At 50.6% G+C, this 70,179-nt stretch overlaps 3 protein-coding genes across 3 annotated transcripts; 2 read left to right on the forward strand and 1 right to left on the reverse strand.

Annotated features, from left to right (window-relative positions):
• Positions 1 to 13,219: 13,219 nt before the first annotated feature.
• RPP25 (ribonuclease P and MRP subunit p25) lies at positions 13,220 to 13,810 on the reverse strand. The gene has a single exon (XM_056866053.1). The coding sequence runs from the start codon at positions 13,808 to 13,810 to the stop codon at positions 13,220 to 13,222; it is 591 nt and encodes a 196-aa protein (XP_056722031.1).
• Positions 13,811 to 18,390: 4,580 nt separating this feature from the next.
• SCAMP5 (secretory carrier membrane protein 5) lies at positions 18,391 to 45,772 on the forward strand. The gene is made up of 9 exons (XM_056866054.1): positions 18,391 to 18,509; positions 31,244 to 31,471; positions 35,926 to 36,099; positions 36,782 to 36,809; positions 38,454 to 38,607; positions 40,795 to 40,951; positions 42,975 to 43,076; positions 43,689 to 43,806; positions 45,518 to 45,772. Exons 1-9 carry the CDS (start codon positions 18,391 to 18,393, stop codon positions 45,710 to 45,712), a joined length of 1,275 nt encoding a protein of 424 aa, XP_056722032.1. The 3' UTR covers positions 45,713 to 45,772.
• Positions 45,773 to 54,313: 8,541 nt separating this feature from the next.
• Positions 54,314 to 59,633, forward strand: PPCDC (phosphopantothenoylcysteine decarboxylase). Its single transcript, XM_056866055.1, has 5 exons — positions 54,314 to 54,454; positions 56,584 to 56,679; positions 57,101 to 57,229; positions 58,178 to 58,346; positions 59,548 to 59,633. The coding sequence occupies exons 1-5, from the start codon at positions 54,314 to 54,316 to the stop codon at positions 59,631 to 59,633; spliced, it is 621 nt and encodes a 206-aa protein (XP_056722033.1).
• Positions 59,634 to 70,179: the final 10,546 nt, after the last annotated feature.

A 70,179-nucleotide genomic window follows, 5' to 3' on the forward strand; every position in this document is an offset into this window, starting at 1 on the left:
AGGCATGAAGGACTTTAAATCTCCAGGGCCCCGTTGCTTTCATAGCTTGAAATTGCCTGCATCTAAAATCAATTAATAATCATTTGAAACATTTGCAAAATGTTAAACGGAAAGGGGACGGGCGATTTCTTTTCTTCTTCTCCCTCCCCTCCTACCGCGAGCAGTATGATAAGAGCGTGGAGGTGAAAGGCGCTTCGTAGGCTGCCGCTTGGGTGATTTTTTATTCATTAGCCAAGGTCATGGGGCCTAGATCTCTCAGAGCCGGCGATAAGCAGTGAGGGCTAAATGGAGCCTCCAAACGCAGAGGCAGTATACCTCTGCAAACCAGTTCTTGAAGGGGCAACAATTTAGGGAGGCTGTGGCCTTCATATCTTGCTTGTGGGCTTCCCAGAGGCATCTGACTGGCTTCTGGAGGTTAGGGTTCCCAACCTCCAGGTGGGACCTGGAGATCTCCTGGAATTACAAACGATCTCCAGACTACAGAAATCAGTTCCCTTGGAGAAAATGGCAGCTTTTGAAGGTGGACTGTATGGCATTGTAGCATGCTAAGGTCCCTCCCCAAACTCCATCTTCCCCAGGCTCCACCCTCCACCCCCCAATCCATCCCAGAGCTGACAACCTTTGATCGGGCTACCAGACCAGATTGGGCCTAATTTAATGAGGTTTTTATGCATGTGTTCGTGTTAAGTGCCGTCAAGTCGCTTCCGACTCCTGGCGACCCTATGAATCAACGTCCTCCGAAATGTCCTATCTTTGACAGCCTTGCTCAGGTCTTGCAAATTATGCATGCCCCTCTTATTTTAAAAAAGGATAAAGTTTGAGAATATATATTTAATTTTTTTGTATAAAGTAAGAAGACGCAGATTTCATATTTTCATTTTCATGAACTGGTGGTTTGTCTGTTTTTTGCTTTAAAAATACATCGTTCTGGTCCATGATTCAACCAAGATTAGTCACCGATGGAATTTGTCTACTGACCCTGTTGCAATGAACGCGAACGGTTGTTTTCAACACAGTCGTCCCTACTGAAATCCAGCGACTTCATGCTAGCTGATCAGAAATTTTGTGGAGGGCTCTCGGGGGCAGACACGGAGGCACAGTCACCATTCGGACTCATGATTTTGTGGGAATATTAACACTTGGGGGCTAGCTGAAGCTGCCAGGGTCTTTCTGCTCCCACATTTATGCCCCATTTGCTGTATAACATGGACACAAGAGGGGGGGCGGCCCTTCCCTGGATGGATAGGGTTGCCAACCTCAAGGTACAAGCTGGAGATCTCCTGCTATTACAGCTGATCTCCAGCCGATAGAGATCAGTTCACCTGAAGAAAATGGCCGCTTTGGCAATTGGACTCTACGGCGTTGAAGTCCCTCCCCAAACCCTGCCCTCCTCAGGCTCCACCCCCAAAACCTCCCGCTGGTGGAGAAGAGAGACCTGGCAACCCTATGGATGGACCTGGCTAGCCTGATCTCATCAGGTCTCAGAAGCTAAGCAATATAAGCCCTGGTTACTATTTGGAAGGGGGACCACCAAGGCAGGCTCTGCAGAGGAAGGCAATGGCAAACCACCTCTGCTTCTCACTTGCCCTGAAAACCCCTTGCTGGGGTCTATAAGCCGCTTGCACCTTGATGGCGCGTATGTAAAGTACCTTAAACCGGCGTTGTAAAGAAAAAGAGCATTGGCCTAAGACTAAGGAGACCCACATTTAAATTTTCTCTCAACCTCGGAACTCCCTGGGTGATTCTGAGTACAGCCCTTCTGCATTAGACTAACCTACTCCGCAGGGCTGTTGTGAGAATATAATAGAGGGGGAAACTACATTTGCTGCCCCGACCTCCTCAGGAAGAAGGATGACAGCGGGGAAGCAGCTGGGTGCTGGAAAACGGCCTTAAGGTCTAGTAGCTTGGGCAGGTGAATAAATCCCTCACCTCGGAAATATGAAATGACCAGTATCCCACAGCAGGCTCAGAACTGCACTGTGCAACTGCTTGATTTTGCCCTTTTCGATCTTTCTGCCCTCCCTTTTTAAGTATTAGGGTTGCCAGGTCCCTCTTCGCCATCGGCGGGAGGTTTTGGGGGGCGGAGCCTGAGGAGGGCGGGGTTTGGGGAGGGGAGGGACTTCAATGCCATAGAGTCCAATTGCCATTTTCTCCAGGGGAACCGATCTCTTTCGGCTGGAGATCAGTTGTAATAGCGGGAGATCTCCGGCTACTACCGGGAGGCTGGCAACCCTATTAAGTATGCAGATGCAAAAACTCCATCCTTCCCATCCCTCTCCTCCCCACCACAGCTACAAGGCTGCCGACAACCTCCCCCCGCGTACAGTGGGGGGGGGGGAGACATCCGTCATCTCCCTCGACCGTGGCAAAACAGCACAACCCGCCACAAATTAAACCCATCAATCAGCTCCGCCTGTATGGTTGTGAGCCAAAGTGGGGGTCTGAAGTTTCTTTCCTTTGCTGGGGAGGGAGAACGATGAGGCGTCCGGCGTCCTCGATATCAGACCTCGCAGGACTAGGGTTGCCAGGTCCCTCTTCGCCACCGGCGGGAGGCTTTTGGGGCAGAGGGCAGGGTTTGGGGAAGGGAGGGACTTCAATGCCGTAGAGTCCAATTTGCCAAAGCGGCCATTTCTCTCCAGGTGAACCGATCCCTGTTGGCTGGAGATCAGTTGTAACAGCAGGAGATCTCCAGCAAGTACCTGGAAGTTGGCAAGCCTAGGCAGGATCGGGGCCGACCTTGGAGGCTGGACCTCTGAGCCCGCTGCTTGGGGGTAAGGCAGAATGACAGCGGGTGACGACGGGTAACAACAATACCACAACATGGTTATGGTGCTTCCACCAGCTCAGAACGTGGGGATTTGGAACAAGACATAACAACTGATCTCCAGGCGACAGAGATCAGTTCCTCTGGAGAAAATGGCTGCTTTGGCAATTGGACTCTATGGCATCGAAGTCCCTCCTCTCTCCAAACCCTGCCTTCCTCAGGCTCCGCCTCCCCCCCCCCCCAATCTCCAGGTTTTTCCCAACCCAGAGCTGGCGACTCCAGGCCTGACACCTACTGGGGAAGCATTTTTTTTTAAAAAAAATAAATTAATAAATATTCCATTATGCAGACGCGAGATAAGCGCAACCAACCAATCTGCGGCTCGGACAGATAAGCGGCTGCTTCCAGCCCCAGAGGATCTGCTGCCTGTCGAGAGAGAATGGGGGCAATCACAAGCAAACCCCATTGCTGCGTGTTCCCCTTCCAGGCCCTTCCTCCATGCCTCTGTTCCACTGAGCCGGTGTTTTTTTTCAAGGGGGAAGCCTTTGCAGAAGGCAGACAAAAGGCATTCAAGCTCCCCCCTTCCCTCCTCACAGTGTGTCCAAAGCAGGCACATTTTCTAGTCATCCCCCCCCAAAAAAATCCCCACAGCCCCTCACTGGATTAGAAGAGGAAGGCCAGCAATAAATGGGGGAGATACTCACAGAAAGGCTGGGGTGTGTGTGCTATCTCTCCCTGCTGGCGGTGGGGGGGGGGGAGATTATGCAAACAATGCATACATGGGACTGCCTGCAGGTGCTGATAAGGAACATATTTTGAGCAAAAGGCTGCAAAGGGAAGCCGTCAGTGCACAAAGCATCTTTGGGAAAGTGGCCCTGGCATCATCCTAGAAGGCAGAGATACAGGGATAAGGCGATGCTATAGTGGATGGGAGAGGTACATACACACAGCGGCAAAGAAGCAGTTTGCCTTCCTTTTTACTCCCCCAGGAATGATGTTTGCGTTTCAGGACCCAAAGCAGCCGTCAAGATCTATCTGGCTGGCTGGCACTGCTGCCATGCCTCTGAAAGAGCCCCGTTTCCCTCTGGAGTTGCTCAGACCCTGACGCTGCTGCCTCCCCTAAGCGGGCAACCCCCAGTGTGCCTTTTTCCTGGAGATTTCAGACTAACGGGTGCCGTGGTGGGGATTCGAACCCAGATCCCGGAGGCCATCAACCCAGGCAGAGCCGCTTGCCTCCCGGGAGAGCCCGGGGCCAAACTCTTCTGCACTACAGCACCCTCCTCGGGGTGGCCAACAGAGGAAGTGCAGCCTGATGAGAGCTGACCGGGGGACGGCTGACCGGAGGGTCGCTTCAGATTCAGCCCGCAGCTTTCAAGCTTCTGACTCCAGGGTGGTTCTTCACTTTGCTCTGTTCTGTCCATGCTGAAACGTTGTTAGTGTGGTCGTTGCCTACTTTGTGCTTGTTTCAAAGGTTGAATTCAAGGTGAGCCTGGCCTGCGTGGTGTAGAGTTAAGAGCGGTGGTTTGGAGCAGTGGAGTCTGATCTGGAGAACGGGGTTTGATTCCCCACTCCTTCACATCAGCAGAGGCTAATCTGGTGAACTGGATTTGTTTCCCCCACTCCTACACACGAAGCCAGCTGGGTGATCTTGGGCAAGTCACAGCTCTCTCAGCCCCACCTACCTCACAGGGTGTCTTTTGTGGGGAGGGGATGGTGATTGTAAGTTTGATTCTCCCTTAAGTGGCAGAGAAAGTCGACATATAAAAACCAACTCTTCTTCTCCTTCTTCCTTCTTCTTCTTCTTCTTCTCCCTTCTTTGTTCTTCTTCTTCTTCATTCTTCCTCGTTCTTCTTCCTCGTTCTTCTTCCTAGTTCTCCTTCATTCTTCTTCCTCATTCTTCTTCCTAGTTCTTCTTCTTCCTAGTTCTCCTTCGTTCTTCTTCCTAGTTCTTAGTATCTATTTGGGATGCACCTTTAACCTTTGTGCTAAGTTAATGGAAAACAGTACAAATATTTGGAAAGTCAAACATTGATTTATGATTTTATTTGGACCAAAAGATTCTTGTTCAACGCAAGACTGTAGTACCTATCTGGAACGGTTTTATCCTGCCCCTTCCTCCCAGGAGTTCAGGGTGGCACATGTTGAGTCTCTTGTCCCCCCCATTTGACCCTCACAACAACCCTGTGAGGTAGGTTAAGCTGAGAGTATGACTGGCTGGAGGTTACCCAGTGAGTTTTGGGGTGGTGTGGGGATTTGAACCCACATCTGCCCAGATCCTAGTCTATCACTGTAACAATTACACCATCCTGGCACGTGGGGGAACAGATGGGCTGTAATTCTAATAAACCATTATAATAGGTTTTTGTCAAGGATCAGTATTCTTGCTTCTGGGGTAAGTCTGCCCATGCAGGAACAAAGCAGAGGCTAACAGATTTATTGCCATGTGGTGGACCACAGGTACCTGATCCATCATTTTCATGCATGAACCATTTGATGACCTGCTGTTCTACAGACCAAAGTGAACTAATTAGAAGAAGAAGAGTTGGTTTTTATATGCCGACTTTCTCTTCTACTTAAGGGAGAATCAAACCGGCTTACAAGCACCTTCCCTTCCCCTCCCCACAAAAGACACTCTGTGAGGTAGGTGGGGCTGAGAGAGCTGTGACTAGCCCAAGGTCACCCGGCTGGCTTCACGTATAGGTGTGGAGAAACCAACCCAGTTCACCAGATTAGAGTCCAACTCTTTTTCTTCTTTTCCTCCCCACCCCTGACCTGGCATTTCACCCCTGCCCACTCTTTTCTCTGCCCTGCAGGAGACCGCTGATCAAACGCAACGGAAATCCGCTTGAGCCGCAAGCCCAACTGACAAGCAGAACTGGGGGGGGTTTTCCTTTGGAGAGACTGCTTTTTATAACTCCGATGAGAAATTAGCCATGCGATACACCGCCCTGGGCTCGATTTGCTGATCTGGGCTTGCTGAAAAGTAGGGGGCGAGGGAGAGACAACATTTCTTTCTAGCCATCTGCATCTTTCAGAGAAATGCTGATTTTGCTCAAACGTCGGAGAAAGACCGAGCGTCCCAGTCCCTTCTGTCTTTTCCGGTCCAATTTTGTTGTTTGCGTGCACCTAGGAAATAAGAATGGCCCCGGGAACAGGGAGAATTAATTGGCTACTTGAGAAACTGTGTATCTGTCAGCATTCGGCCTGCGTGCTTTTTTTAACGGACGGCTCGTATTTCAGAAGCTTTGCGCCTAATAGGAAGAAAACGCAACCGATTATGAATGGAGTTTTGCCTGCATTTCCTGCTAAGCGACCCAATCCCGGCGGAAGACAAATAAATTTGGCACGGATGACGACGGATAGGTGATGTACAGGCTTACACCACTTGGACAGAAGGAATTTAAATGACAGGTTTCCCATCGCTATGGAATGGTCCCTGTCACTTTCTGGGCCAGTGGAAGACTCTTCGCACCTCTTTCTGTTGCCCCTCACCCTTTTTTATAGGGCTGAGCCATCTCGTAAAGCCATGCTTGCGAGGTAGGGGTCAGCTGAGATTGGACAGCTGGCCCAAGGTCACCCAGTGAGCTTCTTGACTGAGCGAGGGAGAGGCCATGGCTCAGTGGTAGAGCCTCTGCTTGACATGCAGAAGGTCCCAGGTTCAATCCCCGGCATCTCCAGTTAAAGGGACTAGGAAAGTAGGTGATGTGAAAGACCTCAGCCTGAGACCCTGGAGAGCCGCTGCCGGTCTGAGTAGACAATACTGACTTGGATGGACCGAGGATCTGATTCAGTATAAGGCAGCTTCATGCGTTCATGTCTTCACTATACCACACTGCCCTTAAACTGCAGGGCAATTGGAGCCTGTCCCTGTGGAATCAGCTCACGTATTTCTTGTGCTCACTACCGCATTGCCTACTTTGTCGCTACCAATTTCGTCTCCGTAAACAGTGAATGTCGTTAGACAGGCTGTGCCTTCCTTAGCACGGCCAGGCGGCCGCTGAAAGTCACGCTCCGTCCCGTCACACTCTGTCCTTTCGTCCCGCCAGGGTTTGAGCTCTGCTCTGCTTCGGCTTTGTTCATCTTAGCCACCTCATTCACCCTCCCCCCTGTGAAGGTTCATAACCTGTCCTGGCAGAAGACCCCGGAAATTTGGCATCGCTCCACCCTGTAACCTTGCCTGGATACCTGAGGAGCCGCCTCCCACCTGTTCCCCTGGCAAGGTGGAAAAACGTTCCATGGAAGAGAGGGGGAACTTGATACTATCTCCTCTGCGAAGTGCAAGAGGCTGGCTTGTTCTCGTTTACACCTCTGAGCGAGGATCACTGTGTCAGTGACTCTTCCGTGGGGCAGGGGAGGGGGTCCAAAATTAAAGAAGAATGCGGCAAGAGCCCTGTAGCCAAAAAAGCCTCTGGAAATAAGGGCATGTAGGGCTTGGCAAACGAACCAGAATTTAGAAAATTTGGGACCACTTTCGTGTACTTCTTAATGCAATCAGCCTGTGCCAGGGACGCAGAAGGTCCCAGGTTCAATCCCTGGCATCTCCAGTTAAAGGGACTAGGCAAGTAGGTGATATGAAAGACCCCTGCCTGAGACCCTGGAGAGCCGCTGCCGGTCTGAGTAGACAATACTGATTTTGATGGACCTTGATGGTCTGATTCAGTATAAGGCAGCTTCATGTGTTCATGTGTTCATGTGTTCATTTCTCAGTCGCTCCAAGGCCAAAGTGATGGAAGGGGCAAAGGCCAGTGGCTGACGGGTAATTAAATGCGCACTCACCCGTCCATCTTGCAGCCCCATCTGTGTCGTCTTGCTTTCTTCACTGCCCTGAGTTTCAGGCTGCCAACCCCCAAGGTGGGGCCTGGAGATCTCCTGCAATCACACAACTGATCTCCAGATGGCAGAACTAATTTTGTATTTAAGAAGGTTTGGGGTTTTTCTTGGTTTGGTAGGGAGGCTCATTCTCTCAGCTTCCCCATGAGCAGTTAGACTGTTCGTGCACATTCTGTAACATCTCATCAAGTCAGCCAGCTGATATGAAGGCAGAAAGAGAAAGAGAGGTGAATAGCTGCCAGGATTCCAAGTGCAAATCATGTGTAGATTCATGCCAAAACACTAAAAGAATCATTCTAGATCAAATCAAGCCTGAACTGTCCCTAGAAGCTGTGTGTGTGTGTATGTGTTAAGTGCCGTCAAGTCGCTTCCGACTCATGGCGACCCTATGAATGAAATTCCTCCAAAAATGTCCTATCTTTGACAGCCTTGCTCAGATCTTGCAAATTGAAGGCTGTGGCTTCCTTTATTAAGTCAATCCATCTCTTGTTGGGTCTTCCTCTTTTCCTGCTGCCCTCAACTTTTCCTAGCATGACTGTCTTTTCCAGTGACTCTTGTCGTCTCTAGAAGCTAAGATGACTAAACTAAGCCTATCGTACCTTGGTCACATTACGAGAAGACAAGAGTCACTGGAAAAGACAATAATGCTGGGGAAAGTTGAAGGCAACAGAAAAACAGGAAGACCAAACATGAGATGGATTGACTCTACGAAGGAAGCCATGGCCCTCAGTTGGCAAGACTGGAGCAAGGCTGTTAACGATTGGATGTTTTGGAGGACATTGATTCATAGGTTCTCCATAAGTCGGAAGTGACTTGACGGCACTTAACACACACAAAACAATCATAGTGTGTTCGTGTCCACACTCGTGTGTATGTTTACTACTTCTTGTGGGACCTCACTTGTACAGCTTTCCAGTAATTTGCAACCAGCAGTGTTTCGGCTGCGGAAACTTTATGGATTATGAATTAGCACCTCAGTTATCACCAGTTTTGTGTAGTTTGTTACGTAAATAGGCGTTCTTAGACCATCCCATTGTTAAACCAAGTTTTGACCTCCTTTGGCTCTTTAATTGTAAAAAGTGACACACCCCTGCCTAGGGTTGCCAACTCCAGGTTGGCAAATACTGGAGATTTGTAGGGGTGGAGCCTGAAGAAGGTGGGGTTTGGGAAGGGGAAAGACATCATTGGAGTATTATGCCAGAGAGTCCACCCTCCAAAGCAACAATTTTCTCCACAGGTAATGGATGTGGTAAGTGCTCCTTCCCTGGAGGTTTTTAATCAGAGGCTAGATGGCCATCTGTCAGCAATGCTGATTCTATGAACTTAGGCAGTTCATGAGAGGGAGGGCACTTTGGCCATCTTCTGGGCATGGAGTAGGGGTCACTGGGGGTGTGGGGTGGGGAGGTAGTTGTGAATTTCCTGCATTGTGCAGGGGGTTGGACTAGATGACCCCGGTGGTCCCTTCCAACTCTATGATTCTATGTCTGTCATCTGGAGATGAGTTGTAATGCCAGGGGTCTCTAGGCCCCGCCTGGAGGCTGGCAACCCCTACCCCTGACGCAGAGAACAGGAGATCAGTCCCCTCGACTCTATCGCGTCCCGCGGCTTGTGGCAAACGCTCAATAAATGAAGGAGGGCATCGTCCCCCCCATCAGCCTTGTCTGTGTGTTTTATTCAAAATGAATCATTTGGCCCTGAGCTGTGAGGCCTCCATTAATAACCCTGACAGCTCCTCTCTCAGCACCGATAATGAAGGTGTTGCTCCGGCAGGCTCGGAGCCAGCCATCCTTCCTGACGGCTCAGACGTCTCAATGCGGGTCTGTCAACCCTCTGCCACCGCATGCCCAAAAGCGACAGCGACGAGGAGTGTTTCTTTCTCTTCATTCCCTGCACCCACTGCAGTGTGTGCCAGTCCCGAGAAGAAGAAGGGTTGTTTTTTATATACCGACTTTCTCTCCCACTTAAGGTAGACTTGAACCGGCTTACAATCACCTTCCCTTCCCCTCCCCGCAACAGACACCCTGTGAGGTTGGTGGGGCTGAGAGAGCTCTAAGAGAGCTATGTCTAGCCCAAGGTCATCCATCTGGCTTTATGTGGAGGAGCAGAGAAACAAATTAGCGCTCACCAGATTAGCGTCCGCTGCTCATGTGGAGGAGTGGGGAATCAAACCTGATTCTCCAGATCAGAGTCCACTGCTCCAGACCACCGCTCTTAACCTCTACACCAGGCTGGCTCTGGGGGCTCATCCATCATCCCATTTCTAATTCGGTCGCACCGAAACTGTCTCAGAGCTTCCAGAGTCTCTAGGGTTGCCAGGTCCGGGTTAGGAAATACCTGGAGAGTTTTGGGGGTGGAGCCTGAGGAGGGCGGGGTTTGGGGAGGGGAAGGACTTCAATGCCATGGAGTCCAGTGGCCAAAGCAGCCATTTTCTCCAGGGGAACTGATCTCTGTCACCTGGAGATCAGTTGTAATAGTTCTCCAGCCACCACCTGGAGATTGGCAACCCCAAGCATCTCAGGGGGGTAAGGAATAGGGCTGCCAGGTCCCTTTTTGCCACCAGCAGGAGGTTTTTGGGGCGGAGCCTGAGGAGGGAGGGGCTTTGGGGAGGGGAGGGAATTAAATGCTGGGTTTAGCTTTAAAGCTGCTGATTCCATGCAGTTTTATGCTGTTTTCAGTTAGACTATAAGAAGGGCCTGGCTAGATCAGACCAAATGTCCACCCTTCAGTGGTAAACCATATACCCCAAAAAGCCCACAGAGGAGAAAGGAGGCCAAAGCCTCTCCCTGTAGCTGCCCTCCCTCCAGCCACTAACGACGATATGATAGACAGTTTCATCAAATAGTTTTATTGTACTTGCCGTCCCTGTTTTCATGGTATTGATTTCTAATTTTGTTTCATTGTGCTGCATCTCAGCGAGAAAGCCAGGCTATAAACGAAGCCAGCAAATAAAGAAATGACGTTCAGAGGTAGGCTGCCTCCGGAGAGGGAGGTTCTGTTTAGGCACCGTGACTAACAGGCCTCTCTTCCGTGAATTTGTCTGATCTTCTTTGAAGCCCATCGTAGCCGGCGCGCATCACAGCGCATCCCAGGACGGCATTGTGTTCCACAAGCTAATTATGCACGGTGTGAAGTGAAGAACACAACACATGAACACATGAAGCTGCCTTATACTGAATCAGACCCTCGGTCCATCGAAGTAAATATTGTCTACTCAGACTGGCAGCGGCTCTCCAGGGTCTCAGGCAGAGAGGTCTTTCACATCACCTGCTTGCCTAGTCCCTTTAACTGGAGATGCCAGGGATTGAACCTGGGACCTTCTGCATGCCAAGCAGATGCTCTACCACTGAGCCACAGCCCCTTTCCATGCTTCTCCAGGGTCTCAGGCAGAGGTCTTTCGCATCACCTACTCGCCTAGTCCCTTTAACTGGAGATGCCGGGGATTGAACCTGGGACCTTCTGCATGCCAAGCAGAGGCTCTACCACTGAGCCACGGCCCCTCCCCAAAGACGTTCCTTTTGTCTGTGCGGAATCGGCTGCCCCTTCCATTTCATTGAGCGTCTACAAATTTTTAGCATTGTGCGAAAGGTAGGGGGAAAATCTCTCTATCCACTATCCACTGTCTCCGCACCATGCACAATCCTATAAAGTTCTAGCACGCCTTATCTTTTCTTAAAACTTCAAAGCCCCAGAATCTCAACAAAGTGTTCCTGCCTCTTAATGATATTGGTCATCGTTTTGTGCGTGTGTGATTTATTTTCTGCTGCTCTTTTATTTATATGGGTCTTACTGCTTTGGTGTTAGACTGTGTATACCGCATTTTACCTATTTGATTAGAAACTGTCTGCAACTGAATTTGTAGAGGCAGCATACGACTATTTAAACTAAACAAAGATGTAAATAATATTATGGGAGGAAGGGGGGAAATCTCTCTCCCCCCTTCCTCTGTGCTATGCATCATTTTATTAATGTCTATCATTCCACCTTCCAAGTTCCCTGCACTTGGAAGGTAACTGATTCAGTTCACTGGGGGGGCGGGAAACCCCCTCTTTGAACACATAACGTGCTAACAGCGAGCATGACAGAGGAACGCGCTGAACATTGCTGTATTGTGTCACTCATCTCTAGTGTGCATCTGGGCTCTGGCGTGCTTTGTTAGAAGCAATTGCAAAACAATTACAAATTAAATGTTCGCGCAAGCCGTCCTTGGTAGGGCCAGACAGCTGTCTGTCTTCTGCCGCCAAACACATATTCAAGCTCCATTTATCCCTGCCTTCACCTCCTTCAGAAGGACACCCATGCAGGATCAGGCCGGTGGTCAATCTAAACCAGCAACGTGTTTTCCCAGAGTGCCCCAGCAGAACCCACAGTCCGGGGGGCACAGAGGCCAAAGTGTCTCCCTGATGTCGCTGCCCTCTGTGACTGCTTTTACAGATACACTGCCTCTGACCACAGAGGCTTTATCAATCCACTAAGACAGTATCAGAGATCCTTCTTTATCTAACAAAGGGAGCTTTGGCTCTCGAAAGCGTATACCATTACACTCTTGTCAGTAAGGTGCTAATGAACTCTACCTATTGATTCATGGTGGCTTAAAATGACAGGCAGACCTCCCTTCCATTAATCTGCCTTATCTCCTCATATGGAAATCTCTCTCCTATGGCAGTTCCCCATAGAGACATAGAGTTGGAAGGAACCACCAGGGTCATCTAGTCCAACCCCCTGCACAATGCAGGAGATTCCAAACTACCTCCCCTCCCACCCCCAGTGACCCCTACTCCATGCCCAGAAGATGGCCAAGATGCCTTCCCTATCATCTGCCTACGGTCATAGAATCAGCATTGCTGACAGGTGGCCATCTAGCCTCTGCTTAAAAACCTCCAGGGGAGCCCACAACCGCTCTGACTGTTAGAAAATTCATCCTAATGTCTAGAAGGAACCTCTTTTGATTTAATTTCAACCCTTCAGTTCTGGTCCGACCTTCTGGGGCAACAGAAAACAAGCGGCTTATGCATTTCCCCCCTTTGCAATGCCCTTTGCCTCAAGTGTTTTTTCCCTTCTTTTAGATTGCACGTTCCACAAGGCAGGGACCCCAGCTCTTGCTCTCTTTCGAGCACAGATGGCCCCTAGAGCAACAAATTAACGAGCAGATCGCCTCTCGATGGGAGGCATAACCTTGTATTGCCGGAACCGTTCACCGCGTGGCACTGTGGCGCCCGTGGCCCTTCAATGGTCACATCATCCACCATGTCAAAAGGAAAACCCTCCTTGGCGTGACTATGTGCAAGTCAAACTCTCTCTCTCTTTCTCTCTCCTCCTCTTATACGCTGCCACCGCCTGTCTAATCCCTTCACCAATTGATGCAGGAGGCAGAATCCTGAAAGCCACCCAGGTGACTGGCTGGAAAAGGACGGTTCCCCCATGCGCACGCACCCCAGCTAAGTTTTCTTCAGCTCTTTCTCCACGCACGTCACACACTTTATCGCAGACCGGTCCAGCTCCACTGCCCCTTTATTCGCAACCAAGCTGCACGCCTCGAGCACGTGGGAAATGCCACTTCTGCGATTGTCCCCGCAGCGTAAATGACCTACGGCTTGGATTCTCTTTCTCCCGCCAGGTACGAAGGTGTCAACAACCCGCCACAGTCCCCAAGTCCTCCTGAGGGTCCTGTACCTGTGACGGCGGCTTCTTGGCCTTCTGCTCCTCGCCCTCTCCGGGCGGGGGCGATGCCAACTTTCTCTTGACCCCACTGGGGGGAAATCTGGACCTCTCCTCCTGCACGTCCCCCTCCTCCACCCACAGGCCCCCCGGAGGGCCAGGGGGCTGGTAGCCCATCTGGTGGGGGTCCAGCGGGTCCTTGGAGAGGAGGATGCAGATGGAGGGCACGTTCTTGTGGACGGTGAGGTGAGGGGCCTGGGGGTCCCGGCTCTCCCAGACCTCCCGGACGGTCCTGTACCTCACCTTGGTGACCTGGTGGAGCCCGCCCACCTTCCTCTTCAGGATCTCCACGCAGGTGACGGTCTTGGTGACCGCCCGGCCGCAGCCGCTGAAGACGATCTGGCGGGTGGCCTCCAGCCCCATGCGGGCGGCGGCGAAGCCCATGAGGTTCCGGATCTTGCTCCCTTCCTTCACCTTCATCTCCACCACGTCGGGGGGCAAGCCGGAGAAGGGCAAGGGGCTCTCCTCCTCGGAGGTCCTCACCTTCCTGAAGTTCTCCATCCGGGACTGGGCGGTGGCGGGGAGGGCCAGCGAGGGCTCCGAGGTCACCCCCCGGGGCCAGGGGCCCGCGGCGGAGGAGCCCACCTGCTGGGGGTCTCCCGGGTGCGTCTCGGAGGCCGGCCTGGGAGACCAGAGTGGGGCTGGGGTCTCCATGCGCGCGTCCCGAGCGGAAAAGTCGAGGGAGGCTGGATCCTCTCGTCTGAAGGAGGCTGGATTCTCGAGTCGGAATGAGCCCCGCTTAGCCGCCGGTGTCCCCCCCGCGCTTCATGCCGGGCTGCTTGGCAGCCCCCACAAGAGCCCTCCTGTGCGCTGGGGGGTGGGTTTCACCAGCCGGCCCTCCCCCTTTCCCTCCACCCCCTCCTCCTCCCCTTCTTCCTTGCCCGGTTCAGTTTCTCCAGGGCAGATCACGACAGATCAGAGCATCCACCCCCGGCGGGCTGACTTTTCTCTCCGTCCAGGAGCGGCTGCGGGGACGGACGGCGCTCCTCGCCGGCTCTGCTCCTGCCGGCCGCGTCTCCCCCCCCCAAAAAAAAAGCAAAAGGGGGCTCCTCGTGGGCGGCGGATCCCTCCGGCTCAAGGACGGCGCGGCGCCCAGAAGCGCTGGTGTCAGCAAAGCTGCGGCGGATGCCGACGCCTCTCGCCGGGCTGGGCTGGGCTGGAGCTCCCGGCGGGGAGGGGAGGGCGCCGAGGGACACCTCCAGGCGAAGCTCGCGGGGAAGGGCTGGGTCGCTGGGGAGCGGGTCCCACCCGGGGGAGGCCCAGGGAAGGCGGGCGTGGAGCGGTGAAGTTGCGGAACTCCCCGCCGCAGGACGCGGGGGTGGCGGCCGACTTGGAAGGCTCGAAGAGGGGAGGGGACATGTTCATGGAGGAGAGGGGTAGTCACGGCTTCTAGTAAAAATGGATACTAGAGTCATGATGCATCTCTATTCTCTCCAGGATCAGAGGAGCATGCCTATTATATTAGGTGCTGTGGAACACAGGCAGGATAATGCTGCTGCAGCCCTCTTGTTTGGGGGCTTCCTGGAGGCACCTGGTTGGTCCACTGTGTGAACAGACTGCTGGGCTTGATGGGCCTGGGTCTGATCCAGCAGGGCTTTACTTTGTCTGTCCGTCCGTCCATCCATCCATCCATCCATCCATTCATCCATTCATCCTCCCTGCCCCAGGATGTGGTGGTGGCTGCCAACTCGGAAGGCTTGAAGAGGGGAGCGGACATGTTCATGGAGGAGAGAGGTATCCAGGGCTACCAGTCAAAATGGATACTAGCCATGATGCATCCCTATTCTCTCCAGGATCAGCGAAGCATGCCTATTATCTTAGGTGCTGTGGAACACAGGCAGGGTAATGCTGCTGCAGTCGTCTTGTTTGGGGGCTTCCTAGAGGCACCTGGTTGGCCACTGTGTGAACAGACTGCTGGACTCGATGGACCTTGGTCAGATCCAGCATGGCCTTTCTTATGTTCTAATGTAAGGGTTGCCCTAGGAGACTTGGGTTGCCAACTTTTTGACTGGCTCCTATTCCTTTAGTTGCGGCTTCCTGGGGGGGGGGGGCAGACTCGGCAAGCACCGATCTCGTCTCTGTGCACTGAAAAGCTTATTTCCGCAGGCCAGGCTGATGCAGCGTTTGCTCAGACGGGATGGGGACCACCAAGCTGGCAGCCTCCCTCTCTCAGGTGGATCACGAGGGAGGGAGAAGAACAGGGGGGAGCTGGGGTGGGGGGCAAACCAGAATTTGCTTCTGCATCATATGCAAAATGCTTATAGAGCATAATTTGTGGTTCAGTCATGTTTTAAGTCGAAAACAAGGAGGGAATTAATTATAGCAATTATACTAAAATCATTATATGTATTATATAAAATCAATTGTATAATAATGTAAAAATGCCTGCATTTTAGTGCTGTGGAGAGGAGACTGGGGAGGGGTTGCAGCTCAGAGAGCCAGTGTGGTGTAGTGGTTAAGAGCAGTGGTTTGGAGCGGTGGACTCTGATCTGGAGAACTGGGTTTGATTCCCCACTCCTCCACATGAGCAGCAGATGCTAATCTGGTGAACTGGATTTGTTTCCCCAATCCTGCACACGAAGCCAGCTGGGTGACCTTGGGCTAGTCACACTCTCTCAGTCCCGCTTACCTCACAGGGTGTGGGGAAGGGAAGGGATGGTGATTGTAAGCCGGTTTTATTCTTCCTTAAATGGTAGAGAAAGCCGGCATATAAAACTCCTCCCCCTCCTCCTCCTCCTCCCCCTCCTCCTCCTCCTCCTCCTCCTCCTTCTCCTTCTTCTTCTTCTTCTGCAGAGCCTCTGCTTGGCATGCAGAAGGTCCCAGGTTCAATCCCCAGCATCTCCAGTTAAAAGGACCAGGCAAGTAGGTGATGTGAAAGACCTCTATCTGCGACCCTGGCTCAGGGGCAGAGTAATGTAATGCATAACTCAATCCTGAACAGGGCTCAGTAATAAAAAGAGAGAGAATTCAGCGTGTGGCAGTAGCAATAAAAGCTGCCATAGAAAAGACGGTCAAATAAAAACATGTTAAATATTAGGATGGTAAAAGAGGAAAATATTAAAAGAAGGACAAGCAAAATGTGTGCTGTAGTGGCATGACATACATTGGGGAGAAGGCTTGACTCACCCAGTGGTTTACAAAGCACTAGGCCATTTCCACTGATACTGATATAATTCCAGCGCAGTAACCAAAACACATTGGTACTAGTTATAAATAGCCAAAATAAATCTGAAGAAACAAGATCGATAATATCAACGAGCAAGCGCGGATCAAATGGATCGCTAAAGCCGCTGCAGTAAAACCAATGGGCCGCAACGGAGAATAATTAGAAAGAACCACAGCACTGATAAAAGGTGATAAAGTATAAGAGGGAGGCAGCAACCTCTGTATAAAGCTTGGAGAGAAAGGAACATTACAACCTAGCAGGGAGGGAAGGCTTGAAGGAAATCATTGTGGGGCAGGAGTTCCAGGACAGTTGTGCCAAGGCAGAAGAGACCCCGTCTTTCCTGAACACCCACCTTATCCAGAAGTTGGGGACACACAGATCAGGGCCTCCAAGGATGGCATCAGTTGATGGGCAGGTTCCCATGGGCTACGTATGTCAGGAAGCAAACGTACATCCAGAAGCATCTTGTCTCAAGCTGTATGTCAGGAAGCAGTTGTGGGAGCTGGGTTTCCCGATGGCTGCATCAGATCCCCCCATTGCGCGTTTCTTTATGGGAGAAAATATTTAACAGATCAGGATCTCCCATCCTCCGTGCCCAAAGAAGCCAGACTTTGCTGATGTGGGAAATATGGAATTGGTGGTGGTACCGCTGTAGCTTAGAGGCTAGCTCTAGCAACCATCAGAGCCAGTAGCTGCTGCAAGCAAGGGGAGACTACCCTTACGGTAGAGATTGGTTCACAACTTCTTGTGCGGCCCTCTGCATAATCTCACACTGTTCTCTTTCCAGTGATGGACATCTCTGCCTTCTAAAAAGAGATCTGAAAATGTATGGGAAAATTTGAGTGCCTGTCTTCTGCCACCCTCCCTTATTTTTTGCTGCCAAGTCACACCGCTTCACATCCGAGATCTGATGAGATCAGGCTAGCCTGCCTATCCAGGTCAGGTCCTTCTTTCCCTGCTGGGGCTTAAAGTGGTTGGGGGCATTTTGAATCAGGGAAATAGTTTAGAGGCCAGGGGGGATTTTTAATCAGGGGGATGGCAGGGGAAAAAGAGTTTTTAAAAAAGCACCTTCCCCACAACTATGGTCCAATTCGTGTTTTGTCCCATTCCCCACCCCCCTAATTTTGGCAGCTAAACCACACATCTGGGAATCTAATCACGAATCCCCCAGCATTACGCTCAATTTAACCTTGATTCTGTATTGGATGTTGTAGGGTTACAAATGTTAAATCACTGCAAGCTTTCAAAAACAGGTGGAAACAAGGAAATGGTTGTGGTTATTAATTCGTGGTTGGGATCTCCGCCGCCGTGTGGCTTGTGAATTATTTTTGTGTGTGTCCCTAAAATGGATTGCAAATCTTCTTGATCTTGGGTCAGCAGGATCCTGCGCGAAATCGAGGCCTTTCCCCGGACCACCTCTGGCAATAATAGCATCAATCAATCAACCAATCAACCAGTCAATCGACCTTTTTGGGATATACTCAGAAACATGACGTAAGCAGTACGCAAAATTCACTGTCCATACATTTTCGATTTCAATATGGTTTAAACTTTAGTCCTTGTATTGACAACTTCCATCAAAAATTCTGCCACCTTTAAAGTGACTTTAGTATCATTCAACAGTATCATTCAACAAAAACTGGCATACAGAGAATTCTTGGCTAGATTTCATTTTATCAATCCAGGGATAAAAGCCCCACCCTAAGCAGGTCTACGCAGAAACCTGTTCAGGTCTATTCACTGAGGCTTACTGCCAGGAAAACATTCTTGGGGGCTTCATGCTAAAGCATGCGTAGCTCTCGTCAAATGAATAAACGTTGCGGAGCCTGTGAAGGAAATCACAAAGATCCTGGTAACACAAATTGGAAAAACCAAACATGCCAGATAAATGTGTATTGCTTCGGTTGGATGCCGCATGTTGGCCAGAAATAGCAAGCTGCGTTTTGCCCAGCTCAGAGGCCGGGAGCGAGGAGGCTTCACGCCGCAAGGATTATCCCCGTGGCGCGTCCTTGTGTACGATAACATTATAGTTCAGTGAGTCCGGGGGGATTTCAGGGCTTGACTCTGCATCTGAATTTCTGCGGAAACGACTCCTGCTCCGGCGAGATAATTTTATGCCTCCCTTCTGTCTTTGCAAATACTGTTGGAAGTACCGCAGGACTTGGATTTTTCCGTCCGATCGTTCTCTGTGATAGATACCCTGCGGCCTTTTGGCCCGGCGTAATGGTCTGTTTTTTTTCCTTGCGCAAAAACTGAACCTTATCTGCAATTGCACACCGCCTTCTGTGCCTGATGTTTTTTTTGCCAAAGTTTGTCGAATAGGACTTTTATTACTTCCTAGGAGTTGCTGTGTGATATCAGGAGGGAAATGCGGCTTACTCCTGCCTATGTTTAAGACTTGCTGAGTTCACACACTCTCCAACTGCGCAATTTGCCCAGGACAAGTTTTCCTTTTCCGGTACCCATCCCTAGTAAATCACTGGCTCCGTTGGGCAGCGGTTTTTGCCTGCTGGGGATTCTTTGTCAAAACATTTAGTGCAGGTCGGTAGAAATGTCACCTTAGAAAAAAAGAAGTCCAGCTCCATCCACAAAGTTTCTGGGAGTTCATTCTCTGCATGGGGAATGGATGTGTTTCATATCCAATGCGCATCTGTGTGTCAATACATGCGCATAGACATTAAGGCACCGCTTGATGTATCCACATCTCTAAGAGCCCGGCCTACAACAGAAGGTGAGACAGTGAAGCCAGGTATATAAGAAGTAAAGAAATTTACAGGGAGCTTCACTGTACTAGAAGGGCTTTTAGATATTTCTTACTGCCCATTATGATATGATTATATTATTAGGATGTGTGATAAGTTATAATTTTATACTGACCACTGAGGAAGGCCTTTCCAGGCTGAAACATGCCTGGTCCTTTTTGGATCTCATATTGGTCAATGAAAGAATGTACATCACAGTTGTTCATGTTTGTATTTATTGAATGTGTAAGGTTTTGTCTGTACTAGGAGTTTTATGCTTTTAATCTATATGTGCACCTTACTAAAATTTATATATTTGTAATTTGAGCATTTTTCAGCTCAACCTCTTTGGTTTGTAATCAGCATAGGACATTTTGGAGGACGTTGATTCAGGGTCACCCTTTGAGAGTCAAAGCTCCCTTCATCAGATACTCCAAAAGCCTTGTTGGGCTCTAAGGTGCTACTGGACTCGAATCTGGCTGTAGAAGAAGATGAAGGAGAATTGGTTTTTATATGCCGACTTTCTCTCCCACTTAAGGGAGACTCAAACCGGCTTACAATCACTGTCCCTTCCCCTCCCCACAACGGACACCCTGTGAGGTAGGTGGGGCTGAGAGAACTGTGACTGGCCCAAGGTCACGCAGCTGACTTTGTGTATAGGAGTGGGGAAACCAACCCAGTTCACCAGATTAGAGTCAGCAGCTCATGTGGAGGTGTGGGGAATCAAACCCGGTTCTCCAGATCAGAATCCACCACTCCAAACCACCACTCTTAACCACTACACCACACTGGCTGTAGATGCTGAAATACAGTTTGAGTGGCCGATTGCCGGTCTGTCTTGATCTTATCCCTCTCTTCCTCCAGGACCCTCAATGTGGCATCAAAGGTCTTCTTCCCCTTCCCATTTTTTAAATCTTCACAACAACCTTGTGAGGTGGGTTAATTTGAGAGTGTATGATTGGCTCAAGGTCACCAAATGAGCTCCATGGCAATGTTGGAGTTTTTAACCCGGGACTCTCTGATCCTAGGCTGACAATAAGGGCAACTCTGGGTTTTTAGTTTTTAGCAGTTGTAGGGTTTTTTTTTTTAAGTTTACTTTTAGTCTAACAAGTGCACAAACCCCTTTTAAATGAGCCAAAAGGTAAATAAGTATAGTACAAAAATCACAAAGAAGAATCTGCAGCCGTATGTATTATTTTGGGGAGAAGTGGTGTCTCAGCCACTGATCCTTGGTAGAGGAATCGGGGTGTTGCGAATGGGTCCTTAGGTTTGTCTGTGAAATATTGGAGGCCGTAGGCTAAGGAGGTGGTTAATGGTCTATGGATCCCTTTCTGGTGATCATATGTTTTACCCATTCGTCCATGAAGCAGCTCAGGGCAATGTATTATGGTCCCCCCTCCCCTTTATCCCCATAACAAGCTCATGGGCCCAGGAAGGGAGACTGGCTACATTGTCGGTGTGCCAGAAAGCTTTCTGCAGCCTTGTGGCTAAAAAAAAATGGGGCGTGTTGTTGTTTAGAATGAGGCTGGTGTCCACGCTAGGGTTGCCCCACTTCCCCGTGGGGGCCGGAAATCTCCCAGAACGACAACCGATCTCCAGACTACAGAGATCAGTTCCCCTGGAGAAAAGGGATGGTTTGGAGGGTGAACTCTAGGGCATTGCGCCCCACTGAGGTCCCCTTCCCAGGCTCCGTTCCCAAACCTCCAGGAAATTCCTAACCTGGAGTTGGAAACCCTATGGCTCCCCAGGCCAATGGGCCCCCAAAGTGGCTTATATCATTCTCCTCTCCTCCATTTTAGTATTACAACAACCCTGTGAGGTAGGTTAGAAGAAGAAGAGTTGGTTTTTATATGCCAACTTTCTCTACCACTTAAGGAAGAATCAAACTAGCTTACAATCACCTTGCCTTCCCCTCCCCACAACAGACACCCTGGGAGGTAGGTGGGGCTTAGAGAGCTCTAAGACAGCTGTGACTAGCCCAAGGTCATCCAGCTGGCTTCATGTGGAGGAGTGGGGAATCAAACCCAGTTCTCCAGATTAGAGTCCACTGCTCCAAACCACCGCTCTTACACCGCGCTAGCTCTCAGAGAGAGACACCGAGCTTCCATGGCTTGAGCAGGGATTTGAACCTGGGTCTCATGAACACATGAACACATGAAGCTGCCTAATATTGAATCAGACCCTTGGTCTATCAAAGTCAGTATTGTCTACTCAGACCGGCAGCAGCTCTCCAGGGTCTCAGGCAGAGGTCTTTCACATCACCTACTTGCCTAGTCCCTTTAACTGGAGATGCCAGGGATTGAACCTGGGACCTTCTGCATGCCAAGCAGAGGCTCTACCACTGAGCCTAAGCCCCTCCCAGATCCTAGTCTGACACTATTAACCACTAGACCACACTGGCTTGCTTTTTCTGCGCATTTGTTTGCATGCAGGAGAGAGAGAGAGAGGCTTATCTGCTTTGGCATCCAAGCTGGGGCAGATGAAGCCGACGCCCGCCGTGTGCTTTCTTTCCAAATGGTGCATCTCCCGGCGAGAAAGAGCAGCCAGGGAAATAAATCGGCGGGGAGCTGGCAGCATTCAGGGAAGGTATCGGCGCAGAACAAACGCTCGTCAACAAGGGCCAGGCTGGTCTCATTAAATCAGGGTATAAAGTTTATGGCAAGGAGGAAGATGAGGCTTTTGATGGGGCTTTCAGCAGTTACTGAAATCCACATGGCTGGTTGCTGCTGAAGAATCCTGATTTCTGAGGAAGGCCAGAGTCAGCAATTCCTGACTGCACAAAGTTGTCCTGTATCGAATAGGGCCATTTATCTCTCAAGATCAGCATTGTCTACTCTGACTGGCAGCGGCTCTCCAAGGTCTCATCTTGAGACCTTCTGTATCACTTGCTGTCTATTCCTGGAGAGCCAGCCCAGTGTAGTGGTTAAGAGCGGTAGTTTGGAGCGGCAGACTCTGATCTGGAGAACGAGGTTTGATTCCCCACTCCTCCACATGAAGCCAGCTGGGGGACCTTGGGCTAGTCACAGCTCTTATAGCTCTCTCAGCCCCACCCACCTCACATGGTGTCTGGTTTTTTTTGGTGGGGGGGGGGAAGGGAAGGTGATTGTAAGGTTTGAGTCTCCCTTAAGTGGTAGAGAAAACTGGCATACAAAAACCAACTCTTCTTCTTTTTAACGGGAGATGCTGGAGAGTGAACCTGGGACCTTCTGCGTGCAAAGCAGATGCCACAGACTTCCCCTAAATGAAGCCGCCTCATACCAAGTCAAATCCTTGGTCTATCCAGGTCAGTATTGTCTACTCTGACTGGCAGAAGCCCTCCAAGGACTCAGCATGAGCTCTTTCATATCACTTGCTAGCCACTCCTTTTAACAGGAGATGCTAGGGATTGAACCGGGGACCTTCTGCACACAAAGCAGATGCTTTACCACTCAATATAAGGCAGCTGCTGCATGTGTTTACTAGGTATGTACATAACTGTTTGTGTTAAGTGCCATCAAGTTGCTTCCGACTCATGGCGACCCTATGAATCAACGTCCTCCAAAACGTCCTATCTTTGACAGCCTTGCTCAGGTCTTGCAAATTGAGGGCTGTGGCTTCCTGTATTGAGTCCATCCATCTCTGGTTGGGTCTTCCTCTTTTCCTGCTGCCTTCAACTTCTCCTAGCATGATTGTCTTTTCCAGTGACTCTTTGTCTTCTCATAATGACCAAAATACGGCAGCCTCAGTTTAGTCATTTTAGCTTCTAGGGTCAGTTCAGGCTTGATTTGATCTAGAACCCACTGATTTGTTTCTTTGGCCGTCCATGGTATCCATAACCAATGCCACGTTTCAAAGGAATCTACTTTCTTCCTATCAGCTTTCTTCACTGTCCAGCTTTCACACCCATACGTAGTAATAGGGAACACGATAGCAGGAATTAACTTAATCTTGGTGGCTAGTGACAGTATATAACTGTACTACTCAACAAACTGTGGTTTGTCAATATGGACATCGGCTAGTACAAACTGTGGTTAACAAACTGGCTGCAAACCCTAGTCTAAAATTCCAGATTCACACGAGCCAGCAAACTCCCCTTTGTTTGCAACTGGGCGCCACAACTAACCGCATTTTGATCGACTGTTTATAAACCAAGGTTTACTGTCTGCGTGGGGTCTCCGTTTTGCCAATAATATATCGTCTTTGGGTGTGGAGGGAAGGAGGGGAGCCTTACCTCTGGCTTCAGCAGCATTTTTGCTATTCTGTAACCCTGCCTGACGTTCCCTTGGAACCCCCTGGATTGTTTAGTACATCTGTAGCAAACTGTCCAATATTGTGACAGATGCTAAATTGTGTTTGTTTGCTTGCTTTTAAATTAAACGCCGCAGATGGTAATTGCAAAATGTGCAGCCCTTGGGCCGTGGCCTGGTTCTTGTAGCTCAGCTGGAATGATTTCTAGAGAGGTGAATGAAGCTCCAGAGATTTCTGCCCCCACTAGAGGGTCTCTGTTCGCTCAGCACAGGGTATGCGTGAAGCAGAGAAGCAGAGGCAAACCATCTTCGAGTACTTGAAGGCCTGTCGTGGTCAGGAGGGTGCCAAGTTGTTTTCTGTTGCCCCAGAAGGTCGGACCAGAACCAACGGGTTAAAATTAAACCAGAAGAGTTTCCGTCTAGACATCAGGAAGAACTTTCTAACAGTTATTGCGGTTCCTCAATGGAACAGGCTTCCTCGGGAGGTGGTGAGCTCTCCTTCCATGGAGGTTTTTAAGAAGAGGTTAGATGGCCATCTGTCAGCAATACTGATTTTATGACCTTAGGCAGATGATGAGAGGGAGGGCATCATGGCCATCTTCTGGGCATAAAGTAGGGGTCACTGTGTGTGTGTGGGGGAGGTAGTTGTGAATGTCCTGCATTGTGCAGGGGTTAGACTAGATGACCCTGGTGGTCCCTTCCAACTGTATGATTCTAAGCAGGCATAGCGGGGCAGGCTGTGAGGTTTAAACAGTCCTGCATCAAGTTGAGTCAAAAAATTCCTATGAGGCTGGCAGTGCTGCACACGCATAATGTTTTGTTAGGGTAAGTTTATGAAGTTGTTGTTTTCTCCCTTCCATCCACACTCCTTTCCCTGTACCATTTGCCATAGCAAACCCCGACGTGGTGGGTGGGTAGGGCAATGACAGGGCTGGTTTTGGCACCTCTCCTCCTCTAGCACCCTACATGTGGAGGAGTGGGGAATAGACCCCAGTTATCCAGGTCAGACTCCATTGCTCCAAACCAATTCTCTTAACCACTACACCCCACTGGCTCTGTGAGGGAGGTGAGGCTGAGAGAGTGTGACCAGCCCAAGGTCACCCAGCTGGCTTCGTGCATAGGAGCGGGCAAACAAATCCAGTTCACCAGATTAGCCTCCGCCGCTCACGTGGAGGAGCGGGGAACCAAACCGGTTCTCCAGATCACCGCCCCAAACCACCGCTCTTAACCACTACGCCACGCTGGCCTTGGCAAGCGACAGCTACACCAAGGGGGCCTTGGAAACAACAGCCTCCTCTTTCCGTGGGGTCTCCCTCCCCAGAGCTGGGTTGATTGCCTATTGAAATCCCAGGGAAATGTTTGGCATCTCCTCGCCCCGCTCCCCCAAACTCTTTTCCGTATTTCAGCCTCCTAAATGAGGACGACGAGGCGCAATCATGTTAAACAGTTTCCACCTCGCTGAAGCCGATTGGTACGGAGCTTCTCCCCCCTCCACACACACAGGCTAGCAATCTTGCAGGGTGGGGGAAGCGATAATGACAGAGCCCGGCTCTCCAGCTTGCTTAAAATGTAAATGAATTTCATTATTAGCAACTCCATCCGCTAATTGCCATCCAAAGCCATTCATTACCCTGTCAGCTTATTGGCTGGGGGACAAGAGTGGCTCATTTATCCCAAGCGGAGGAAAAAGCTGGAATTAGCTCATGTGTATATATATTTTTAAAGGAGAGTGGGATGCAGGGGGAGGGGGCAGCAGGGGGGGCCAGAGGTTGGGGGGAGGCTGGGTGGGAAAAGGCCGAGAGAGAACTGGGGAAGTGGCAGGAGGGGAGGAGAGAATGGCTTAATTGCTTTAAAAGAGGAGAGACAAAAGCAGTGGAGGATTAAAATGGAGGGGGAGAGAGAGAGTGAATGGAAAATGGGAAGATGAGAGCTAGCTAGCGCTTAAAGGCAATTATCTGTCTGTTTGCCAAGCGGCATTCCTTTTCAGGATTTTGCAGGTGGAAATAAGGACAAGGCTTATTTCACCTCTCCTCTGGCACCTGGATGGCCCAGGCTAGCCTGACCTCATCAGATCTCAGAAGCTAAGCAGGGTCCGCCCTGGTTAGTATTTGGAATGGGAGACCACCAAGGAATACCAGGGTTGCTGTGCAGAGGAAGGCACTGGCAAACCACCTCTGTTAGTCTCTTCCCATGAAAACCCCAAAAAACGGGGTCGCCATAAGTCGGCTGCGACTTGAAGGCACTTTACACACACACACACACACACACACACCTCTGGCACCGGGGATCCCTTCTAGGGCCTATTCGTCCCCCTTTCGTTGATGGATGTAGCATCAATAGCGTACAGCGGTGCTGGGATGGACCAGCCATTTAACTAACCGGGGGAAATCCCAGTGGGTTATAGAAGAAGAAGAGTGGGTTTTTATATGCAGACTTTCTCTACCACTTAAGGAAGAACATAACTGGCTTACAATCACCTTCCCCTCCCCACAACAGACACCCTGTGAGGCAGGTGGGGCTGAGAGAGCTCGAAGAGAGCTGTGACTAGCCCAAGGTCACCCAGCTGGCTTCATGTGGAGGAGTAGGGAAACAAACCCAGTTCGCCATATTAGCCTCCGCCGCTCACGTGGAGGAGAGGGGAATCAAACCCAGTTCTCCAGATCAGAGTCCACCGCTCCAAACCACCGCTCTTAACCACTACACCACGCTGGCTCTCAATTTAGTTTTTATTTATTGGCAGTCCTAATTGAGATTTTAAATTGTGGCCTTTTCTGTGTTTTTTCCTTTAAATAATTGTTATTTTATTTACCTTGTCAGCCGCCTTTAGCTCTGCAAGGTAGAAAGGCGGCTAATAAATAAATAAATAAAAACTGGGGTCTGTACACATGAACACATGAAGCTGCCTTCTCCTGAATCAGGCCCTCGGTCCATCAAAGCCAGTATTGTCTACTCAGACCAACAGCGGCTCTCCGGGGTCTCAGGCAGGGGCCTTTCACATCACTTACTTGCCCAGTCCCTTTAACTGGAGATGCCGGGGATCAAACCTGGGCCCTTCTGCATGCCAAGCAGATGCTCTACCACTCAGCCACGGCCCTCCCCAAGTCCAGTTAATTGGGACAGTTGGAGAGTGTGTGGCTGTCTCATTATTGTTCACCACAATGCTTCCTTTCTTCCTCCTGCCTGTACAGCAATGCGCCTACTCTGTAGTAAACAGCCTCTTTGCCTAGCGGTTGCAGTTCGGTCCGCATCACATTACACTTCAACATCCAGGCCTTTAATCTTTGGAGACCCTCCAGAATGTGTTTGTCGATCCTGCCTCTGCTTTGCCCGTCCCTTGCCGGGAAAGGGACACGCTCAGCTCAGGTGCGGGAGAAGCCATGCCTCCTGATCCCATCAAAACAAAGGCGAGCAGCTGCCCGTCAGTTCTGTTGAGAAAGTCATAGGCCAGCGGAAAGCGGATTTACCGCCCACCCAGGATCATCGGTTTGGAAAGAAGAAAAGTCCCAACGGCCAGAGCCCAAGGAAATAGCTTCATGCAGACAGGAGAAGTGGAGCAGAAAAGAAGAAGAAGTAGAGTTGGTTTAAATATGCCGACTTTCTCTACCACTTAAAGCAAATCAAATTGGCTTACAATCCCCTCCCCTTCCCCTCCCCGCGACAGACACCCTGTGAGGTAGGTGGGGCTGAGAGAGCGATAAGAGAGCTGTGACTTGCCCAAGGTCACCCAGCTGGCTTCATGTGGAGGAGCGGGGGAAACAAATCCAGTTCACCAGATTAGCCTCAGCCACTCGTGTGGAGGAGTGGGGAATCAAACCCGGTTCTCCAGATCAGAGCCCACCGCTCCAAACCACCGCTCTTAACCACTGCACCACGCTGGCTCCCATTCTTGGTCCTGCCACGGGGTATGCAAATGGCCACTTGTTTTAACCAGGCAACTCTGTGCCATTTGCACTGTAAGCGTCTTCAGGAGGTAGGGTTGCCAGCCTCCAGGTGGCGGCTGGAGATCTCCCATTATTACAACTGATCTCCAGGCAATAGAGATCAGTTCCTCTGGAGGAAATGGCCGCTTTGGCAATTGGGCTCTATGGCATTGAAGTCCCTCCCCTCTCCCAACCCCTCCCTCCTCAGACTCCACCTCCAAAATCTCCAGGTATTTTCCCAGCCTGGACCTGGCAACCCCATCAGGAGGTATTCAGAGCGCTAAGGTTTACTTTTAAAAAGAGGGTGATCATATCTGGAGAAATCTATTGCTGTTCAATAGGCAGGCACAGTATCTCTTTTTTTCTTATGTGTACTGGTTACCGATATAGACACTAAATCTGTGCATAGCATAGCATCTCAGTTGACATGTATGGCTTATCACATATCCACTTTCTGGCCTTGATAGCAGATTGAATTACTTTGCTCATACCTTCCGAATGTTGAAATTCTGAGACATATAGGTTTCAGAGTCGGATTCCTATCGCACTAAAAATATACAGGTTTTGAATATCTAAATCACGTAGAAAGGTGTCATGGAAATACAGAGAAATATAGAGCCTAAAGTTCTACAGCAGTATTTTCTCAAAATCAGAGAAGAGACATAATTTATGTTCAGCAAGGTTAAGATTTTACAGAAAGCCTGTTAGTTCATTGTTAAACTCACATAATGTGGACCTGGGTAGAAATAACAGAGAGGGAAATTATTTCCATGTCTTCTTCTTTTTTTAAGTACCGTGGATGCTTTATCTAGGGGTGCCAGCCTCCAGGTGGGACCTGGGGATCCCCCAGAAATTCAGCCCATCTCCAGATGACAGAGATCAGTACCCCTGGAGAAAATGGGATATTTTGGAGGGTGGACTCTGTGGCATTCCTCCCCAGGCCCCATCCCCAAATCTCCAGAAGTCTGTTGCCCCAGAAGGTCAGACCAGAATTGTTCTGGCCAATGGCTGTAACAATAAATGTAATGTAAAGTCATACCTGAACCAATGAGTTGAAATTAAATCAAAAGAGTTTCCGACTAGACATTAGGAAGATTTTTTTTTAAGAGAGCGGTTTCACAGTGGAACAGGCTTCCTCGGGAGGTGGTAAGCTCTCCTTCCCTGGAGGTTTTTAAGAAGAGGTTAGATGGCCATCTGTCAGCAATGCTGATTCTATGACCTTAAGCAGATGATGAGAGGGAGGGCATCATGGCCATCTTCTGGGCATAAAATAGGGGTCACTGGGGGTGTGTGGGGGAGGTAGTTGTGAATGTCCTGCGTTGTGCAGGGGGTTGGACTAGATGACCCTGGTGGTCCCTTCCAACTCTACGATTCTATGATTCTATTCTCAACCTGGAGCTGGCAACCCGACGCTGCCGGCCAGGGGGACCTGGTCTTTAAAGAACTGCAACACTCCACATTTACTATAAACCTTTAGATGAAGATCATGTAGACCATAAAAGCCTGTGTCATAATAATTGTTAGTCTTCAAGAAGCCATGAGAATCTTTGGTGTCAAATAAGAGACTTAACGCAGCTGTTTCTCTGGAATGTTATAGAGCCCTGCAATTCTGTGACTGTAAGAAGAAAATGTATTTAGGATGTGTGTTCCGAATCCCAAGGCATTGACCTAAGTATGAACACAAAATGTGATACAGCACCACCTTGAGGTTTGCATAAGATAACGGCTCTTTCTGGCTTGTCGAGAACTAGCAGAAGCGAGGAACTGTCAACTTCAAACTATAACCGAAGACGTCACCAGCCGGAATCCGCTTTGCTCAGCGAGCGTTGAAATGGATCGGTACCAAAGGGCATCATGACTCATCTGGAAAGCAGGTGACCGCGCCCCAGTAGAGGAACCAGCGTGGTGTGGTGGTTTAGAGCAGCAGACTCTAATCTGGAGAACCGGGTTCGATTCCCCACTCCTCCAGGTGAAGCCTGATGGGTGACCCTGGGCGCTACCCGGATTGCAAGCAGTCAAGACAAACAATGATCAAGGTTGAAATTTTGCCAAGGCCGGTTTTTCTCTTATAATAAGGTGCCAGCTCTTCAAGGGAAAGATATGAAGATCGATTGGGTTGTGTCTACAAATAACAGCACATGTTGGTTTTCATAAATTCCTAAATAGTGAATTTATTACTGATGTCTGTCATTGGCACAGAGCAGGTAAAAGGTAGAGAGAGCCAGCATGGTGTAATGGTTAAGATCGGTGGACTGTCACCTGGAGAACTGGGTTCGATTCCCCACTCCTCCACATGAAGCCTGCTGGGTGACCTTGGGACAGTTCTCTTGGGATAGCGATTAATGGGAGACGTGATAGAGGTCTATAAAATTATGCATGGTTTGGACAGGGAGAAGCTTTTCTCCCTCTCTCATAATGCCAAACGCAGGGGTCATCTGCTGAAGCTGGAGGGTGAGAGATTCAAAACTGATAAAAGGAAGCATTTCTTCACATAAGGCATAGTTAAATTGTGGAACTTCTGCCCTAGGATGTGGTGATGGCTGAAAACTTGGAAGTCTTTAAGAGGGGAGTGGTCATGTTCATGGAGGAGAGGGGTATTCATGGCTACTAAAGTGGATACTAGTCATGATGCATACCTATTCTCTTCAGGATCAGAGGAGAATGCCTATTGTATTAGATGCTGCGGAACACAGGCAGGATAATGCTGCTGCAGTCGTCTTGTTCATGGGTTTCCTAGAGGCACCTGGTTGGCCACTGTGTGAACAGACTGCTGGATTTGATGGACCTTGATCTGATCTAGCATGGCTTTCCTTATGTTCTTATGGAGGATGGGGCTATCCATGGCTACTAGTCAAAATGGATACTAGTCATGATGCATACCTATTCTCTCCAGGATCAGAGGAGCATGCTGAATATATTAAGTGCTGTGGAACTCAGGCAGGATGGTGCTGCTACAGTCGTCTTGTTTGGGGGCTTCCTAGAGGCACCTGGTTGGCCCTTATGCAAATAGACTGCTGGACTTTATGGGCCTCGGTCTGATCCAGCACGGCCTTTCTTATGTTCTTAAACAGAGGTGGTTTGCCATTGCCTGCCTCTCTGTGTAGCAACCCTGGACTTCCTCGGTGGTCTCCTATCTAAATACATAAGAACCTAAGAAAGGCCTTGCTGGATCAGACCAAGGTCCATCAAGTCCAGCAGTCTTGTCCACACGGTGGCCAACCAGTGTATATGTGAAATACTGACAGGCCCAACCCTGCTTCCAAGATTGGGCTAGCCTGTGCCAGCCAGGTCAGGGCAAAAGAGAGGCACCGTGAGTAAGAGGTCCCAAACCCTCATCCTGGGGAGGGGCCATGACTCAGTGGTAGAGCATCTGCTTGGCATGCAGAAGTTCCCAGGTTCAATCCCTGGCATCTCCAGTTAAAAAGTCTAGGCAAGTAGGTGCTGTGAAAGACCTCTGCCTGAGACCTTGGAGAGCCGCTGCCAGTCTGAATAGACAATACTGACTTTCTGTTCTTGTAGGTTACCCGGGCTGTGTGCCCGTGGTCTTGGTATTTTCTTTCCTGACGTTTCGCCAGCAGCTGTGGCCGGCATCTTCAGAGGAGTAACACTGAAGGACAGTGTCTCTCAGTGTCAAGTGCCAAGTGCGTAGGAAGAGTAATATAAAGCCTTTTGTAAGCAGAGGCTAGATGGCCATCTGTCGGCAATGCTGTTTCTATGCCCTAGGCAGTTCATGAGAGGGAGGGCACCTTGGCCCTCTTCTGGGCATGGAGTAGGGGTCACTGGGGGTGCACGGGGGAGGTAGTTGTGAATGTCCTGCGTTGTGCAGGGGGTTGGACTAGATGACCCCGGGGGGGGGGTCCCTTCCAACTCTATGCTCCCAGGAAAACAAGTCCCACTGATGGCTGCGTGACCCCCGGCGCCTTCCTGAGCTGGCCGGCCAGCACCCGATCGGCTGTCCGCTCTCCGGCCGCCTTCAGCACCCTGGACAGCGGCGGCTCCGCCTCTGCCGGAGCCTCGCGAGAGCCGCGGCCGCTGCAGCAGCTGGAGGCGCCGCCGGGCGCTGCGCGTCGGATCCGGGCGGAGGGGGCTGGCGGCGGCCCTGCGGAGCGGTGAGTGTCCCCGGGGGTGGGGGGAGGCGGAGGGGGGGGCCAGCCGCTTGCTCCTCCGGGGCCCACCGCGGCCTCCCCCCCCGGTCGACCGGGGGGGAAAGGCTGCCCTAAGAGGGGACCCCCTTCCCCAGTTTGCAAGGCTGCACCCAAGCCCTCCCCTCGGACGTGCGCGGGGGCCTTTGCAGAGGGCGCGCGCAAAGATAGGGCCTCCCCACCCTTGCAGAAATTGCATGCAACGGGGGTGCAGGTTTTTTTTTAGGGGGGGTACATTGGGGTCCCTTTCCCGTGCAATGCAATGAAAGGGCCTTCTCCCAAACGTGCCCCCCCCCCAGCTCCAGCCCTGCAAAATTGAACGGCGGGGGTGCAGATTGGGGGGGGTACGTTGGGTTCCCTCTCCCCTCCCCGCGCGCGATGAAAGGGCCTTCTCCCAAACGTGCCCCCCCCCCGGCTCCAACCCTGCAAAATTGAACGGCCGGGGTGCAGATTGGGGGGGGGGGGTACGTTGGGTTCCCTTTCCCCTCCCCGCGTGCAAAAAAAGAGCCTTTTCCAAACGCCCCCACGCCCAGCTCCAACCCTGCAAACGGAGGGGGTGCAGATTTGGGGGGGGGATACATTGGGTTCCCTTTCCCCCTCCCAGCGTGCAAAAAAGGGAAAAAAGAGCCTTCTCCTAAAGGCCTCCAGCTCCAACCTTGCAAAATTGAATGGCGGGGGTGCAGATTTTTGGGGTTTTTTTTTTAAATTGGGTTCCCCTTTCCCCTCCCCGTGTGCATTCACGCATGTATGTACCTGCCATGGGGCAAAAGGGCCCAGCGGTGCCTACCGCCTCCCCCTCCCTCCCTCCCTCCCTCCCTCCACTAAAGCCCTGATAGGATCTAAAAGAGGTCACCCGCAGGCCGATTCCGGCCTTCGGAGGCCTTCCCTCTGCCTCCTTTGCTTGGCGGAGAGGGCAGAACCCTTTGCCCGCTGACCCACAGGCGCGACTACCCCTCGTGGCAGCCATGGGTCAAAGGCTCAAAGAGCTCTGCTGCTTCCCCTGTGTGCTCTTAAGGGCAGGGCTCTTGTTTCCTTCCTCCCCCACCCCACAATCCCTTGCTTGAGTGTGCGAAAAATATGATATGTGGGGAAAGTGACTTCATGGATGGGCTGCTTTCGAGCGTGATCTAATTTGGTGACTGCCCTTCGGCAGCGTTCAAGCGCCCTGCACTTTCCAGTCTCATTGGGTACGTTCGTAACAGCCGGTATTGTGATGCCCTTGTATAGATCCGTGATGCGGCCTCATTTGGAGGACTGTTTACATTTCGGGTCACCCACATCCATCCATCCCCTGACCTGGATGTCCCAGTCTAGCTCAGTCTCCTCAGATCTCAGAAACTAAGCAGGGTCAGCCCTGGTTAGTACCAGGATGGGAGACCACCAAGGAATAACAGGGTCGCTACGCAGAGGCAGGCGACGGCAAAACCACCTCTGTCCTCTCTTGCATTGAAACCCTTATGGGGTCTTCATAGGTCAGCTGTGACTTGACGGTGCTCCCCTCCACCAGACCCTCTGGGACCATCGGTGTATCATTTCTAGGAAAGGGGGCCACGTGTTTGTGGGAAACACAGGCTGTGGTTCAGAGAGCACAACAACATCGCCAGAGATTATAAGCAGTCTCGTTCTGTGCTTTACCACGTGGTTCCCGCACCTAGTGTGTGTGTGGTGGGTGTCCCTCTGAAATGAGATATGGCTAAAGATCCTTTATGAAGTACCCGCATTACCACATGAAGCTGCCTTCTACTGAATCAGATCCTTGGTCCATCAAAGTCAGTATTGTCTGCTCAGACCAGCAGTGGCTCTCCAGGGTCTCAGACAGGGGTCTCTCATGTCACCAACTCTGACTGGCAGCTGCTCTCCAGGGTCTTTCCCATCACCTACTGCCTGGTCCTTTTAACTGGAGATGCCGGAATTGAACCTGGGACCTTCTACATGCCAAGCAGAGGCTCTTCCACTGAGCCAGGGTCTCAGGCAGAGGTCTTTCTCATCACCTACTGCCTGGTCCTTTTAACTGGAGATGCTGGGGATTGAACCTGGGACCTTCTACACGCCAAGCAGAGGCTCTACCACTGACCCAGGGTCTCAGGCAGAGGTCTTTCTCATCACCTACTGCCTGGTCCCTTTAACGGGAGATGCTGGGGATTGAACCTGGGACCTTCTGCATGCCAAGCAGAGGCTCTACCACTGAGCCACAGCCCCTTCCTTTACTTCTTGACAAAGCATGAGGATACAGCCACATAGTTGTCTCCCACAAAAGCAGTGGGTGTGTTTTTGTGCTTCTAAATGCCACCGCTGATGTCAGCCGCAAGACTGATTCGTAGGCAGTCTTGATTGGGAATATGTTCTGTTTCAGTCAGTTGGACTTATAAGGACATGCAATTATCGCCTGACTATTTCAGTTTTTCCGTATGGCTGGATAAAGCGAGACCCATCAGTACGGGAACCCGAAACAATTTTGTAGGATGCCGTCAAGTTGCGCCTGACTCATGGCGACCATGTAGGGTTCTCAAGGCAAGAGATAAACAGAGGTGGTTTGGCAGAGCCTTCCACCTCTGCATACAGACCCTGGGATTCCTTGGTGGTCTCCCATCCAAATGCTAACGAGGGCTGACCCTGCTGAGCTTCTGAGATCTGACGAGATTGGGCCAGCTTGCGCCATCCAGGTCAGGGCCTGAAATAAATACAGAAGACAAAATAGTTAGAGCAAGAGAATATGTACAATAAACAGCGCGATAGAGTTCAGCCTTTCCAAAAACGCATCCCTGAGCCATTTCCTGTATAAAATAGTTACCTATTCTAGAACAGGGCTTCTTAAACTTTTCCCACTCACGACCCATTTTCACCCGAGAAATTTTTACGCAACCCCGGGTAGATAGGTATATAAAATAGGTATACAAATCAAACATTTACTGATAATAAATCATAAAGAAGAAGAAGAGTTGGTTTTTATATGCCGACTTTCTCCACAACTTATGGGAGACTCAAACCGGCTTACAAGCACCTTTCCTTCCCCTCCCCTCCCCACAACAGACACCCCGGGAGGTTGGTGGGGCTGAGAGAGTGTGACTAGCCCAAGGTCACCCAGCTGGCTTCGTGTGTAGGAGTGGGGAAACAAATCCAGTTCACCAGATTAGCCTCCGTTGCTCATGTGGAGGAGTGGGGAATCAAACTCGGTTCTCCAGATCAGAGTCCACCGCTCCAAACCACCGCTCTTAACCACTACACCAAACAATTCTTTGGTATACATATAATTTCACCATTTCTTGCCAAGTTTTTCACGACCCCCACATTCAGTTACACGACCCCATACGGCGTCGTGACCCACAGTTTAAGAAGCTTTGGTCTAGAGCGCTTTCCTATTTCCTAATTTTTGACTGGCTCAGGTTCGTTTTATGATAATACTGCAGCAGCCTTGAGGGTGGTGGTAGTGGATTAAAGGTTAAGAACCTTTAGTGGATTAAAGGCTAAGGACCTTTGGTAGGGGGGCATGGCTCAGTGGCAGAGCATCTGCTCGGCGTGCAGAAGGTCCCAGGGTTCAATCCCTGGCATCTCCAGTTAAAAGGATCTGGAAGTAGGGAACATGAAAGACCTCTGCCTGAGACCCTGGTGACCCGCTGCCAGTCTGAGTAGACAATACTGACCATGATGGACTGATGGTCTGATTTGGCATAAGGCAACTTTGTATGACTTTTTGGGCCGGATGGTTCCTGTATTCCTGCCCTCCCTCATCATTTTGGTGAAGTTGTGGGGAGGGGGGGAGCTGTTTTCGCCTGCTCTGAAACCTTGGGAAAGAATACATGAACACATGAAGCTACCTTCTACTGAATCAGACCCTTGGTCCATCAAAGTCAGCATTGTCTAAGACCGGCAGCGGCTCTCCAGGGTCTCAGGTAGAGGACTTTCACATCACCTACTTACCTAGTCCCTTTAACTGGAGATGCCGGGGATTGTGCCTGGGACCTTCTGCATGCTAAGCAGATGCTTTACTGTTGAGCCGTGTCCTATCCCCATGAAGCTGCCTTCTACTGAATCAGACCCTCGGTTCATCAAAGTCAGTATTGTCTACTCGGACCAGCAGCGGCTCTCAGGCAGAGGTCTTTCACATCACCTACTTGCCTAGTCCCTTTAACTGGAGATGCCGGGGACTGAACCTGGGACCTGGTGCATGCCAAGCAGATGCTCTGCCACTGAGAAACCAAACCATTAACTAATCAATACGGCAAGGAAGGACGTGATTGCCCAGGTGGGGCCCCGCTGAGAGTATTTGTTCGGCTGTCGTCACCTGAAGCGCTCACTTTCTCTGACTCATCTCCTGGAAAGCGCACAATGGTGCCCGAGGCCACCGCAAACGCTGCCAGCTTCTTGGAAGCTGAGCCTGCTCCTCTTGTGTGGCTATTCTGGTCCTTTTCCCGGGACGGCAGATCCCTTTCTGTGGATCGCACTGCCACAGGGTCAGTGGAGGTCAGATGCGCCCAGGAAGAGTCAGATGCTATCTATCCCATGTTGCCAAGTCTTACCCCCACCCCCATCTCTGGCGGCAACACAGACATGAGACCTTGGGAACCGGTGAAGGTCAATTTGCTTGGAGATCGCTGGTAAGATTTTGTGCAGACCTCAGTACAAAATCTCCCTGTTCTGGGACTGGTATACAATACCAAGGGATAATTTGCTTTTGAACCTGAATTGGACACATGCAGCTGTGTTGTACTGAACCAGACCACTGGTTCATCAAGGTCTGCTCAGACTGGCAGCAGCTCTCCAGGGTCACAGGCAGAGGTCCTTCGCATTGCCTACAACCTGATGCTTTTAACTGGAGATGCTGGGGATTGAACCTGGATGCCAAGCAAATGGTCTACCACTGAGCCAGGGTCCCATAGCCTACTGCTTTACCCTTTCTACTAGAGATGGTGAGGATTGAACCTGGGACCTTCTGCATGCCAAGCAGATGCTCTACCACTGAAACAGGGTCTCAGATCAAGGTTTTTCTCATCACCTATTACCTGATCCTTTTGACTGTCGATGCCAGGGATTGATCCCGGGATTTTCTGCATGCCAAGCAGATGCTCTACCACTGAGTTACAGCCCCTCCCCACTGAGAAGAGGGCATTGTTGTTCTACATAATGCCGAGCCAGCACCAAGTGTGTTATGGCCTGACGGCTGGGAGCAGCTCTTAGAAGCAGGAAATTAAGCGGATAGCGAATGTGCTTGTTTCCTGTATTTTTAAAATGAACTCTGTTTCCTCTTAACCTCACAGCTTTTCTCCTGCTCTCTTTCAGCTTCGGCGGTGCCGTGAAGGGTTCTTCTGTCAGGTGGCGGCATAAAAAGCAGAGGCGCCATGGGAGGTAGGACAGCGATTTCCTCGCATAAGGGGTCATTGGTTTCAGCCGAGCCAGGTTACGCCACGCGTACCCTGGGAGAATCTCCTGAGTCCGCTTCAGCCTGAGACTTGTTCGTGTGTCATAGTGATCCGTTTGTGGCTGAACCGAACTGAGTCAGTAGTTGCCGGTCAAGACTGAGGACGCTGGGCTCGGATCCCGCAGGAGGTTTCCCCATGTCCCACACTCCTGGCTCGAGCAGAAGCGCTAAAATCACGCCTTGCTGTCTGCTCGCGCGAAGCGAAAGCGGTTGTATCTCTGTTGTCTTTTCCACAGGCATGAGATAGTTCTTCCAACGCAGTTTCGAAAGCAGATGATATACCATTGTGTGTAGCATCTGTTGTTACCCTTCGTAGTTCCAAATGCACTGGGTTTCGTTAGAAGCGATAACGGCATCGTGTACTGCTGCTGCTCTTGCACAATTGTTTGCACAAGTGGAACCGTGCGACGTGTGTGTTCCTTTCTGGACACGCGTCGCTGGATCTGACACTGTTTGTCTCACCTGGTTTGGATTTAGCAAGATCCGAATGATCCAATAGAAACTAATAATCTATTATTCAAAGGGGTAGGGTTGGAGCACCCCTGTAGACATGTCTGAGACGTAGGGTTGCCAGCTCTGGGTTGGGAAATACCTGGAGATTTTGGGGGCGGATCCTGAGGAGGGTGGGTTTTGGGGAGGGGATGGACTTCAATGCCATAGAGTCCAATTGCCAAAGCGGCCATTTTCTCCAGGGGAACCGATCTCTGTCGCCTGGAGATCAGCTGCAATAGTGGGAGATCTCCACTGGCTCGATGTAAACTTGAAGCGAGGTGAACATGAAGAACTTCCCCGTGGGGGGTGGGCTGGCCGCACCCCAGACACCGTGTTTCATTTGCACCCTTGTCTATTATGCATACGATATTTAGAACAGCAATGGAGTGCCTTCTTGGGCTGTGGGGAATGGTGTCCCCTACAGGAATACACAAAGCAGTCAATTGGAATCAAAGATCCGGCTGGGTGTTTCTTTCTTATGTCATAACCCTGTTGGCCATTCCCAACAGAATAATTTGCTACCTGGGTGTGGTCTCGGGAGGAGTGGAACGAATGGGAGAAAATATTCATGTTATTAATTGTGTTTGTCTCCACTGTTTTTAGGCCCCCTTTCCACCCCGCTTAGGATTCCCAGGGCAGCGAACGATGAAAACATTAAAAACAAGTTTAAAAACACAGGCTGATACGTACAAAACCATTCAAGCCAGCGTTGACATATGACCGGGAAGGAGGGCCTGTGAGAATCAGTGACGTGGGAAGGAAAATCCCATCTGGATCTTTACTTTCTGGTTGCTTTTTGTGTGTGTTCCTGTTCTATGGCATTATGCCCCACTGAAGTCCCTCCCCTCCTCAAACCTCGCCATCCTTAGGCTCCACCCCCCAAAAAAAATCTCTAGGAATTTCCCAACCTAGAGCTGGCAACCCTACGTATGATTAACCCAACGACATTTCTTCCAGTTGGATAAACTGCCTTGGTATAAATACTGAGGACCTCCTGTTTTTGTTTTGGGAGCAATGAATGGGGAAACGGGATAAAAAAAGAAACGATCTGTTCTTTGCCTTGCAGAAAAAATGAACAATTTCCCTCCCCTGCCTCGGTTCATCCCCTTAAAGCCGTGCTTCTACCAGGACTTCGACGAGGAGATCCCTCCCCAGCACCGAACCATGGCCAAACGTCTTTACTACCTCTGGATGCGTGAGTTGCGGCTTCGGAGGGCGGAGGGACGCCTTTGCCGGGGAGTGGGAAGGAAGGGCCAGGAGACCCCTGTCTCTTCCTCTCCCCCGCCCCACCCGTATTGTTTTCAATTGCTACTAACAGAAGGACAAGAGCGGCAGCATAAACCTTACTATTCTGCCTTTTGAGATTTGATTCGTTTGGGGGCTTTTTTGCTGGTGTGATTTATTTCTTGGCTGTGTTTCTCTGGCGTCGAGTCCAGAGGTGGAACCCAAACTCTTCAGAAATGGAAAAGTGGGTTTTGCCAGCCCCAAACAGCCTCCCATTTTGCGGCTCTCCCCACTCGTAAATTGCCTTGTTTTCCGCCACTGGGAACCTCTTTAGTATCTCCCTTATCTAAAGAGGCGTCTTTGGGACTCCAAACACTCTGCGCATTTTAGGTGCATCTTTGATTCGCTGCTCTTGTCTGGTCACTCACTGGCTTCCTTTTGTTATTTTTGTTCTCGAGCTCTGACGTGAATGCGCACAAAAACCCATCATCGGTTTAAACTGCCTGAGATTTCTGCTAACTCCAGGCTGTTCGGAGAAGACCCTTCCAGCGATTACGGAAACACATGCTCAGAGTTTGGGGAGGGGTGGAAAGCACAGTTCAGTTATGCAGCCGAGAGGAAGCCAGTTCGGTCAGCAGGAGATGCCCGGTTTTGGGCACGGGATACAATTTGCAGAACGGGGCATTTTGCCCTGTGGCTTCAAATTCTCTTTTGCAGAGCCTACGGATGTTCTGGAACTTGGACAGGGTTTCTCTTGGCACAGATTGGTGGGCATTACGGAGGAAATTTGGCAGGAGGCTATCGGGAGGTGCTGTGAACGAGTATCTGTTTGCTAACATTATTCTGTATGTGTAACATAGGTCTGTTTCTCCCCACTATTTTTGTATTCTTTTATACCTTGTGTGTGTGTGTGACACACACACACACATGCTCCAGGTTGGGATATAGATATTCTTTTTCATATATCATAATCAATAATAAAATATTAAAGAAATAAACCCAAATGCAATTCCCATAAGTGACATACTCCACTGTATTCACTGATTCCCAGAGGTCTCAAGATCTCAAGGAAAGGATGTCAGGATCACCAACGCTGTAAAATTTAAGCGTTACGTCAAATAATCAGGAGCGTTGCTGCTAACAGGAATTGCAATAGCAAAAAATGACAGGCCTGTTTCATTTGCCTGTTTCACCGTTTGGATTCTGGCCCATTTTTCGCCCGGCCCTGATTTATGTTTACTTAGATGCAGGGTTTTTTTTTTTTTTTAAAGGTTTATTTACAAGAGGCTCTTTCCAAAGCACCGTTCGATATAAAAGAAGCCTGACGAAACTGGAAGGTAGCATAGAAAGATCGAAAACTGCGATTAAAAATGCGAAAAAAACCATCAATATCAGAGCAGAGAGAGAAGCATGTGGGTACACTCTTTGTGCCATCTAGGGATGCCAGTTCCCCCCTGGCTACCTGTGGGGGATGGGGGTTAGGGTTGCGAGCTCCAGGTTAGGAAACTCCTGGAGAGTTGGGGGTGGAGCCTGGGGAGGACAGGGACCTCATTGGGGTTCAATGCCCTAGAGTCCACCCTCCAAAGCATCCATTTTCTCTGGGGGAACTGATCTCGGTAGCCTGGAGACAAGCTGTAATTCTGGGGTCCCGCCTGGAGGCTGGCAACCCTATTGCCGTCCTCAGCTGAGCCATGCCTCTCTAAGTCAATTGAAGACAATGGGCTTAGAAGAGCGTAACTCCGATTTGGATGTGGACAAGAGCAAGAGTCCAGTAGCACCTTCAAGACTAGCAACATTTCTGGCAAGGTGTCAGCTTTTTGAAGAAGTGAGCCGTGGCTCACGAAAGCTCCTGCCCTGCCAGAATCTTTTTTAGTCTTTAAGGTGCTGCTGGACTCTTGCTCTTTTCTACTGCTAAAGACAGACTAACAAAGCGATCTGCTTTGGGCGGCGTTGGCATTCTGACACCTTGGAGGGTGTTTGGGAAACGGGTCTTGGAAAATGCAAAGAGAGGGAGAGATGCTCATGAGCTCGGGATCCGGTCTCGGTGCTTTCATCCCGGAAGGGCCTTCTCTGGCGCTCTGCTTGCGGTGTTGACCTGCCACTGTGGCCCCCTCCTCTCTCCTGTGTGTCTTTTCTCTCTCTCTATGTGTGTTTGCAGTGAACGGCATCACCTTGGCGGTGAATCTGATTGGCTGCCTCGCGTGGATGATTGGCGGAGGCGGAGCGACTAACTTTGGTCTGGCCATTCTCTGGCTCATTCTCTTTACACCCTGCTCCTACGTCTGCTGGTTCAGGCCCATTTACAAAGCTTTCAAGTGAGTGCCGAGCCCTGTCTCCCCTCCACTTCCTTTCCCACCTTTTCATAGAAGCATAGAATCATAGAGTTGGAAGGGACCATCAGGGTCATCTAGTCCAACCCCCTGCACAATGCAGGAAATTCACAACCACCTCCCCTCCCCCACCCCCAGTGACCCCTACTCCATGCCCAGAAGATTGGCAAGATGCCCTCCCTCTCATCATCTGCTTAAGGTCACAGAATCAGCATTGCTGACAGATGGCCATTTAGCCTCTGCTTAAAAACCTCCGGGGAAGGAGAGCTCACCACCTCCTGAGGGGAGGTGGTATGATATCACAGGAGCTGTGGGGTGTGTGTGTCAATCTCCCGTTTCCTGATGGGAGGCTGCAAGCGAAGCCTCAGACCAGGAAACAGGCACTGGCTTGCCAGCCTTGTGTGCCCTTGGAAAGTCCCCATGTCTGCCTTTTGGTTGGTCGCATGCCCAATCTATAGAGCTGGGCTAGTGGTTCTTGCCTCATTGCATGATCAATGAAGATTAATTGGGATAGTTCATCTGCGTCTAGGGTTTAGTAGAGGGGAGCTCATTTTGGGCGCAAGAGCAGCAGGACCCCGAACATGAACACATGAACACGCATGAAGCTGCCTTATTCTGAATCAGACCCTCGGTCCGTCAAAGTCAGTATTGTCTACTCAGATTGGCAGCAGCTCTCCAGGGTCTCAGGCAGAGGTCTTTCACATCACCTACTTGCCTGCTCCCTTTAACTAGAGATGCCGGGGATTGAACCTGGGACCTTCTGCATGCCAAGCAGATGCTCTACCACTGAGCCATAGCGCCCTCCCCTGTGCAGGACACATGAACATATGAAGCTGCCTTATACTGAACCAGACCCTTGGTCCGTCAAAGTCAGTATTGTCTACTCAGACTGGCAGCGGCTCTCCAGGGGTTTCAGGCAGGGGTCTTTCCGAACACCTATTACCTGATTCTTAACTGGAGCTACTGGGGATTGAACCCGGACCTTTTGCATGGCAAACAGATGCTCTCTATAAAATATAAAAGGTGAGTTTGACATGGGAAAACTAGAGCAGAGAGAGGACAGGAAAGGGAGGAGAAACCACACAGGTTGTGAGGCGAGTCGCTCAAAGAAGGGGGGAATGAACAAATGAAGTAAGAGGCTGGAAGGACACCAGGTGGGTGGGTGACTAGGGGGCATGGGGGGAGACAGAGCAAGAGGGGGAAAAGTGGGGCCAGCAAAGGGGGAATTGGATTTCCCCTTCCTTGTGAGTCCTCACGGGTTGCCCTCTTGTTAATATTCTAATACATTAACACCAGTAAAATCACGCCTGAACTGATCCTAGAAGTGAAAATGACTAAACTGAGGCTGTAGTATTTTGGTCACATTATGAGAAGACAGGAGTCACTGGAGAAGACAGTCATGCTAGGAAAAGTTGAGGGCAGCAGGAAAAGAGGAAGACCCAACAAGAGATGGATTGACTCAATGAAGGAAGTCACAGCCCTCAATTTACAAGATCTGAGCAAAGTTGTTAAAGATAGGACATTTTGGAGGACATTGATTCATAGGGGCACCATGAGTCAGAAGCGACTTGACGGCACTTTACACACACACACAAAAAATCAATAAGGGCATTGTCGATAACCCCCATCAGTTAGGGAACCCAGTGGCTGAAAACCACCTCAAAACAAGCACATGGCCCAGTGAATACAAACTGTTTATTGGCTATTGAGGCCAATATTACAGTGGACAGTCCGGCAGCAAAAATGTTGGAACAGCCAAAGAGAACATGAAAAGAACAAAAAATGATGCACTGAATACCTGCTTTCTCTGTCCTCTCCTTGGAGCTGCTCTGATCCTAGCAGTGCCGTCTCTGTCCATCTTTGCTTGGCGATGGCTCGAGAAACCGGAGAACTGCTGGCATGAGAGATGCCTGTCGGTTGGGGCGGCGAGGACCTTTGCCAGTCTGGCGACGGAAGGACTGTCGTCCCGGGAGGGTGATAAGCTTTTTAATTTCTCTCTCTCTTGTAGGACAGACAGCTCCTTCAGCTTCATGGCTTTCTTCTTCACGTTCATGGCTCAGCTGGTGATCAGCATCATCCAAGCGGTCGGGATCCCCGGCTGGGGGGTCTGGTAAGTCTGCGAGGCGAAGGGAAGGACCCTTTCTTCACCACGGGCACTTTCCCACAGCCCAAATAATGCCCTTTTCAATCCACTTTCAATGCACTTTGAAGGTGGATTTTACTGTGTGAACTGGCAAAACCCACTTGCAAAAGATGGTCAAGGCGCACTGAAAGCGGACTGAAAGTGCATTATTTGGGCTGTGTGAAAGTCCCCTTCAAATCTCAGTGCGGCTCATTCACCGATTTCCTCCTCCGGCAGAGAGAGAGAGGCCTGATCGGCGTGCGCTGATTCCTTCCTCAGTGCATATTTTAACACACCCTTCTGCGGGGTGTGTGCGTGGCTCTGCCCTCTGACGTTTCATCCTCACAGCAACTCTGTGAGGCAGATGAGGCTGGGAAAAGACAACTGGCCTAAGGTCAGCCAGTAAGTTTCACGATCAGTGGGGGATTTGAACTACAGTTCATCCCACACCCACACACTGCATTCTGTCCCACGTTGGGGACGTTCCGGATATCTTTGCAAAGGTAGGCCTACATAGATTGGCGGAGTGGTTTTGGGGGGCGGTCGGTCTTGCCTGCAGGTCGCACGGGTGCCTCCAACCCTCTCCTGGTTTCCCTGCAGCGGCTGGATCGCGGCCATCTCGTTCTTTGGCAGCAACGTGGGATCCGCCGTGGTGATGCTGATCCCCACCATCCTTTTCACGGCCATGTCGGTTTTCTCCTTCATCGCCCTCAGCATGGTAAGAGCCCCGCGGGTGGGCGGGGCAGGCTTGTATCTACGGAGGGGCTGCTCGTAACTGTTGCGGGTCCCCGCGGAGCCCCTTTTCAAGCTCCGGCTTGCCCCTCCTTTAGCTTTGAAGGAGAGTAGCGGAATCTGGGTCAGGCTGTTTTGGACTATCTCGTTTTATCATATCATAACATATCATATCATATCATATGGAAGGGGCCATCTAGTCCAACCCCCTGCTCAATACAGGATCAGCCTAGTGCATCCCTGACGAGGGCTTGTCCAGCCTCTATTTAAAGACTGTCAGTGAGGGGGAGCTCGCCACCTCCCTAGGAAGCTGATTCCACTGTCAAACACCTCTTACTGTAAAACATTTTTTCCTAATATCTGTCTGTCTGTCTGTCTGTCTAGATATTAGGAAAATCTTTTCGATAGATAAGATCTATCTATCTTAGATAGATAGATAGATAGATCGATAGATAGATCGATAGATCAATAGATCGATCAATAGATTGATCAATAGATAATTAGGAAAATCTTTTCGATGGATGGATGGATGGATGGATGGATGGATGGATAGATAAATCTTTTTGATGGATGGATGGATGGATGGATGGATGGATGGATGGATGGATGGATGGATGGATGGATAGATAGATAGATAGATAGATAGATAGATAGATAGATAGATAGATAGATAGATAGATAGATGATGGATGGATAGATAGATAAATCTTTTTGATGGATGGATGGATGGATGGATGGATGGATGGATGGATGGATGGATGGATGGATAGATAGATAGATAGATAGATAGATAGATAGATAGATAGATAGATAGATAGATAGATAGATAGATAGATAGATAGATGATGGATGGATAGATAGATAAATCTTTTGGATGGATGGATGGATGGATGGATGGATGGATGGATGGATGGATGGATAGATGGATAGATGGATGGATGGATGGATAGATGGATAGATGGATAGATGGATAGATGGATAGATGGATAGATAGATAGATAGATAGATAGATAGATAGATGGATAGATAGATCTTTTTGATGGATGGATGGATGGATACATGAGAAAAGCCCTGCTGGATCAGACCCAGGCCCATCAAGTCCCGCATTCTGTTCCCACACTGGCCAACCAGGTGCCTCTAGGAAGCCCACAAGCCCTCTAGGAAGCCCACAAGCAAGACGACTGCAGCAGCACCGTCCTGCCTGTGTTCCACAGCACCTAATTTAATAATAGGTGTGTTCAACACACATGAACACGTGAAGTTGCCGTATACTGAATCAGACCCTCGGTCCTTCAAAGTCAGTGTTGTCTACTCAGACAGGCAGTGGCTCTCCAGGGTCTCAGGTTGAGTTCTTTCATATCTCCTACTTGTCCAGTCCCTTTAACTGGAGATGCTGGGGATTGAACCTGGGACCTTCTGCATGCCAAGCAGATGCTCTGCCACTGAGCCACATGCTCCTCTGATCCTGGAGAGAATAGGTATGCATCATGACTAGTATCCATTTTGACTAGTAGCCATGGATAGCCCCTCTCCTCCCCTCTTCAAGCCTTCCAAGTTGGCAGCCATCACCGCATCCTGGGGCAGGGAGTTCCACCATCAAACCACACCACGCTGGCTCTCAGGGAACAAACGAACGCAGCCCCATACGGGAGGGTGGTGGTGGCAATTCTCACCTCCTCTTCCTGTCCTTGACACAGGTGCATAAGTTTTACCGGGGGAGCGGCGGCAGCTTCAGCAAGGCCCAGGAAGAGTGGACCACGGGCGCTTGGAAGAACCCCCACGTCCAGCAAGCCGCCCAGAACGTGGCCGTCGGCGCCGCCCAGGGAGCCATGACGCAGCACGAGACGCAGTATTCGGCCACCCCCAACTACAACTACCCCAACGAGATGTGAAGGGACAGTTATGGCTGGAGGCGGGCGGGAGGAACAGGAGCATTAGTCGGGGTGTGGCTGGGCGCGTGTGTTTTGTGCGTACGTGAGAGTGGAGTCCGCTGTGTTGGGGCAGGAGGGCAGGGCCACGTGTACAGAAACTTTCCTGGCGGAGGAGGCACGCCAGATATTGATTCTCCCTCCTCCTCTCGGCTGTGGAACGGGACCCTACTTTTGGGGGTCCCCTCGTCCTTGGAGATATACATATATATCTATTTTTTTCCTCCCTTTCCGTTCGAAGAAGCCATGACTTGATCCGCAGGACAAATGTGTTTGTGCTGTGGTAATCGTACGTGTGTGCTGATTTTTTTTAACCCCCTTCCCCCCCCGGTGAAACTGTGCAGTGGTGGTTTCTTTTTTAAATTACTGTGGTGGTATGTGGTATTTGTTAGCGGGGAAACCTAGCGACCCCCCAAAAATGGCAAGCAAAAACGGAAACCCTCCCTGAAAACGGAAACCCTCCATGACAGCTGCGTTTTTGGTGAGATTTTGGCCCCGTCCATCCCGTCCCAGGTGCTCGCGATGCCTAAAATATTTTGGACGGTGGCCTTATTAGCACTTCATTCCCCCCTCTTCCTCTCGCCGAAGGAAGCCCCGCGTGTCACACCCCTGTCCTTCTCGCATCAGAGGCCACAGAGGATCTTAACCCTGCAGTTGTGAGCAAAACAAAATGTTCCCCTCCATTTCTGGTGTCCTTGCTAGGAAGACCGTATTTCTGTGTGACTTTCAAAGAGATGGTCCTGCTTATGTTCTTCAGGGACCTCTGCTTTTCAGTATGAAATTCGTCCAATTCTGAGTCTCCCTTCCACCCGTCCAAACGACCTGCTTCGGAGTTCCCCGTAGATGTTGTGGGTCCTTCTTGTTGGACGCCGCACATCTCAACGAGTTGGTGCTGTGCAGGATATTACTTAAAATCCAGTCTTCTGTGGCTTTAGAAGGAATGCGGTGGATATTGTGGTTCCTCTGTGCGGTTTTCTATTCGCCTGGGTAAGCCGCAGTTTCTCCTATGCGATCTGTCGAAAGGCGCGTAGATCTGTCTGCCCAGCCAGGCCATCGTAGCTTCCGGTTTGGCGGTGCAGATGTTTTAAAATGCTTCTTTGGCGGCAGGACAAGGCTCTTCACCGTGTGACTGAAAGTTGCTGCTGGCTCTGCCTCCTACGACAGCCATTTTTCTTAGCAGCCGTTTCCTTGCTGCGCCCACCACACTATGTCAGAACTGCAAAGGTGCCCGCAGGCTCAAAAAGGTTGGGGATCCCTCGTTTGGACTGTAGCGTATTGCAAAAAAAACAACCCCACAACTTGAATTCCTCAATGTTTAGGTTGCAGGGAAATGTTTCTGTATTGAAAGGGGGAACCTGCCTTTGCTGAACTGGTTTAGATCTTCTCTTCCCGTCTGCTTTATATCATTTTTTCCTTCCACCTTCATTGTTTTCAACATCTAGCTAAAGATTCCTAAAATACCCCACCTTTAGAATTTAATGCCGCTCTCTGGGCAAGGAGCGCTCATTCACCTTAGCTTTCCTTTGTATCACAAAGCAACCGTCTTAAGGCTTTGGGACCACACATGTGTGTTCATGTGCTCTCTCTGTTTGCCCTGGAGAAACCCCTTTACCTAATAATCTAATTAAACTTCGTAATCCCGCAAAGTATCAGGCTCTCCCGTAAATGGGTGCTTTCTAAGCTCATGCAGATATGCAGCATTCTTTCTACTCTTACATTCTTGAGGCTTTATATTCTTTATATTCCCCCTTGAGTGTGATTATTTGTTTTTAACCCTTGCACATTTCCTCCCATTGTTTTGGGGGACCGTGAAATGGAATGACCGGTTTGAGGCTTGACAGTCTGTGGCAGGAAATCTAAAATCGTGCTTTTTTGTGCCTCCGCCCTTCTTCCAGGCTCAGCGTTTGAGCCAAATGTGTGAGATTCAGTGACATTCACCGTTTTGTTTTGCTTTAAATTTTACTGAAAAGTGCTTCCTGGTCTGAGACGGAAGCTGACTTGAGCCCTGTTCCCACGTTAAAGGGAATGCACGTAGATCCTGCATGGATGTGCATACATCTGTTGGTAAGAAAAAGAGCCAATACGTGTTCACTTTGAAACCAGGAACGAGTACCTGGATTAGGGTTGCCAACCTCCAGGTACTAGCTGGAGATCTCCTGCTATTACAACTGATCTCCAGCTGATAGAGGTCAGTTCACCTGGAGAAAGTGGCTGCTTTGCCAATTGGACTCTATGGCATGGAAACCCCTTCCCAAACCCTGCCATCCTCAGGCCCCGCCCCCAAAATCTCCAGGTATTTCCCAACCTAGAGCTGGCAACCCTAATTTGGATAAGTGCGGGGTTTACCTCGCACATTAAGCTGTACATGCATTTAATGTAACATGAGAATTGCTAAATGTACGTACTTAAAAAACATCAACAATCCAGTTTATACTGTGAACTTGTGGACAGGGCTTCTGTTTTGAACAAATGGAGTTTACATCTTTGGACTTGCCTCAGTTTCCCTGTTGGGACAGTCTGAGATCCCTGCAGTCTTATCCGGGCTGCCTCCACGTGGCTGCTTTGGCTACCGAATGCCAACCCTTTTTATTTTATTTGTTTTGAGCATCCAAATGATGTCAAGGTCCAATCATCGGGGGCTTCTCTGCGGTATTCCCCGGTGACTGCCATTCCCCCCTCCCTGGCCACCAGTGGGCTTTAAAAAATATCCATCGTAGCTGTAGCACTATAGGGCTGTGCCGCTATAGCAACAATTGATTTAACAAGCCAGCAAAAGGCCTGCTGGGCATAGGGGGTGGAAAGACTCATGGGAGAGACGGCAGGCACAAGAGGAAGCATAGGGGAAATGGTGCCGACATGGTTTCAAAATCTACATGGTGCAGTGGCTAAGAGCGGTGGTTAAGAGTGGTGGACTCTAATCTGGTGAACCGGGTTTGATTCCCCACTCCTCCACATGAGCGGCGGAAGCTAATCAGGTGAACCGGGTTGGTTTCCCCACTCCTGCACATGAAGCCTGCTGGGGGACGTTGGGCTAGTCACAGCTCTCGCTGAACTCTCTCAGCCCCACCTATCTCACAGGGTGTCTGCCGTGGGGAGGAGAAAGGAAGGTGATTGTAAACCGGTTTGATTCTTCCTTAAGTGGTAGAGAAAGTCGGCGTATAAAAACCATCTCTTCTTCTTCAGACCATGGGGAAACCTGCTTTGCTTATGGTCTTTCTGGAAAGATCAGACCAAAGCAGGTTTTGGGGAGCCACAGAAGGATACAGGAGGAATGTGAAGAGAGTGATGCAGGCCAAGGGTGGGATTTATATTCATATGCTCTGGGGGGGGAAAAAAACTCTGTTCCAGTTTGAGAGCCGGAGCGCAGCGAAGCAGCAGCGTGGAAGCAGGCTGTGTCTTGAAATGGTGCTTTGAGAAAGCCCCCGAACCTCAGCTGGGAAGAGGCGGCAGCTACACTGGGGACAATACGCATGGACCCCCACCTTAGACTAGCAGGGTTTTTTGCCAACGGTTGCGTAGCTTTCGTTTGTGGGAGCCAGCAGCTGGATTGAATTAAGAAGGTTGAACTCCTTTGCAGTTACTTTCTTTCGGAGGGAAGAGCAGGGACTTTGGCATGCCGGCGCCGGAATCCCTCGGGATTTGCTCTTCTTTCGGCGCGGCAGAGGGTCCTGCCTTCGGCTCGACCCCACCCTGGCCAAGATCTGGCAACCCTGTCCCGCGTTTCTTTTTGTAGACTTCTGGAATAGCTGTCGTGCCATAATTAGTAATGTCGGTGTATCTTATTGACAACAGAGTTATAAAGCAAACACAAAAAAAACCCCACGTTCTATATTAAAAGGGGGAGCGGTGGGGAGAGAGATTGGACTTTTAAACTATGGGGACCACTCGTGATTATCTAGTCATTCCATGTTTGTCCCCAATGAAACCGTGTCACTCTGGAGACTAATAAACAAGTTTTATCCAAGATTGTACCTTGTGGTGGTCTGGTATTGTGCTTGGAGGGGTGACGCCTATCGCAAGCGGTACGCGCATTGAAGAGGACATGCGCAGGGGGAAAGAGGGGAAGAGAGGGGGGCGGAGAAAGATGGGACCTCAGGTTGGGGGAATCTTCCATAGTTTTCAGGGACGGGTTGGCATGGGGTTGGAATGAACTTGCCAAAACATTAGCTTCTGTTTGTTTTGATCAGTTCAGTTTTTATTTATTAGATTTTATCTCACCCGTTCTTGAACACACAAGCACATGAAGCTGCCTTACACTGAATCAGACCAAATTTAATATTGCCTACTCAAACTGGCAACGGCTGTCCAGGGTCTTGTGCAAAGGGCTTTCTCATGACCTGGAGATGCCGGGGATTGAACCTGGGACTTTCTGGATGCTAAGCAGAGGATCTACCAGTGAGCCAGGGGCATGGATAAACACACGTGAATATACATGAAGGTGCCTTATACTGAATCAGACTTTTGGTTCGTCAAGGTCTTTCACCTCCTACCTAGTCCTTTAACTGGGGATGCCAGGATCGAACCCGAGACCTTCTGCTTGCCAGGCATGCTCTGCCAGTAAGCTACGGTCCCTGTTCCAGGAGCACAATACTTGGTCCCCTCGCTCCCCCCATTTGTTCTCACAACAACAACCCTGTGAAGTAGGCTAAAGAGAGACTGTTACTGGCCCAAGGTCACCCACTGAGAGAAATGCTCAGTGATAGAGCCTCTGCTTGGCATGCAAAAGGTCCCAGGTTCAATCCCCGGCATCTCCAGTTCAAGGGACTAGGCAAGTAGGTGATGGGAAAGACCTCTGCCTGAGACCCTGGAGAGCCGCTGCCGGTCTGAGTAGACAATACTGATTTTGATGGACCCAGGGTCTGGTTCAGTATAAGGCAGCTTCATGGGGCCAGGCCATGGCTCAATGGTAGAGCATCTGTAGTATTGCCAACCTCCTGGTAATAGCAGAAGACCTCCTGCTATTACAACTGATCTCCAGCCGATACGAGATCAGTTTCCCTGGAGGAAACGGCCGCTTTGGCCATTGGACTCTATGGCATTGAAGTCCCTCCCTTCCCCAAACCCCACCCTCCTCAGGCTCCGCCCCCAAAATCTCCCGCCGATAGCGAAGAGGGACCTGGCAACCCTAAGCATCTGCTTGGCATGCGGAAGGTCCCAGGTTCAATCCCCAGCGTCTCCAGTTAAAGGGCCAAAGCAAGCAGGTGATGTGAAGGACCTCAGCCTGAGTAGACAATACTGACTTTGATGGACCAAGGGGTCTGGTTCAGTATTGTAATGCCCAGATATAAGGGCTGGTTTAGAACACTATGTATTCATACACACACACATGGAAGCTTTGGGAAGTTGGCATCCGGGAGCCATGAACCAACAAATCATGCTCTCTGTGCCTGGTACGGCCTCTCACCAGTAGAGAGCTCTGAATCATGTTCATCTTCAGGAATGTGGTTTCTGGTTACCGAGCTCACAAGATCAGGCACTCACTAAGCGACGCCTTCGGCCCATGTTTATAGGTTAGTGAAGTAGACACTTAACGTGCATTGGTGCTTTTGTGTATCAGTCTGCTTGTCAGCAGCCATGGGCCTGCCCCCATGCAAATGCATAAATAATACTGACTTTGTTTCTCGGGTGAGTAACTCTGCATCTTATTTGGGGGTTATTTCACCCCCAGGGTCTCTGTTTAGCTAAACAAAGAACTGTTGCTCTTTTTAACCTCCTCCTAGTTGTCTTCATTGGACTCTATATCAACCAGGGCACTTCAGTTTAAGGCAGCTTCCTGTGTTCTGACCCTCCCTGCTCATAGCCCAGCCCTCTAACCACTGTGCAGGCTGGCTGTTGACATGAGCTGCCCCCTTCCCTGTCCTGTGGACCGAGTTTCTACACCCTCCACCTCTACCCCAAAGAGCTGGACCCACAGCTGGGACCCAGGATGTGTGTGGGGTGGTTGGTTTGGTTTAAGGTCTTCCATCCATTCGCTGGAAGGGGGGGGGGGAAGGAAGATTTCACGTAGGACTACAACTCCCACAATGCTTCGCGGGGACGTCGGCGAGAACAGGGCGGCCGTTTCCCAGCCAGCGTCGGGCACTTCCGGGGGCGGCGTGCGCCTGCGCGTTCGCGACCGCGCGCTCTAAGGGAAAGGCGGGGGCTGAAGCCGGTCTGCGGCGGCCGGAAGGGTCGCGCGGGGGTGACGTCACCGCGCACGTGACCGTGGCTGCGTTTTGGGGGAAGGCGCGCGTGAAGTCTCATAGCAGCAGCCCCTCCTCTGGGCGTGTGCAGAGTTCTCCCCTCCTCGCTGGACGCCTGGGGTCAGTGTCAGGGCGCAGGGCAGGTATCTAAAGCGGCAGCAAGGAGTTCCCCTGAGCATGTGCAGAGTTTTATCACCGCTGAGTAACTGCTATCAGCTTTGATGATAATGATGCAAGAGCAGAAGTCTCTCTGAGCATGTGCAGAGTTTTATCACCGCTGAGTAACTGCTATCAGCATTGGTGATAATAATGCAAGAGCAGAAGTCCCTCTGAGCATGTGCAGAGTTTTATCACCGCTGAGTAACTGCTATCAGCTTTGATGATAATGATGCAAGAGCAGAAGTCTCTCTGAGCATGTGCAGAGTTTTATCACCGCTGAGTAACTGCTATCAGCATTGGTGATAATAATGCAAGAGCAGAAGTCTCTCTGAGCATGTGCAGAGTTTTATCACAGCTGAGTAACTGCTATCAGTGTCTATGCAGAAGCCGAGCGTTGGTGATAATGCAACAGCAGAAGTCCCTCTGAGCATGTGCAGAGTTTTATCACCGCTGAGTAACTGCCATCAGTGTCTGTGCAGAAGCCGAGCGTTGGTGATAATAATGCAACAGCAGAAGTCCCTCTGAGCGTGTGCAGTTTTATCACTGCTGAGTAATTGCTATCAGCATTGGTGATAATAATGCAAGAGAAGGAGTCCCTCTGAGCATGTGCAGAGTTTTATCACCGCTGGGTAACTGCTATCAGCATTGGTGATAATAATGCAAGAGAAGGAGTCCCCCTGAGCATGTGCAGAGTTTTATCACCGCTGAGTAACTGCTATCAGTGTCTGGGCAGAAGCCGAGCATTGGTGATAATAATGCAAGAGCAGAAGTCTCTGAGCATGTGCAGAGTTTTATCACCGCTGAGTAACTGCTGTCAGTGTCTGGGCGGAAGCCGAGCGTTGGTGATAATAATGCAACAGCAGAAGTCCCTCTGAGCATGTGCAGAGTTTTATCACCACTGATTAACTGCTATCAGCATTGGTGCAAGAGCAGCAAATTGGACTCTATGGCATGGAAGCCCCTCCCCAAACCCTGCCCTTAATAATGCAAGAGCAGAAGTCCCTCTGAGCATGTGCGGAATTCTTGCCAAGAAATTATGGCGATCAACGCTATGGCGGAGACCAAATCCATTCAATGATAGCAAAGCTCCCCATTTTAATTCCAGAGTTTCTCTCCTCACCAGTAAAATAAAATAAAATAGCCAGTGGTTCCCTAAAGCCTAACAAAATGTATTTCGCTGTCAGATTGCATGCATCAGAGTTCATTTCCTGAGGTGGGAGGCATGAACTCTGGAATAAATTTTGTTTCGCCTTGAAGGTGTCACTTTATTTTGCTGCAACTGACAATATTTTGCTGCAACTAACAAACATGGGTAACCCCACTGCAATTATCCTAATTGCTGAGTACCTGGTATCAGTGTCTGGGTAGAAGCCAGCCATATAGGTGGTGAAATAAGAGCAGACGTTTCCCCCTGGGCATGTGCAGAGTTTCTTCTCTCCCCCATCCCCTTCACTGTCAACAGAATTTGCAAGAGGCTGTCTTACACCCGCGTGGTGCAGTGGTTAAGAGCGGTGGTTTGGAGCGGTGGACTCTGATCTGGAGAACCGGGCTCAATTCCCCCACTCCTCCACATGAGCGGGGGACGCTAATCTGGTGAGCTGGATTTGTTTCCCCGCTCCTCCACATGAAGCCAGCTGGGTGACCTTGGGCAAATCACAGTCTCTCAGCCTCACCTACCTCACAGGGTGTCTGTTGTGGGGAGGGGAAGGGAAGGCGATTGTAAGCTGGTTTGATTCTCCCTTAAGTGGTAGAGAAAGTCGGCATATAAAAAAACAAACTCTTCTTCTTAGTCCACATTAAAATCTAAACACGAAACCAGGCAACCTACTAAGAAATAAAAATCTTTGTCCCTGGGTTGGATGGTGAGAGCCAATGTGATGTGGTGGTTAGAGTATTGCGGACTGGAAGACCCGAATCCTGCCAGGTGATCTTGGCCCGGTTGTTCTCTGTCAGCCTAGCCTACCTCACAGGATTGTTGTGAGGATGATTTTAAAAAAATTCTAAATATTTTGTAATCCACCTTGGAGTCTCAGTGAGAAAGGGGGGTTATAGATGAAGTAAACACATAAATAGTAAATAAAATGCATGCTCACCCCTGAGCTTTTTGGAGGAAGGGCAAGGAACACTTTAGATAGATTTGAGGGCTTTCTTAATGGATGGATGCAGTAAAGCCCCCATTTTCTCCTTCCTTGCTGATAGGATGTGATTGCTACTGAAGGCCAAGATGGACCCCACAACGCATTTGCAGCCGCGGTCTCCTGCCGTCGCCATACAGAAGAACATCCACGTCCTCGTGGGGGTAACCGGAAGCGTGGCTGCCTTGAAATTGCCTCTTGTCGTAACAGAGCTTCTGAAGATACCTGGAGTGAGTAAAATCGATAAAAACGGGTTGATGCGGGGTCCCCCTGTGAGAGGGGACGTACTTAGCTATTAGTTGGGCTCTCTGGAGCTGTTGTGTGAATGACCAGCAGGTGGCGCCATTGGCCAAGGCTAGATACTTCTAGGGTCCTTTTTCCAAATTTGCCCTGGTTAGTATTTGGATGGGAGACCAATAAGGAAGACCAGGGTTGCTGTGCAGAGGAAGGCACTGGCAAACCACCTCTGTTAGTCTCTTGCCATGAAAACCCCAAAAGGGGTCGCCATAAGTCAGCTGCGACTTGATGGCGCTTTATGCACACACAGAAAAGTGAAACAGAAATCAAGTTGCACGTTTAAGAATACCTAGAACAAAATCCTAGAAGGAGCTAGAAAATATTCTGAAGTGTAAGGATGTGTCGCTGGCCACCAAGATCAAGTTAATTCATGCCATCGTATTCCCTATTACTATGTATGGGTGTGAAAGCTGGACGTTGAAGAAAGCGGATAGGAAGAAAGTAGATTCCTTTGAAATGTGGTGTTGGAGGAGAGTGTTACGGATACCGTGGACTGCCAAAAAAACAAATCAGTGGGTTATAGATCAAATCAAGCCTGAACTGACCCTAGAAGCTAAAATGACTAAACTGAGGCTATCGTATTTGGTCACATTATGAGAAGGCAAGAGTCACTGGAAAAGACAGCTATGCTAGGAAAAGTTGAGGGCAGCAAGAAAAGAGGAAGACCCAACAAGAGATGGATGGACTCAATGAAGGAAGCCACGACCCTCAGTTTGCAAGATCTGAGCAAGGCTGTCAAGGATAGCACATTTTGCAGGACATGGATTCATAGGGTCGCCATGAGTCGGAATCGACTTCATGGCACTTAACACACACAGAGAACAAAATCCATGTAATTCCTTTTACTAGGCCCAACTGAATTGACGGAAAGCACGGTGCAAGATTTTGAGGTCACTGGAACTCTGGATGTTTTACAAATTTAAATTATCTATCTGTCTATCTATCTATCTCTGTAAAATCCAAGCCTGTTCACGGAAAAGGCCTTTGTATATTGGACAAATACGGCAAAAGCAGACTGTTCAGTACTCATGAAAGGGTTGTAATGAATACATACCAAAACGGGTAACAAAAAGATTATGGGCATTTTCCTAAGAGTTACACTAATGGAAGTCATTCACGGGTGGGGGTAGAAGGTTTGGTAGGTGGTTAAGGTACTGTTTATTTATATATATTTTTCTTTTTTCTATTACTATGCACACTGTTATCCTTTTTTCTTGTAAAACTTGAATAAAAATTAAAAAAAAAAAAAAGAGGTTGTGAGATGTTCAAAGGATCTGACCTGTAGGCGCCATCTGGTTTTATTAGGTCTTAAATTCCTGGGGGTTCCCACCATACCTGTCGTAAATCATTCAGGTGTGAGTCCCGGAAGAAACAGCAGTGGTTACGGGGTCATGAAAGATGGGAAAGGTCAGAGTTTCCAGCCTCTCTTGGAATCAAGATGCAGAAAGAAAGAAGATGGCCAGAGGGGGAGGAACAGAGGAGGATAAAAAAGGTCTAATCCGGGAAGGTGCAGTCGGAAGCATAAGGAAATTACCTTATCTCTGTGAAGGATTGGAGCCTGATAAAACAGAGTGATAGGGTGGCAACATAGAAATGTTAGATTTGGGCCCAGTAGAACTTTAGAGACCAACAAGATTTTGAGAGTCAAGGCTCCCTTCATCAGATACAAACTCTCGAAAGACTATACCCTGAAAATCTTTTTGCGAGCGGACTCGAATCTGGCTCTTCTACTGCGGACCAATGTGCCCACCTTTTGAAACGTAAAGACATGTCGTTTTTACTTATTATTTATTTAGTGCATTTGGCCTTCCAGCTAGGGTTGCCAGGTCCCTCTTCGCCATCGACGGGAGATTTTGAGGGTGGAGCCTGAGGAAGGCGGGGTTTGGGGAGGGGAGGGACTTCGGTGCCAGAGAGTCCAATGGCCAAAGCGGCCATTTTCTCCAGGGGAACTGATCTCTGTCGGCTGGAGAGCGGTTGTAATAGCAGGAGATCTCCAGCTATTACCTGGAGATTGGCAACCCTACTCCCAGCTGTTACCGGCTTCTCTCCTCCCTCTTGTTAGGTGGAAGTGCAGGTGGTGACGACGGAGAGGGCAAAACACTTCTACAACCCCCAGGAGCTTCCGGTGACCCTCTTCGGCGACGCAGACGAATGGCAGGTCGGTCCTCTTTAAGGCTCGCGATCTGGCAAATGGAGATCGGATTTGCTTTCCGACTCCCAGCAGGCATACGGAACAAAAAAACAGCAGTGCTAAAAATTCCTGACTTGCGGAATTTACCCAGGTACCCTGGTTTTCACGGTACCCAAAATTTGGATTGCTTTTGGGCGGGCCAACAATATACCCTGCAGTTCTGAATTTTATCTAAATTTATAAATGTATTTATTTACTACACGGTAGCTTTGTTTTCTATTCTCTGTTGTCCCGGTTGTAGCTTTGAACAAGAGTAGATTTACAGGCCGTCCAGAGCGTCCTTCGGCATCTTGAAGGTCTGGCGTCAAGCTTGTCGGTCGCTGTACAGGCACACTTCAGTATGACGCCAAACGGTTTCACTAAAACCAGGGCGCTCTCTCTTTCGCAGCTGTGGAAAGGGCGCTCGGATCCCGTCCTGCACATCGACCTGAGGCGCTGGGCGGACCTCATGTTGGTGGCGCCTCTGGACGCCAACACCCTGGCCAAGATCGCTGGCGGCATCTGCGACAATTTGCTGGTAAGTCTCTCCCGGCTTCGTCCGCCGATACTGTCGCCTCTCCCTCCACCGTGCGCTGTTGACCCTCGTGTGCTGAATTCCCTTCTGCTGAGACCAAACCGAGTCTGCCTTGGGTTAAATTGAAACGCCTGCGGAAACAGTGCTGGAAGCACGGCAGACGGGCTTTGGACTCGCTCTCGCTGTCGCTTCCCGTTTGCGGGCAGAGAAGTAAATGATGTCCCGGAAGGCCCACACTAGCCTGATCTGGTCAGATCTCGGAAGCTAAGTAGGGTCGGCCCTGGTTGAAATTTGGATGGGGGACCACTAAGGAATAGGGTTGCCAGCTCCGGGTTGGGAAATACCTGGAGGTTTTTGGGGTTGAGCCTGAGGAGGGCAGGGCTTGGGGAGGGGAGGAACTTCAATGCCATAGAGACCAATTGCCAAAGCGGCCGTTGTTAGGGGAGGGGCCATCTCAGTGGTAGAGCATCTGCTTAGTGGTAGATGCAGAAGGTCCCAGGTTCAATCTCCGGCATCTCCAGTAAAAAGGACCAGGCAAGTAGGTGATGTGAAAGACCCCTGCCTGAGACCCTGGAGAGCCATTTTCAGTCTGGGTGGAAAATACTTACTTTGATGGAGCGGTGGTCTGATCAGGGATGGATCTATTTTTGGGAGGGGCCGTGGCTCAACGGTAGAGCATCTGCTCAGCATGCAGAAGGTCCCAGGTTCAATCCCTGGCATCTCCAGTTAAAGGGACCAGGCAAGTAGGTGGATGTGAAAGACCTCTGCCTGAGACCCCGGAGAGCCGCTGCCGGTCTGAGTAGACAATATTGACTTTAATGGACCCAGGGTCTGATTCAGCGTAAGGCAGATTCATGTGTTCTTGTGTAAACGTGCTTCCTCTTATGCATGCGGGTGGCAGGGTACCGTGAGAGTCCGGTCCGTCCTTTGACACTCGCCCTTCCGCTGCAGACCTGCATCATCCGCGCCTGGGATCTCAGCAAGCCGCTTCTCTTCTGTCCCGCCATGAATACGGCCATGTGGGAGCACCCGATCACAGCTCGGCAGATAGAGCAGATGAAGAGCTTCGGGTACGTGGAGATCCCTTGCATCGTGAAGAAGCTGGTCTGTGGAGATGAAGGTCAGTGTTCTGGGCAGCTTTTGCCACCCAAAGAGCAAAGAGCCTCCCGACAATTTTCAATCCTGACAGATTTGTTATGGTGGAAACTTTTGCAAGCCGGAAGCTACTTCATCGGATGCATGAAGTGTTAAATTTGGAACAGTTAAAGGGGGCTAGGCAAGTAGTAGGTGATTTGAAAGACCTCCGCCTGAGACCCTGGAGAGCCATGAAGAGGGGCCGTGGCTCAGTGGTAGGTCATCTGCTTGGCATGCAGAAGGTCCCGGGTTCAATCCCCGGCATCCCCAGTTGAAGGGATCAGGCAAGTAGGTAATGTGAAAGACCTCCACCTGAGACCCTGGAGAGCCACAGTGGTAGAGCCTCTGCTTGGCATGCAGAAGGTCCCAGGTTCAATCCCCGGCATCTCCAGTTAAAGGGACTAGGCAAGTAGGTGATGGGAAAGACCTCCGTCGGAGACCCTGGAGAGCCATGGAGTGGGGTCGTGGCTCAGTGGTAAAGCATCTGCCTGGCATGCAGAAGGTCCCAGGTTCAATCCCCGGCATCTCCAGTTAAAGGGACTGGGCAAGTAGGTGATGTGAAAGACCTCCGCCTGAGACCCTGGAGAGCTGCTGCCGGTCTGAGTAGACAATGCTGACTTCGATGGACCGAGGGTCTGATTCAGTATAAGGCAGCTTGATGCATTCATGTGTGCCCTTTATTGAGGCCCTCTAGGGTGACGACTTGGCCACTGTGTGAAGCAGGACGCTGGTCTAGATGTCCGCTGGTCTGATCCAGCAAGACGCTCCTTGCGTCCTTAAGGCCCAGTTCCCCAGTTGCGGGCATCTCACATTGCTCCATAGACCTCAGACAAAAACCAAAAATCCAGTTGAAAGAGTAAGCGGGTTGATCGGCAATGGTGCGGGCCATTTCCCAACGGCGAAGCGTCAACGAAGTGAGATGAAGCTGCCTAAAAATCTAGACAGGCTGTTTTCTTTCTCCCAGTTCCTATCAAGCCCCTGACCTTGCGATATTAGTAAGTGTATTTAGCATATGATGGCCAAGATAACTGCTGATAAATTAATCCGTGCCCTTTCTCTTCTGGACCTGACCCATGGAGCGGAGCTGTGAAAGGGCCTCTTGTGGGCAGGGATTCGCGTGGGAGGCGAGGGCGGACGCTTCTCGTGGGAGAGCTGGGACTTGACCAGGTCATGTTCTCGCCGTCCAGGTCGCGGCGCCATGGCTGAAGTACCGACCATCGTGGAGAAAGTGAAGACGGTCCTAGCGGAACGGGGCTTGACGGCACAGAACTGACCCTCCTGGAATGGATTGCCTTTTCTCCTCCTTCCAGATGGTTGTCGGGCCATAAAGGTGACGTGGGCAGAGTTGACTCCAGTCATCACCGGCTGTTCAGACTCGAGCAAATTATTTTTTGGGCCCTCCCGAACCCAAAGATGTCGCATTTTGACAGGGAGGGGCGCTCCCTGATTACACAACGTTCTTTCTGTCCCAGAGGTGGGAGTTGCTGGTTGAATGTTAATCTTTTGATGTGGGAAGGGGAACAGAACCATGTAAGCGGAAGCCAGGAACCCACTAATGGGTTTAAATTACGGGCAGAAAGGCACCTGCTGGATATTAGGAATGTTTTTGTTTTTACAGTGTTGTTTGACAGTGGAATCAGCTACCTAGGGAGGTGATGAGCTTCCCCTCAAGCGGCGGCTGGACAAACACTTTTCGGGGATGCTCTAGGCCAGCTTTCTCAACCAGGGTTCCCCAGAACCCTAAGGTTCCACAAGAAATCGCTAGGGGTTCCATGTGAAATAGTGACGAATAGGCTGATCATATTTAAATCATGCGTAAATCTTATGGGATCATATGTAGGGGTTCCCTGAGACATGAATTTTATTTCAAGGGTTCTGCAAGAGTAAAAAAGTTGAGAAACTCTACTCTTGGCTGATCCTGCATCGAGCAGGGTGTGGGACTAGGTGGCCTGCATGGCCCCGTCCAACTCTACGATTCTGCGGTGTGTTGGTTTGGGAGGGGGAGGACTTTATTTCTAATAATTCTGCCCCTTAAGCAGCACATTGGAGGTGCGAGCCCCCCGCTGCTTGGCGGGGCATCTTTCTCCGTAGTCCCACTGGCCATGCTTCCACAGAAGGATGCTCGTGCGGCTACACCCGAAAAGAAAAGTGGAAATGCACCAGGGACTCCAGAACCACTGAGCGCAAATGGGTCCTTGGCAGGGGTGCCAGATCGGCAGAGGGGGCGGCATGTGGGAAGAGGCAATAGGTGTCTTTTCCAGTCATCATTCCCTCCCACGACCCAGCTATGGCCACTGGGTGCGATCCAGCGGGGACAACAAAGCGAAGACGTCCGGGTTAGTAAAATATGGTTAAGAAGAGTTGGTTTTTATATGCCGACTTTCTCTACCGCTTAAGGTAGAATCAAACCGACTTACAATTGCCTTCCCTTCCCCTCCCCACAACAGACACCCTGGGAGGTAGGTGGGGCTGAGAAAGTTCAGAGAGAACTGTGACTGGCCCAAGATCACCCATCTGGCTTCGTGTGTAGGAGCAGGGAAACCAACCCGGTTCACCAGATTAGCCTCCGCCGCTCACGTGAAGGAGTGGGGAATCGAACCCAGTTCACCAGATCAGAGTCCACTGCTCTTAACCACTACACCACGCTGGCTCTCTAAACGATTCCTAGGTGCAGCCAGCTAGCACAATCAGTATTTTTGTCAGTGAGGTCTGTGATAGTTTCTGGTCGAGGGATTGCGTAGCACAAAAATGGGGGTCAGCGACGAACGCTCAGAGTGCCTGGCGTAGGCTTTGTACGGAGGTTTGGACCAGGCTCTGTTTGCAAGCCCCCCCCCCCCAGGCAGGGTTTCCGTCAGGCTGGCCCCTCTGGGGCTCTTCTCATTCCCACTTCACTCTTCTGCTTCGACTGGTGTCTGGTGTGTTTTCTCAAGTCTCCCCCGCCTACACGAGTTTGGTTTTGGCTCCGTGACTCAGGAAAGTGGGGGGGGGGGGGAGAAAAGAAAAGCCTGGGAACTCTTTTCCTGAGAAATAAATCTTTCAAAAGCTCTCGGCTCTTGAAAACGAACAGCTTGTTATGCGGGGATTGGGAAAGAGTCCGTCGAGGGGATCCAGGTCCCTCCTGCTCCTTTGATCCTTGGGGGGAGGGGTGCATCCGGAAGGGAAGCGTCAGGCCGGGTCAGCTGGCTGGTCTCACAAAAACAGCCCACGTTTCGCTGACACACTGCAGAGGTTTCTTTCCCCCATTGCTAAACAGATCCTGCACAAACACACTCGCACTCAGGGCGACCTGTGGGCCGCTGAGTGACCGGGGCAGGCCACTGCCTCATCGATCCTGATGAATGAAAGCCTCTGTGGTGCGGAAGTAACTTGTGTAAAGTTGCAGAGCCGGCCCGTCAGGGCATAGGTTCTGATCCAACCACTGCCACAAGGAGAAGAAGAAGAGTTGGTTTTTATATGCCAACTCTCTCTACCACTTAAGAGAGACTCAAACCGGCTTACAATCACCTTCCCTTCCCCTCCCCACAACAGACACCCTGTGAGGTAGGTGAGGCTGAGAGAGCTCTAAGAGAGCTGTGACTAGCCCAGCTGGCTTTGTGTGGAGGAGTGGGGAAACCAATCCAGTTCACCATATTAGTGTCTGTTGCTCGGGTGGAGGAGTGGGGAATCAAACCCGTTTCTCCAGATCAGACTCCACCACTCCAAACCACCGCTCTTAACCACTGCACCACGCTGGCCTTGGGCAAGCAGCCATCTCTCGGCCTGCGGCATGGGTAGGGTGGCCAGCTCTGGGTTGGGAAATACCTGGGGATTCTGGAGGTGGGGCCTGAAGAGGGCGGGGTCTGGGGAGGGGAGGGACTTCAATGCCATAGAGTCCAATGGCCAAAGTGGCCATTTTCTCCAGGGGAACGGATCCCTATCAGCTGGAGATCAGTCGCAATAGCAGGAGATCTCCAGCTAGTACCTGGAGGTTGGCAACCCCATTTCAGCTCTAGCTGCAGAACACTTGGTTTTATTCTCTCTGTGTTTGGGATACCTGAAGGAAGGGTGGGGGGATAGAATCTCACAGAGGATCTTGAAGCAGAGAAGCTTGGCTTAGCCACCAACCAAGACCTCGACGGCTCAAATGCCTCTTGGCACATTGACAGCGCGAGGAGGATCGCATCCTCGGTCACCCCGACCTGCTCTGGGAAGAACTGATTCCAGGAAGAGCAACCCTTTTTATTGCCCGCCTTCCCGTTTGGCTGTGGAGATGAGCAGATGGGAGGGTTTTTTATTTATTTTTTAAGCTTCCATGCAGAAACCGGGGTCCCAAGCTCAGAGGCGGCGAGAGCAAACGCCAGCAGCCCGCATGCAAACTGAGCGCGAGCCGGCCCTCGCGAAGATGCAACGTGGCGCTTCTGGAAACCCTGGCAGAAGTTTGGCCGACTCGTCCAGCCCAGCGGATAAAAGTCCGGGGGAGCACCCCTTTCCCTTGCTTTGCACGGCGCCTTGCGGAACTGAAACTGCACACAGCTGATTTCCTGTGTGTCGGCCATGCTGAGGAAGGCCTTGCTGATCATGCCTTAAAAAAATTCTCCATCTCTGTCTGCACAAACTCTCGTTTAGAATCCTGGTTGGGCAGGGTAACTCCGGTCAACTCGCGTACCTTCATTCGTACTACTCGTGCCGGGGTTTGAACCTGGGACCTTCCGCATGCCAAGTAGATGCTCTCCCGCTGAGCCACAGCCCCCCCCTCTTTGCAAAGGGATAGATGGACACGATCCTGACACCCCCAAATGGCAATCCTTGGAAGCCAGCAGGAGAACGTTGTGTCCTCCCAGGATTCACGGCAGCTGACCAGAACCAACGGGTTGAAATTAAATCAAAAGAGTTTCCTTCTAAACATTAGGAAGAAGAAGAGTTGGTTTTTATATGCCGCCTTCTCTACCACTTCAGGGAGACTCAAACCGGCTTACAATCACCTTCCCTTCCCCTCCCCACAACAGACACCCTGTGAGGTGGGTGGGGGTGAGAGAGTGTGACTAGCCCAAGGTCACCCAGCTGGCTTCATGTGTAGGAGTGGGGAAACCAACCCAGTTCACCAGATTAGCCTCTGCCGCTCATGTGGAGGAGTGGGGAATCAAACCCGGTTCTCCGGATCAGAATCCACCGCTCCAAATCACTACACCATGCTGGCTCTCTGACGGTGACAGTGGTTCCTCAGTGTTACAGGCTTCCTCAGGAGGTGGTGAGCTCTCCTTCCCTGGAGGTTTTTCAGCAGAGGCTAGATGGCCATCTGTCAGCAATGCTGATTCCATGACCTTAGGCAGATCATGAGAGGGAGGGCATCTTGGCCATCTTCTGGGCATGGAGTCGAGGTCACTGGGTGTGTGTGTGGGGGAGGTAGTTGTGAATGCCCTGCATTGTGCAAGGGGTTGGACTAGATGACCCTGGTCATCTTCCAACTCTGTGATTCTACGTTCTTCAGCAAGAGAATTCAAGGTCATAAGCCCCCGCCACCGCCCAGGGATGTTTTCATTTGGTAACGTTTAATTACTCCCTTGGCAACTGTCTGCAGAAAAAGGTTACAAAGGTATTGCCGGGTATGTTTCAGTTACTGGAACCGAAGTGCGTCCGGAAACCCATCTGACTGGGTGCTTTCCGGCAAAGGGTTACGAGACCTGCTTTGATCAGGAAGACACGCCCGTCTCTGGGCACGCTCCAAATGCCACTTACCTTGACAGGTTCTTGGATCTCGGAATAGCTCCACCCATTGCCTTTTGTATTTTTGTAAAAAACAAAAGTGGAGGTTGGTACTCATATATATAAGGTAGCACCGATTTCCTCCAGTTCCCCCCTTAGAACTTGGGGGACCCCCCCCCAAAGATGCTGGGATTGAGTACTGGTGAGTACCACCACAAAAGTGAATTCCCTCTGGCCCCACCCTGCCTACGGATCCTAGCCCTCTCACTTGGGCAGGATCCAGATTGCCTGTGACGAAGAAGAGTTGGTTTTTATGTGCCAACTTTCTCTACTACTTAAGGAAGAATCAAACTGGCTTACAATTGCCTTCCGTTCCCCTCCCCACAAGAGACACCCTGTGAGGTAGGTGGGGCAGAGAGAGCTCTAAGAGAGCTGTGACTAGCCCAAGGTCACCCAGAGGCGGAGGCGGGTCAGGTGAACCGGGTTGGTTTCCCCACTCCTGAAGTGGTAGAGAAAGCTGGCATATAAAAACCAAGTCTTCTTCTTTATCACATGTTGATCAGGAGTCATCTTGAAAGCAGTGGCCGTATTCTTAGAAGCTGCCGGAGGACAGAGGCACCGGGGTGGGGTCTCGTGTGGCCGAAAGCGGGAAGTACGATAATAGGGGTGGTGGTTTGAAAGCCAGGCCCAGTGGTCCAGGAGGAAGGTGCAAGAGGAAGCGAGACTTTTAGGGCTGTGATTCTGCGCACGCTTACGCAGGAGGAGGACCGTGAGACAGAGAAAGGGGGCGATCGGTAGGCTCGGAGGAAGCCTCGGATTTACAAGCGGCTTCTGGAACGCCTTTCCGAGTTTCTAAAAAAATCTCCCGTTTGTACAAGGAGCTATATTTGAAGGCCGGGTCCTGGGGGTGGTTAATTACAGGTACGGGGAGGCTGCCGATCAAGGGCAGGTGGCAATTAGCGCCCGCGTGCCGTGCCAGTCCCCCACCCTTCGGGGATTCTCGGTTGTGGCTCCCCGAAGAATCACCGCCAGCTCGGGTCGCTTCCCAGAAGGCAAGCAACCGCTTCTGGCTGTTTCATCAGCCGTTAACCCCTTACAACGCCGCTGCCGTCTGTCCAGAAGCGTACCTGAGATGGTTGCTACCTGCAGCGGCAAGGACTGGAAGGTGACTTTGGTTCTTGTAGGTTATCCGGGCTGTGTGACCGTGGTCTAATTCCAGAGGACAAACTGGGTCGGTCCGTTGCGGCAAAGAATCATAGAATCATAAGAGTTGGAAGGGACCACCAGGGTCATCTAGTCCAACCCCCTGCACAAGGCAGGAAATTCACAACTCCCTCCTCCCCAGTGACCCCCTACTCCATGCCCAGAAGATGGCCAAGATGCCCTCCCTCTCATGAACACATGAAGCTGCCTTATACTGAATCAGACCCTTGGTCCATCGAAGTCAGTATTGTCAACCCAGACCAACAGCCGCTCTCCAGGGTCTCAGGCAGAGGTCTTCTGCATAGTCCCTTTCACTGGGGATGCTGGGGATTGATCCTGGGACCTTCTGCATGCCAAGCAGATGTTCTACCACTGAGCCACATCCCCATGATCTGCCTAAGGTCCTAGAATCAGCATGGCTGACAGATGGCCATCTAGCCTCTGCTTCAAAACCTCCAGGGAAGGAGAGCTCACCTCCTCCCGAGGAAGCCTGTTCCACTGAGGAACTGCTCCGACTGTTACAAAATCCTTCCTAATGTCTAGACGCAAACTCTTTTGATTTAATTTCAACCCCGTGGTTCTGGTTTTTGTTCTAGTGCCAGCTCTGGTGGAGGAGAGCTCACGTTGCCACGTGCTTAATGTGTGGTTCGGCTGTGCCCTTACTTAGCGCCGGAGCTCCCATTTTGGAACCCACAACGAAAAAGACCCAAAGCGGTGGAATAGTGCAGCAAAAATCAAACTTTAAGAAAACAAACACGTACTCTTGAAAATGCCTGTAGGAACAAAAGGCGTTCATCGTCCCCAAACACAAAAGATTGTATAGTGTTTAGCGCCTCAGACTAGGATCTGGGAGACCCAGATTCAAATCCCGTTTCATGCTAGGGAAATTCGTTGGGTGACCTCGGGCCAGTCACACCCTCTCAGTCTAACCTACCTCGCAGGGTTGTTCTGAGGGTAAAATCCCACCACTCCACTGATCGCTGACCACAAGTTGCTTCTTCTTCTTCTTTTAATAATTTTGTTTATTGTTTTCTCATTTTATACATCATAAATCAATTCCCATTAATACTTTAACAATATAAAATAGAATCTATAAAATTTTCTAGTCTAAAAGATGACATAAAAAAGTTGCTTCTTTTGATGGATTAGGGCAGGAACCCCCAGCGTGGCGCCCATGGGTGCACCTTTCTTGGCTAGGTGGGGGCATGGGCTCAACAGGGCTTCCGATCGGCTCTGCCAATTAAAATGTGTGCTGTTAAACAGAACTTATGCCTGAAAGGTTGAATTGTTGCTGTTAGAATTACGTATAACCTCACTCCCTGACGTTTTTGCAGTCTTCTTGCGGCCGTGTTGTGACTGTGCCCACCCCCCTGGGTTCGAGCTCCAAAGGTGCCTGCAGGCTCAAAGAGGTAGGGGACCCCCGGCACAGGGTGGCATCCGGCTTTGTAGATCTACCCAGGATGGTCTTCCAAGAGATCACCTTTTCCTTCTCAGATTTCGGTCAGGAGGGTGAGAGAGAAACAGCGGAGGAGGAGGAGGAGGAGGAGGAGGAGGAGGAGGAGGAGGAGGAAAAGATTGGCACCTGGGAGAGTTTTAATTGCTCGGCACGGCAAGAAGATTGCAGGGCCTTTTGGCTCAAACGCCTTGGAGCCTTTCCAGGAGGGGCTGGTGCTTGGATACAGGGTCAGGGACCGGCAAGAGCTATTTCCTGCTCTAATTGGCTGTTTGTTTACCTGGCGCCTCGGCACTTTGGCTGGGGCTGGCGCGGAGGACCAGGGTACAAATCAGGGAGCCGCACGATGCTCTCTGCCGGCGTGGGCTTGGTGGCTGTTTTCCTTCTGCTTCTGCTTTGCTCTGGTACGGAAAGGAGAGCACCGAAATGCTCTTTTGGAAAGCAGGCTTTGCTGGTGGCATCTTGCAATTCGGGGTGCTATCAAATCAAATCAAACCTTCATCGGCATAGAATTCGGGGTTCTGTCTCGCAACTGCATCTGCCCCTGGAGTGCTGGAAGCTGGGATGTGCCTAGGGTAGGGTTGCCAGCCTCCAGGTACTAGCTGGAGATCTGCTATTACAACTGATCTCTAGCCAATAGCAATCAGTTTGCCTGGAGAAAATGGCTGCTTTGGCCATTGGACTCTGTGGCATCGAAGTCCCTCCCCTCCCCAAACCCTGCCCTCCTCAGGCTCCGCCCCCAAAACCTGCCAGCTGCAGAGGGACCTGGCAACCCCATTGCCAACCTCCAGGTGGTGGCTGGAGAACTCCTGATATTACAACAATCTCCAGCTGATAAAGATCAGCTTACTTTCTCCAGGGGAACGGATCTCTACACAGTCATACCTCATTTTATTGCGCTTCACTTTATAGCGCCTCGCAGATATTGCATCTTTGAGCAAGCCTGTCTGCACCTATTTTCCAACAGCCGGTGCTCACTTCGTGTCTCTGTGTCACATTTTGGTAATTCTTGCAATTTTTCAATCTTTTTCGTTGTTCGCTGGGGAGCCAGCGTGGTGCAGTGGTTAAGAGCGGTGGTTTGGAGTGGTGGAGTCTGATCTGGAGAACCGGGTTTGATTCCCCCGCTCCTCCACGCGAGCGGCGGAGGCTAATCTGGTGAACTGGATTTGTTTCCCCGCTCCTACACACGAAGCCAGCCGGGTGACCTTGGGCTAGTTACAGTTCTCTCAGCTCCACCTACCTCACAGGGTGTCGGTTGTGGGGAGGGGAAGGGAAGGTGATTTCTCTACCCTTAAGTGGTAGAGAAAGTCGGCATATAAAAACCAACTCTTCTATTATTACCATACATTTTTTTAGACATAATGCCATTGCACCCTTAATATAACTTTTATATGCACTGGGAAACCGAAAAAAAGGAGTGTGATTTGCTTTATTGTGATATTTGCTTTATTGCTGTGATCCAGCACCAAACCCGCAATATCTCTGAAGGATGCTCGTGGTCTGGAGATGAGTCATAATTCCAGGATTTCTCCGGCCTCACCTGGAGGTCAGCACCCCTACAAGTCTCGTCCTGCTGGGGCTGCTCCTTGCGTCTCTTCCCCCTTTGCCCTGAACGCCGCCTGAAATAACTCCAGGATTCGGCGTGAAGAAGGGAAAAGACAAGCCGCACCGTTACTTTGGTCGCGCCCGAGGGCTTTCAAATTCCTAGGGGAACGTTTCGCATCTTTTCTGAGCGCTGCGGAGGTCCCCCGCCACTGTGCAAACAACTTTCGGAGCTCTGCCAGGATTCGAACGCTCTGCCTCGCCCGACGTTTGAGCATCAAACGTTCTCGGAGTTAGTTGCCCAGTTGACAAGCTAGGCTTTTTGGACTCCCCTACCCCACTTCTACTAAGTATAGCAATTCTAGCAAGCCCTGAACAAGCTGTCTTCCCCAGAGGAAATAGCTTCATCTGATTACTATATCGGCTGCCAGCTGGTTTCAAATACAGATACGACATAGGTCTACATAGCTTAGGCACGTAAGTGAATTTTGCACTAGGGAAGAAGGCCTGGATCCGGCGAGGCCGTCTGTAGACTGCCGGCTTTCCTTTCCCCAGGATACGGATCAGCATCTGTTAGGGTTGCCAACCTCCAGGTAGTAGCTGGAGATCTCCCGCTATTACAACTGATCTCCAGGCGATAGAGATCAGATCACCTGGAGAAAATGGCTGCCTTGGCAATTGGACTCTATGGCATTGAAGTCCCTCCCCAAACCCCGCCCTCCTCAGGTTCCCCCCCCATAAACCTCCCGCCGGTGGCAAAGAGCTGGCAGCCCTAGATTGTAAGCCCGTTTGATTCTTCCTTAAGTGGTAGAGAAAGTCGGCATATAAAAACCAACTCCTCCTCTTCCTTCTTCCCAACGTGAAACCTGCAATTAGCCCTGTGGGGGGGGGAAAAGAGAGAAAAAGCAATTAATCAGTCTGGATTTATGGCCCCGGACTAGGCCTTCCGCCACAGGTTAAGCACTGAGCCAGTGAGATTCCTAAGCATGTCTAGGGATGCCTGCTCACGTGGGGGGCTGTAAGAACGAAACTGATCAAGGGAAGTTCAGGACCCCCGCGGGCGTGGCCAGCAAGCCAGTGCATGCTGTTGAGACAGGTTTGAGCATGAACCAGAGATGAGATAACAGAGCCCAGAGAGGGTAGTTGCCTCTGGCTGCCCCTCTGGGTAGGATGTAGCCACGCGCGAAGGAGTCCATTCCTTCCAGGGGTTCCTAGGCAGAGCAGCTTTCTCCAGCTGGAATGCAGAATGGTGGCGGGCAGGGTTGCCAACCTCCAGGTACTACCTGGAGGTCTCCTGCTGTTGCAACTGATCCTCCAGCCGATAGAGATCGGTTCCCCTGGAGAAAATGGCTGCTTTGGAGGATGGACTCTATGGCATTGAAGTCCCTCCCCTCCCCAAACCCCGCCCTCCTCAGCTCCACCCCCCCCCAAGAGCATGGTGTAGTGGTTAAGAGCGGTGGTTTGGAGCGGAAGACTCTGATCTGGAGAACCGGGTTTGATTCCCCACTCCTCCACATGCGCGGCAGACGCTAATCTGGCGAACCGGGTTGGTTTCCCCACTCCTCCACATGAAGTCAGCTGGGTACCTTGGGCTAGTCACAGCTCTCTCTGAGCTCTCTCAGCCCCACCTCCCTCACAGGGTGTCTGTTGGGAGGGGAAGGGAAGGTGATTGCAAGCCGGTTTGATTCTTCCTTAAGTGGTGGAGAGAGTCGGCATATAAAAACCAGCTCTCCTTCGCTGTCGTCTTCTTAACTCCCTCTGAGATTTTAACGGATGCGCGAGACAGGCAGTCATTCTACCGGTGCAGAATTCCTGGCACGGCAATGCAGCGATGATGGGGAAGCTTTGTGATTGAACACACAAACACATGAAGCTGCCTTATACTGAACCAGACCCTTGGTCCAACGAAGTCAGTATTGTCTACTCAGGCCGGAAGCGG

The sequence above is a fragment of the Euleptes europaea genome, chromosome 20 (genome assembly GCF_029931775.1).
Source record: "Euleptes europaea isolate rEulEur1 chromosome 20, rEulEur1.hap1, whole genome shotgun sequence".
Lineage (NCBI taxonomy): Eukaryota > Metazoa > Chordata > Lepidosauria > Squamata > Sphaerodactylidae > Euleptes > Euleptes europaea.

Coding starts and splice junctions, on each gene's coding strand:
- RPP25 (XM_056866053.1), bottom strand. CDS start 13,810: ATGGAGAACTTCAGGAAGGTGAGGACCTCCGAGGAGGAGAGCCCCTTG.
- SCAMP5 (XM_056866054.1), top strand. CDS start 18,391: ATGTTGGCCAGAAATAGCAAGCTGCGTTTTGCCCAGCTCAGAGGCCGG. Junction 18,510..31,243: donor TACGATAACATTATAGTTCA/GTGAGTCCGGGG, acceptor CTATGCTCCCAG/GAAAACAAGTCCCACTGATG. Junction 36,810..38,453: donor GTGCCGTGAAGGGTTCTTCT/GTCAGGTGGCGG, acceptor GGATAAAAAAAG/AAACGATCTGTTCTTTGCCT.
- PPCDC (XM_056866055.1), top strand. CDS start 54,314: ATGGACCCCACAACGCATTTGCAGCCGCGGTCTCCTGCCGTCGCCATA. Junction 57,230..58,177: donor GCATCTGCGACAATTTGCTG/GTAAGTCTCTCC, acceptor CTTCCGCTGCAG/ACCTGCATCATCCGCGCCTG. Junction 58,347..59,547: donor GCTGGTCTGTGGAGATGAAG/GTCAGTGTTCTG, acceptor CTCGCCGTCCAG/GTCGCGGCGCCATGGCTGAA.